General features: G+C 38.0%; 2 protein-coding genes across 2 annotated transcripts in view; one reads left to right on the top strand and one right to left on the bottom strand.

Annotated features, from left to right (window-relative positions):
* LOC137738022 (xyloglucan endotransglucosylase/hydrolase 2-like) overlaps nucleotides 1–63 on the bottom strand; it is a 2,314-nt gene extending 2,251 nt beyond the window's left edge. The window contains exon 1 of the mRNA XM_068477624.1: nucleotides 1–63. This exon is cut by the window's left edge and continues 246 nt beyond it. Within this exon, the coding sequence (XP_068333725.1) occupies nucleotides 1–24 (24 nt within the window). The 5' untranslated portion in view covers nucleotides 25–63.
* Nucleotides 64–41,466: 41,403 nt separating this feature from the next.
* LOC137735935 (MADS-box transcription factor PHERES 2-like) lies at nucleotides 41,467–42,786 on the top strand. The gene has a single exon (XM_068475287.1). It carries the CDS (start codon nucleotides 41,467–41,469, stop codon nucleotides 42,784–42,786), a length of 1,320 nt encoding a protein of 439 aa, XP_068331388.1.
* The last annotated feature ends 28,117 nt before the right edge of the window (nucleotides 42,787–70,903 follow it).

Genomic DNA, 70,903 nt, shown 5'->3' on the forward strand with positions numbered 1-70,903 from the left:
CAAAGCCAAACTAGCAATTCCCATTTTTTTTTTTGAGAGAGAGAGAGAGAGAGAGAGAAAGAGAGAGAGAGAGAGGTTTTTAGGACTGTTTTGAGGGTGTGTGTTAGGGTTTTAGGGAGAGGTGTATTTATATAGGAAAGAGGAAGGAGTGAGGACGTAATGGTAAGGGTGGGGGACTTGTGAGAATGTGGAATTTTTCAGGTCGACGGGCCAAGAGCCCACCCCAGCAACACCGATACTGTCCCCACTTAACCACTTGCACAATCCTTAGGTGTGGGACTTTATCACAAAAGGCCTCGGTGTTAGTTAGAGTGAGGTATTTCTATTTAAAATTCTTTCTTTCTTCCCTCCTAGCCGATGTGGGACAATCGGCAACCACGTGGAGCCATATCGGGACTCACCCAATCGCATGGGGCCAATGGGGACCCATCCCCAATCATGTGGCATCTTTGGCCTACATGGAGCCAGGCATCTGATAGGAGCATATTTATGCGACTTAAATGGCTTGTTCTCGTACATTTACGTTATGTTTCTTTAGTTATTTTAGTACTTTAAGCTATTTTCGTGTGTTTGTAGGTCCAAAGGGCTAAAGGAGCAAAAAGATGCATTTTGGAGACTTTTGGAGCACTTTTGGGCTAAGGACGGATAGCTTATGCTTGAAGCCAAAGTGTTGGACGAAATTGAAGACCTAATTGGAGCCAAAGTGTTGGAACCTTGTTCTCTTTAGTTTTAGGACATTTAAACCTTTCCTAATCCCAATCATGCCATGCATAACACACATCCATTCTAACACATTGTCATTGCACATGCATTTCCTTCATTAGTTAACCCACATGCACTTATCACTTATCATCACCACATATCATATCACTTAATCACTTATCACTTATCATCACCACTTAACCACTTATCATATCATAACCACATATCATATCACTTATCACTTATCACTTAACATATCATCCACCTACTTCACCTACAACATCCACCTACTTCACCTACAACATCCACCTACTTCACCTACAACCTCCACTTACTTCACCAACCTCACACACTTACTTCACCTATAAATGACATAGCCATATGTTCCCTCCACTACTCCTATAAATACCCTTGCATTCATTCATTCATGGAGATCTCAATTTTCATACACAACACACCACAAACACTTCCATTTCTTCCATTTCCATAATCCCCCAATCCATTCAACACACCAACAACATCCCTTAGTCCTTGTGCTACAACGAAGACGAAGAGAAGAGGGCCTAAACGTTCATACAATTCACGTTTGAGTTGTTGGAATGTTTATGCGTTTCTTTGATTTCAATGTTTAAATTAAATTCTCTTTGTTTTGTAATATGAGGAATGGAAGAGAAGAGTGCCTAAACGTTCATACAATTCAAGTTTGAGTTGTTGGAATGTTTAGGTGTTTCTTTGATTTCAAAGTTATGAGGAACTAAACCCTTTTTGGCTAGGGGTGATTTCAATACCATGATTATTTATGTGATATGAATTGATGAATTCCGGTTATGAACTCTTGATTCGTGAATGCAATTGGCTTAACTATTTGATGATTAACTTATTTGTGTTTGTTGATTGAGGGTCGACACTTAATTAGCATGCATGAATATGTGGCTAAAGTTTAAGAAGGTTTCACATAATCGTTACTAACTTATACTTGAAAGTAGTGAAGGTCGCTTGTCACGATCGCGTTAAGTTTAATTCTTAGCATGAGTAACATGATGTCATAGTTGCAAATGCTTTGTCAATGCTTATGGTTTTCATTATTCTTAATGATCTTCGATTGTATCTCTATTATGATGACATGTAGGGAACTTTTGAGAATGTTTTGGGTTGTCGAATGATGCCATCCAATCCAATAATATAAGGAAAATCTGAGGGTTAACTAGTGATGTCACGGTTAATTTGGGGCATTGTCGTTCATAATTCAATGAAGGAATAACTGGAAATTGATTCATATGCATAAATATCATGTGTGGAGAAAGAACCTCTAGCTAATTCACCAACCATCTTGTTTCACAACACTTGTTTACAATCTGTCCATTTTTGCATTTTGTTTGTTTATTTCAACTTCGTCAAAACTAAAACCCCCTTTTTTATTTTTCCTTGTTCCCAAGTGTCTTAAATCTGTTTTAATTTAGTTTTTATGTTTTTAAGTCAATTTAGAAGGTTTTAGCAAGCCCTCCTAATCCCCGGTCTAGAACGATCCCTCACTTATCCATTCTACTACAATTGTCAAACGAGGGTTTAATTTATGCGCGTATAAATCTCGCATCAAATTTTGGCGCCGTTGCCGGGGATTAGCAACTTTGCTAATCCCTTGGTTCTTTTTTTTTTTTTTTTTTTTTTGGTTTAGTTGTTTTCGTTTTAGTTTCTAACTTAGTGTTGTTTTCTTTGTTTGTTGTTACTTTTGATATTTGATTTAGTTCTCTTTCTTTGATTTTAGGTACTAGAGAAGTAAGATATGGATTTTGCTAGCATTCAAGCTCAATTGGCAAATCTTACTTCTAAATTGTTGCCGTATGCCGAAAGGACCACAATGCAGAGTGTCCCTACATTTGGTGCTTCATATAGGCAAGGATTTCAAGCCAATCAATGTCCACAAAGAGATTGGAGGGATCATTCAAACTCTATATGGTGGGAAGATCAACAAGTTCAACGTGAAGCATATTGGCAACCATATGAGGAGTTCTATTCAAGACCTATGCAGCCACCACAACTTCATATGCAATATGCTCAATTAAATTCAAGTTCGCCAATAGATTATATTCAAATTCTTAATGAAATAAATTCTTTGGCGCAGGGGTCACAAAATCAAGCCAAGGAGGCTCAACAAGAAGCATATTGGCAACCATATGAGGAGTTCAATACAACACCTATGCAGCCACCACAACCTCCCCCACAACAATTCCAATCAAGTTCAAGTATGTCCATGGATAATGATAAAAATTTTCAATTACTAACCTCTTTGACGCAGGACGAACAAAATCAAGACAAGAAGTTGGGTAAATTGGACGAGCAATTTGGGCAGATTATGGAGTTCATGAAACAAATTCAAGAGCAAAGTGAACTTTCCAACTCAACTATTGAAAACTCGAAGGAAGATTTTGAAATCCATAATGCTATCACTTTGGGAAGTGCTATGGAGGTTGGAGCTGACCTAAAAATGTCCAAACATAGCCTAGAAGTGGATGAAGAGCTGCTAATTGAGGAGGAGGAAGAAGACATGCACACGGCAAGGGTAGAACAACCCTTGCCGCAGCCCCCTAAGCCCTCTAAACCACCCACCACCAGTAAGGACGTCCCAATTCCATGTTATTCTGATGTTATTCCACCCAATGTCCCTTTTCCTAGCAGGTTTTTGATTCCCAACCAAGAAGAGAGTAAAAAGGACATCGTGGAAGCCTTCCCAAAAGAGCAAAATGCTATTCAAATTCTTGGTGCAACACAACAAGTTTTAGATGGTGTTGAATTCTTCAAAGGACTTTGTACAACAAGAAGAATGATTCAAGAGAAGGTAGTGGCTGGAGAAGATGTAGAAGGCATCAAAGAGGACATATTTGAAACCACAATTCCCAAGGAAGTTGGATTTTATGACACGGGACAAGTCATAACTTTCGAAGGGGTGTTTATTCTGGAGTTCATTTTGGAGCACACAGGTAAGCCGCCTTCCCGAATTTCAATTTTCTTTTATACTAACATGTGGTTAATGATTCAGGCACCCAATCTGGAATTTAAACTATTACCGGATCATTTCAAGTATCACCGCCCATTCAAAGATAAATTCCATGCCGTTTGATTTTATTTATGTAAAAAAAAAAAAAAAAAAAAAAAAAAAAAAAAAAGATACTAAACATGGAGAAAGGTGGAGCTTCACAAAGGTTGTTTACGTGAAGCCCCACTACGAGGCGCAGAAGCGGAAGGCGCAGAAGCGGGAGGCATAGAAGCGGGAGGCATCGGAGCGGAAGCCATCGGAGCGGGAGGCATCGGAGCTAGAGCATTCCAGGCCTCAATACTTGGCCAAGCGCTGGATGACCCAGGAAAAAGGTGCCTCTGGAGATAAGACGCAAGCCTTTGACGGTCATTGTGAATTCGACCCTCAGATTCTTGCAGCTCATCAAGCTTCCTCTTCATGCCCGACGAATAGTTATTTGCAAGCACATGCAAACTTCTATTCTCATACTTAAGCTGCTGGATCTCCTGCTTGAGACTTTCCACCTCTGCCATCAATGATTCCACCTGACGGGAGCGGACAAGCAGGCGTTGGCCCATGTTGGACACAGAACTCGCACACTGAACACTAAGTGCAAGGGACTCTTGAACGGCCAACTCATCGGACCGTCCTGACAGCAGCCTACTATCTTTTGGAGTGAGGAGGTTCCTAGCTACTATTGTAGCTGTTGTGGCGTCCTGCATCACGGAGTCTTCACCTGTGAGAGGACCGTTAGAAGAAAAGAAAGAAGGGCGCCATACGTTACCTTGACGCGGCGCGCCCGTATCACTGCTAAGGCTCAAATCTAAGCTAAGGTTCGATGAGTTTGCCATTTTTTTTCAAAAGTGTTCAAAGAGAAGGGGTGGATGGAGTTAAAATTTCACAAAGGGCCGGAGTCGAGTTTCAGGAATGGGAAATCTTCAGAGTGTGTGTGTTGGGGTGATTGATAGCTCTATAAAAAGCCAAGACGACGCGTCCACCGATTCAAAGAGCCGGATTTTCCGGCGTAATTTAGGCGACGCTCCCTCGGCTTTTCAGAAAACGCGTTCAACTTTGTCAAAAGATTTCTGACAAAGCTGAAAACACGTGGAGGCCATCATCGCATCTACACATCTTTAGCCGACAAGCGCAAAGTTCGGCGACGCTTTCTCTGCTTTTCAGAAGACGCGTGCAGCTTTGTCAAAAGGAGCCGCATCTGCACTACCACGTGTCGTTCAGAAAGCGAAGGGGCGTCGTTCAGAAATCGAAGGGGCGCCTGCTCAGAAATCGAAGAGGCGTATTCAAAGATTGAAGAGGCGCCACTATTTCAAAGAGCCGGATTTGCGGGATCAAAACGTTTGTCGACAAGGGTAAAAAGTACCACCACTTGATATTATCTCTATATATGTCGACCTTCGTCTTTTATGGCAGGGCAAACCTGAAGAAAATGCCCAACTCTCCCTCACCTCTGAGGGCGCACTCCCAGCAAAGCCTTTCAAAATACTCAATTCTTTCTTCTTCCCCAAAGATGATACCAGATGCCTGGAGTACATATGACCCAGGAGGAAACGGCGGATTGAAGCATGTGCTGATTCATTCACCGCTTCTTCAAAGCAAAGGTATCTCATATCATCAAGGTCAAAAGCAAAAGTATCTCATATCATGCTCTTTCCCTGTCTTTTTCTTTGTCCTTGTTCTTACTCGCATGGCAAAGTAAAAGAAGCAATCAGCCGACACTTGGAGTCAGTCTTCCGATCTGGAGCCAACTGCCTGGAATCTATTCCTGATTGCTTACCTAGCGTTGCTCTCGAGTAGTCATCTTCAACGGTTGATACACTTCCAGAGAAGGGACCACTTCTGCAAAGGGGAGCGAGTAAGGCAAGTGAAAATGATACATTGAAGCATGTGGAGACAAACTTAGGCTGAGTTATCCTCCAACCCTTTTCAATATGAATTGGAAAGATTGAACAAAGAAACAGACCAAAGGAGTAAGCTCAGACCTTCGGAGGAGACCAAAAGAACCATCCTGCTGCCCAGTTCAAGAAGTAGCACAAAGGAAAATCAACGATGGGCAGAAACCAGTTCAAGAGTAAGCCTGTGGAATCACAAAGATCAAAGCCTCAATGCAATTACCAAGGAGAAGATGGAATTTACACTCTATAACCAGATTTGCGTCTCTAAACTCTTCTCTTTGTTAATTACATTATGCCATGTTTAATATGTTTAGTTGCTTTTTGTGTGTTTACTTATGTTTTGTGTGAATCTATGCTTAAAACATTGAGGACAATGTTTGATTTAAGTGTGGGGGGGTAACTAAACTAAGTATATTTAATGCAAATTCGTGGGATTTTATCACCCATAACTTCAAATGTTGTTCCTTGCTGTTTTAAGGTGTTTTTAAGTTGTTTTAGAGTGTTTTAGTATGTTTTGTTTTTATAACTCCGAAAATCACATAAAAATTTGAAAAACATGTTTTAAAAAAAAAGCCTAAAAAGAGTGTTTTGAGTCGTTTTTGTGTGTTTGTGTCTTAGGGTACCTTCCAACACAATGATAAGGATTTGGTTTATAATTGCATGACGGTTAGAAAGAGTTATAAACATAGAGAAAAGTTTGATTTACTCTTGGTATATGCTTGGTTATGGTTATAATGTATGACTTCACATGCAATCATAAAAGAAAAATTCGTTTTTGTAACATGCTTGAAGGAAGAAACTCAAACAAACGCTACATCCCTGTGAGACTCGAGCCATTACTTTCTTTGGAGAGTTATTTTCTGTGATTCTTTATTTTCTAAAGTTGTTGCATGATCTCATTATTCCTTGCTTGGTTGCTACTTAGAATGCAATTGTATCATGATAGAACTAAATGCTAGAACTCATGCCCATTTCATTCAAAGCATGTTATTGATTTGCATAACACATATTCAAGAAGAAGTTGTGTAGTGACCACCACCATAGCCAAATAGCCTTACTTCCCATACTTCGTATATGTTGTAAGTTTTAACCCCGTTGAGCCTCGTTTTGCCTTTATTCCTTGTTTACCCACATCACCCCTTACCTAGCTTAGAGTAGGACTTTCCTATACCCTTGTTCTTAAAGTTTAGTGAGCATGACTTAAATGAATTCCTTTTGAGTTACATTATGCAAGAAAATGAGTGTGGGGGAGTAAAAGTTTGTTCTTACGTTTATATGTATGTTTTGAGATTCAAAAGAAAAAGAAGAAGAAAAGAAAAAAACAAAAAAAAAAAAAAAAAAAAAAAAAAAAGGAGTGAAAATAAGTAAGAATGAACTCACGAGCGTTGATGGTTGAAGAAAGGGTCCAAAAAGTTGAATATGGCCCTAAGTTTTGTGTGATTTTCCCTTGGGTGTTCAAAGTTGACTTCTGCGTTCTTAAGGGAATTCTAAGTGCCTAATTCAATACTTTGCTCACTATTGCGTTCTCAATTTCATTGTTAGCCAATACCCTAGCCCCGTTACTACCCTTTGACTTCTATATTGAGTGTTATGTATTTCAATTGTGGAGTTTGAACTTGGTATGAGCTTATGGTGTCACTGGTTCTCGCGTCTAAGTAGTAGCATTCCATTCATGAGATCATATCTAAACATGCTTATTAACTCCAGAAAATGCTTTCCTTATTATAACATATGTGAGTGTTCGTCTACATGTTTACATCAATCTTCTCACATATACCTAGTGTAGGGTGTGTAGTCAGAAAATCTGTGTGAAAAACGAGAGTACATCTAGTAAGAAATTGAGGGAATTCTCTAAAGGCATGTTACTACATTTGAAATGTGTTTTAATTGCTTAATTGTGAACTAGTATGTGGTGACTATGATTAAGAATGTACTTAAGTGTAAAGATGGCTCAAATCTGTGAGAATAATGATTTTTAACTTGTCATGTGCATTGGAAGTCCCTGATACGATTGTTGGAAGGTGTAGGTTGTGTTTTGTTCTTTTTGTTTTGTTTTTCTGTTTTGCTCGAGGACTAGCAAAAGCTAAGTGTGGGGGTATTTGATAGGAGCATATTTATGCGACTTAAATGGCTTGTTCTCGTACATTTACGTTATGTTTCTTTAGTTATTTTAGTACTTTAAGCTATTTTCGTGTGTTTGTAGGTCCAAAGGGCTAAAGGAGCAAAAAGATGCATTTTGGAGACTTTTGGAGCACTTTTGGGCTAAGGACGGATAGCTTATGCTTGAAGCCAAAGTGTTGGACGAAATTGAAGACCTAATTGGAGCCAAAGTGTTGGAACCTTGTTCTCTTTAGTTTTAGGACATTTAAACCTTTCCTAATCCCAATCATGCCATGCATAACACACATCCATTCTAACACATTGTCATTGCACATGCATTTCCTTCATTAGTTAACCCACATGCACTTATCACTTATCATCACCACATATCATATCACTTAATCACTTATCACTTATCATCACCACTTAACCACTTATCATATCATAACCACATATCATATCACTTATCACTTATCACTTAACATATCATCCACCTACTTCACCTACAACATCCACCTACTTCACCTACAACATCCACCTACTTCACCTACAACCTCCACTTACTTCACCAACCTCACACACTTACTTCACCTATAAATGACATAGCCATATGTTCCCTCCACTACTCCTATAAATACCCTTGCATTCATTCATTCATGGAGATCTCAATTTTCATACACAACACACCACAAACACTTCCATTTCTTCCATTTCCATAATCCCCCAATCCATTCAACACACCAACAACATCCCTTAGTCCTTGTGCTACAACGAAGACGAAGAGAAGAGGGCCTAAACGTTCATACAATTCACGTTTGAGTTGTTGGAATGTTTATGCGTTTCTTTGATTTCAATGTTTAAATTAAATTCTCTTTGTTTTGTAATATGAGGAATGGAAGAGAAGAGTGCCTAAACGTTCATACAATTCAAGTTTGAGTTGTTGGAATGTTTAGGTGTTTCTTTGATTTCAAAGTTATGAGGAACTAAACCCTTTTTGGCTAGGGGTGATTTCAATACCATGATTATTTATGTGATATGAATTGATGAATTCCGGTTATGAACTCTTGATTCGTGAATGCAATTGGCTTAACTATTTGATGATTAACTTATTTGTGTTTGTTGATTGAGGGTCGACACTTAATTAGCATGCATGAATATGTGGCTAAAGTTTAAGAAGGTTTCACATAATCGTTACTAACTTATACTTGAAAGTAGTGAAGGTCGCTTGTCACGATCGCGTTAAGTTTAATTCTTAGCATGAGTAACATGATGTCATAGTTGCAAATGCTTTGTCAATGCTTATGGTTTTCATTATTCTTAATGATCTTCGATTGTATCTCTATTATGATGACATGTAGGGAACTTTTGAGAATGTTTTGGGTTGTCGAATGATGCCATCCAATCCAATAATATAAGGAAAATCTGAGGGTTAACTAGTGATGTCACGGTTAATTTGGGGCATTGTCGTTCATAATTCAATGAAGGAATAACTGGAAATTGATTCATATGCATAAATATCATGTGTGGAGAAAGAACCTCTAGCTAATTCACCAACCATCTTGTTTCACAACACTTGTTTACAATCTGTCCATTTTTGCATTTTGTTTGTTTATTTCAACTTCGTCAAAACTAAAACCCCCTTTTTTATTTTTCCTTGTTCCCAAGTGTCTTAAATCTGTTTTAATTTAGTTTTTATGTTTTTAAGTCAATTTAGAAGGTTTTAGCAAGCCCTCCTAATCCCCGGTCTAGAACGATCCCTCACTTATCCATTCTACTACAATTGTCAAACGAGGGTTTAATTTATGCGCGTATAAATCTCGCATCAGCATCTTTGGCCTACGGGACTCACCAATCACGCAGGGCTAATGGGGACCCACCCAATCACATGGCAGTACAAGCCCGTCCCTTAGTTCTGATACCAAGTGGAATTTTTCAGGTTGACGAGCCGAGGGCCCACTCCAACAACACTGATACTGTCCCCACTTAACCACCTGTACAATCCTCAGGTGTGGGGTTTTATCACAAAAGATCTTGGTGTTAGTTAGAGTGGGGTATTTCTATTGAAAGTTCTTTCTTTCTTTCCCTCCTAGCCGATGTGGGACACTGGGGTTCCAACAAAGAAATATTAACTGGAGGAGCCAAACCCCAAAAGAGATGGCAGCTAAGCACAAAATGAAAGCTGGAAACTTTTGTTTGGGCATTGATCTAGGTGGCTGGCTTTTTAGGTTTTTGGGTTTATTATTAGGGAATTGTTATTGCACTCCAAATTCCTCATTCTACACTCCAAATTTTCTATATTTAGAAAGAAAAATACACTTGTGAGGAGTGTAGAATGAGATTTTTGGAGTGCCAATAACACTTCCCTATTATTAAATTTTGGTTTTTTGTTTGTAAGAGAGAAAGAGAAAGAGAGGAAGATGTATATTGCTAGCTATAGCTTAGCTAATAAAATGACAACTTCGTGTCCGGGGTGAATGATGGGTGATAGCAGTCAGGTAGGACCTCATAACTCTTTTGGTATGATTTAAATTTGGTGGTGGATGACAACTTGGTGTGAAATGGGAGAATAAAGTTTACCCTAATGTTCTTGGGACCATCAATCATGTATTGGGGAAGCGAGGAGGGAGGGAGGAGGGGGGCTTAATTACCGTTAGGAATTTGAAAGTTGGCAAAATGATATCTAAGTCACTACCTTCCATGTGAATCCAGATGATGTGCCACCAATAGAAAATAAACATGTTAATTAACATTTAAATAATAATTCAATCATCAACATCTACATCATTTGATTTACAAAATTTGGTTTAAAAATTTAATCTCTCTAGCATTACCCATGAACATTTAAGGATTGTTCAAGGGTTTTTGTTTCAAGTCGAGCCCTTGTTGACATCTCTTAAGTAATATGACAGCAAGTAAAATATAATAATTTTACATATGAAACATGGTTCGACAAGCACTAGAGGTGGGCTTGAATTATTCTCGAACAGGGGCTCGAATTTTTCTTGAGGAGGCCTTGAGAAATAGGGGGAACTCAACGATTCGAATTATAAGGTGGTTAAGTCTGTCTAGGGGGCAAGATTCTAACAAATATCAATTACTAAGTCTCTAACTCATTGAATGTTGATTGTATGCATCACTTGCAATATTAGATGGTGCATCAATGTGTGGTTTCCTAGCTTACTTTTTTTTCCCAGATTTCTCTATGTGCATAGTGACTGCTAGCGATTAAATGACTTGATAACAAGTACAATGATATAGGTATGTATACAATTGATAACATGTCAGAATATATTTCTCCTTCACATAACCATCAATGTTACGCGGTTAAGAAATTGAGAATCCAATGATTGTCCTTGGCTGTTTACAGCACAGGTTTGGTTCTGTATGATCTCAATTATTTTTGCACGCCAATTTTTTTTTGTTTTTATTAGGTGCTTGAATGTGAACTTGAACCTAATAGTCACTGATCAATATAGAGACATAAAAAATCTTACACCGAAACTTTATGTGCCTGTAGAGCTAATACTTTTTAGGATATTTTTGCTCACCACCATAACTTTGGTGTATGCTTACTATACAATACTGTAGAGCCAATACCTTTTCACTAATTATGGTTAACTTTAATAAAATGTTCTTTTCTAATTTTGAAAAAGAAATATGGTTCAGTGAAAGAACACATGTTAAATAGTTAGGTGTATAGTTGTGACAGCCCGTTCCGAAAATTTTAAAACGTACGCGTGAAAAGATGATTTTGCCCCTAGTGTGATTTTTGCGTTGTATGGTTGTTTTGAGCTTGGTGTGGCTGGTTGTGGACCACACACATTCCCCCACACATTTCCTTCACCCTTTCCCTGTCCCTGCACCTGTCCCGTGCCCTTTCCCATCCCCATTTCACTTCCATTTGTACGGACATACCCCAAAACCCTTGTAATCTTCACAGATCGAAGGAACAAAGTACATATTCATGCTCATGAGGTCCGTAGAAGTTCAACCATACCCATTTCAGGTAAGGATACCTTCGTTTTCACGTCGAACTCGGGATACCCGATTTTTGTCACTGTTCATGCACACGTAAATTCTTATATTTTTGGGAATTTCAAGCTTGTAGGAAGCTTGGTGAGGTCCTTAGGAGGCTCGGGGTGGTTCGTTTGAAGGTTTTGGACGTCGGGATCGTGAGTTTCGAGGTTGGCCGGAGTTGGGGGTATTTTCTCGGCGAGATTCCGTGGATTTTAGCACTTGAAAGTGGTATGATTTTGTTCCTCTCGTTGTAAGCTTCATTTTGGTACCAATTTTGTGAAATTTGGTTGAAACAAAGAAGATAGGACGATTTGAAGTTGTCCCGATTTTCTGGCGCCAGCGACGGCGCCGGAGCCTCGCCGGAGAAGACGATGGAATATTCCGTCAGTTTGGACGGAATATTCCTAATGGCGTTAACGGAATCCGTTAAAGTTAACGGAATATTTGTTAAGTCACATTTTGCATGCATTTATATCTTCTTTATTTGGCATCTTTGTGATTGTTTTGGAGTAAACTAGTTGCGTTTTACATTGTTTTGTGTTAGTGTGCAGCCAAGTGTGTAATAATATCAATCGGAAGACAAATGATGAAATGTGGTGCAATTCGACCACATTGGATGGTTCTAAACAGAAAGTGATGCATTGGAGTCACTTTGGGTGGTTCTAAACAAGGCAAAAACATGCAACCACATGCATGTCCACAACCTGCCCGTGCACTCCCATTTGGTTCCAAATCAGATTATGCACCTCTAAAACATCAAAACATGCATTCACATGCATGTCACAACCTTGTGCCGTGTATTCCCTTGCATTTCCACACTCATTCCCATTAACTAAAACATTCAGCAACATTCCACCAACAAACACAATCTGACCGTGCATTCCATCACCTTAATCCACTTCAACCTTGCAGAAATTCACATGCATGAGTCAATTAAAATAGCCACATGCTTGAACATTGTCCATTCCGTGCAGATTCCATGTTTTAACACCCATTTCATCCCATCATTCCATATCATTTCCATTTCCTTCATGTCCAAACCGTGCACTCCCATACCCAATTCCAGATTATTCTAACCAATTTGCAGGTTCCACTCCCTTGCTTGCAGACATTCCACATGTGTTTGGATTAAATAAACCACACACTTGCAGAGCATGTCCATGCTTTGCAGGTATCATGCCAGAAATCCACTCATCCAACCATTTGATGCGATTCCATCTCCTTAATGTCCATACTGTGCACATTCATTCTCTTTTCAGAATTCCTTTCACATGGACCATGTCAGTTTTCCACATGCATTTATGATTATTCTCCATCATTAGCACATTAAGAAATTCACCAAGGAACACTCACTCATCTCTCACTCGGATCAGATTGGAAACACACTCAATTGGCTCCATTTTTTCTGTCCCTGATCCGCACACATTCTCTCCATTATTCCATTGGATTCCACTTTCTTTTCCTTGCACAGAAACTGACCATATTCTCTCCCTTTCCCATCCGCAATTCTTATTCATCATCCAGTCCATTACACACCCCAGAAACATCTCCCATTTCACCCCATAAACTGTCCATTGCTCTCCATTTTACGTACCACTCACAGAAACCTTTCGACAGTTAGTTTCTCCACCCTCATTTACAAACACATTTGGGAGCACTAACACCGAAGACACTCTTCAAGGAATTCAACATCAGTTTTGCTTCAAGGATTCCTTCTACTTAATTCTATGTTCATTCATGTTGTGTATCTTTATGTTAAACTTTCTGTAAACATGAATTGTAACTAATCTTTCTCTAGGGATTCGATGTAGCCTTGCAAAGTTTGCCATGTAATCAAGTTAGAATGCTCAGTTTGTCCATCTATTCCTTGTTTCATTTTCTGTTTTAATGGTGACTTAGTGTGTTGATTTTAATGTTTGATCACCATTCGAATTAACCACAGGTTGTTTAGCCAAGATTAGAGCACACATCATGCATAATCTTGGTGGATATGTGAATGAATGAAGGAAATGTTTTGCAAACATCCTGCCGAGTTATTCCCTTTGGTTTTAGTGAATGTTTCTTGTGCATTACATATTCTTGATTAGGAACCAAAGTTGCACATCACAATTAGGTTCATGATTAGGGACATTTGATCAAATCCACACATCATATGGCTGATCATATCTAAGCGAAACAAACTCAAGGAATAGGTAGATGGCTGAGAATAAACTAACTTGACGAACATGGACTTAGTTAAGCAATGGTGAAACCGAATCCCTAGCTTCATTTCCATTGATACTATCCCATTTTATTAGTTGTTGATTCATTTAGTTGTGTTTATTTCTTTTATTTATGCTTTCAAGTAACAACAACAAATCTGCATAGTTTGATTAGTTTGATTCAAATCTGCCTATTTAGACTAGTTTGATTCATTTCTTAGATTTCTTGCAAACAAGTAGTTACATAGATCCAATTAGTCCCTGTGGATTCGACACCCTTGCTTATGCCATTATACTAAATATATTCTTGCATTCGGAAGGAAATATACATCAACAAAAATGGCGCCGTTGCCGGGGACTGATTTCAGTCCCTTGTAATTGCTTGTTTGCTTGTTTGCTATTTTGATTAGTGTCAAGGATTATAACTTGTCAAATTGATAACTGGAAGTTGATTTAAGTTGCATACATTTCATATGTGGAAAAGAATCATTTAGCCATTCCATTATCCATTGGTTTACATCAACTTGCTTTACAATCTGATTTCGTTATAATCTGTCCATTTAAATGCATTTCGTCCAAATACAATTTCTTCCTATAGTTTGTTAAGTTTTAGGCTTAGAATCTGTCTTATCTTGTGTTTTGAAGCATTTTGAGTCAAGCTCAAACCTAATTTTCGTCCAAAATTGAGTTTAGTGTCAAAACTGCCCAATTTGTGTTTTTAGGCAGTTTTGAGCGTTTTTAGCTTGTTTTGAGTCTTGTGAATCTGTTTTGAGTCCTTTGAGTCTTTGTTTTGTCCAAATTAGTTAGAAAGTGTTTTGATTTGTGTTTATAAGTGTTTTGATTCAAGTTTCCATCCAATTTCGTCCAAATTAGTGTAGGTGCTCAAAACTGCCCAGAAAGTGTTTTTTAGGCAATTTTGAGTATTCTAGTTGCTGTTTTGGGTTTTAGGATGGTTTAAGTGTTCTAAGCGTTTAGTTCCACATCCCTTGAGTCTTTTCAAACGTTTTTAAGTTTAATTTTGTTCTTTTCATTGTTGTTTGCTTCTTGATTTTCATTCACACTTGTGTTACTTTGTTTCAGGTAGTATATGTCAAATAAACTTGTTGAGTTAGGCCAAAGAATTGAAAGATTAAAGGGCCACACTTTGGACAACTTTGTGCCATCAAGTTCATCCTTTAACCGTGAGGAAGAGGAAGGGAATTCACCTAGTTCAACAAGTAAAGAATCTGAGCAATTTAATTGGGAAAGAGAAGAAGAGATGGCGGGCAACGAAGATGAACTTCGAGCTTTGGAGGACTTTGCTAATCCCTTGAATTGTTTTAATTTCGTTTGTTGGTATTTTTACAGATTCTTAATTTTGTTTTGTTTCTTGTTTTAGGTACTAGTTCATGACTCGGAGTTTTCATCCGATTCGTGAGCATATCCTGGAGTGATTGGGTTCTTCGTCCGGCTGCAAGACGTAAAAGAAAGCGCTACTTGGGAGGCAACCCAATGCACTGAATAAACACAGTTTGTCAAAAAAAAAAAAATAAATAAAAAAAAAAAAAAAAAAAAAAAAAAAAAAAAAAAAAGATACTAAACATGGAGAAAGGTGGAGCTTCACAAAGGTTGTTTACGTGAAGCCCCACTACGAGGCGTCGAAGCGGAAGGCTTTGGAGCGGAAGGCATCGGAGCGGAAGGCATCGGAGTGGAAGGCATCGGAATGGAAGGCATCGGAGCGGGAGGCATCGGAGCCAGAGCATTCCAGGCCTCAATACTTGGCCAAGCGCTGGATGACCCAGGAAAAATATGCCTCTGGAAGTAAGCTGCAAGCCTTTGACGGTCAGTTTGACGGTCACTTTGCATACGACCATTGGATTCTTGCAGCTCATCAAGCTTCCTCTTCATGCCCGTCGAATAGTTGTTTGCAAGCACATGCAAACTTCTATTCTCGTACTTAAGCAGTTTGACCTCTTGCTTAAGACTTTCCACCTCCGCCATCAATGATTCCACCTGACGGGAGCGGGCAAGCAGGCGTTGGCCCATGTTGGACACAGAACTCGCACACTGAACACTAAGTGCGAGGGACTCTTGAACGGCCAACTCATCGGACCGTCCTGACAGCAGCCTACTATCTTTTGGAGTAAGGAGGTTTCTAGCTACTATTGTAGCTGTTGTGGCGTCCTGCATCACGGAGTCTTCACCTGTAAGAAGACCGTTAGAAGATAAAAAAGAAGGACGCCATACATTACCTTGACGGGGCGCAACTGGATCGCTGCTGAGACTCAAATCTAAGCTAAGGTTCGATGGGTTTGCCATTTTTCAAAAGTGTTCAAAGAGATGGGGTGGATGGAGTTAATTCTCAAAGGGGCGGAGTCGATTTTCAAAGAATGGGAAATTTTCAGAGTGTGTTTGTTGCGGTGATCGATACATCTATAAGAAGCCAAAGCGACGCGTCCACCGATTCAAGAAGCCAGAATTTCCGGCGTAATTTAGGCGACGCTTTCTCGGCTTTTCAGAAGGCGCGTTCAACTTTGTCAAAAGTTCACGTGGAGGTCATCATCGCAGCTACGCTTTTGCCGACAAGCGCAAAGTCCGGCGACGCTTTCTCTGCTTTTCAGAAAACGCGTGCAGCTTTGTCAAAAGGAGCCGCATCCGCACTACTACGTGTCGTTCAGAAAGAAAAAGGGCGTCGTTCAGAAATCGAAGGGGCGCCTGCTCTGAAATCGAAGAGACGTCTTCAAAGATCGAGGAGGCGCCACTATTTCAAAAAGCCGGATTTGCGGGATCAAAACGTTTGTCGACAAGGGTAAAAGAAGAGTACCACCACTTGATATTATCTCTATATATGTCGACCTTCGTCTTTTATGGCAGGGCAAACCTGAAGAAAATGCCCAACTCTCCCTCACCTCTGAGGGCGCACTCCCAGCAAAGCCTTTTGAAATACTCAATTTTTTCTCCCCCAAAGAAGATACCAGAAACCTGGAGTACAAATAAGGCAGAAGGAAACGGTCGATCGAAGCATGTGGAGACAACCACAACAAATACATGTGCTGCTTCATTCACCGTTTCTTCAAAAGCAAAGGTATCTCATATCATCAAGGTCTAAAGCAAAAGTATCTCATATCATGCTCTTTCCCTGTCCTTTCCTTTGTCCTTGTTATTACTCGCATGGCAAAGTAAAACGAAAGCAATCAGAGGCACTTGGAGTCAGTCTTCTGTTCTGGAACCGACTGCCTGGAATCCATCCCTGATTGCTTACCTAGCGTAGCTCTCGACCACTTCTGCAAGGGGAGCAAGCAAGGCAAGGAAAATGATACATTGAAGCATGTGGAGACAAACATAGGCTGAGTTATCCTCCAACCCTTTTCAATACGAATTGGAAAGATTGAACAAAGAAACAGACCAAAGGAGTAAGCTCAGACCTTCGGGGGAGACCAAATGAAGCCTGCTGCCCAGTTCAAGAGTAGCACAAAGGAAAATCAACGATGGGAGCAGCGCAGTTCAACAGTAACCTGTGGAATCACAAAGATCAAAGCCTCAATGCAATTACCAAGGAGAAAGATGGAATTTACACTCTATAATCAGATTTGCGTCTCTAAACTCTTCTCTTTGTTTAATTACATTCTGCCATGTTTAGTATGTTTAATTGCTTTTTGTGTGTTTACTTATGTTTTGTGTGAATCTATGCTTAAAACATTGAGGACAATGTTTGATTTAAGTGTGGGGGGGTAACTAATGATGTTAATGCAAATTCGTGGGATTTTATCACCCATAACTTTAAATGTTGTTCCTTGCTGTTTTAAGGTGTTTTTAAGTTGTTTTAGAGTGTTTTAGTGTGTTTTGTTTTATAATTCGAAAATCCCATAAAAAATTGAAAAATTGTTTTGAAAAGCCCAAAAAGAGTTGTTTTTAAGGTTGTTTTGTGTTTTGTGTTTGTTTTATGTGTTAGTTTCGGTTAAGAGTGTTTTTGCATGCTAATACGAATGTATATGAGGACTATGTTTGAAAACAAACGATTAGGTTGCTATGGAAAAGAGTTGCATCTTGTTGTCATTTATAAAGCTATAACTCTTGAAATTATGATGATAGAGGTACCATACTCAAATTCTGGAAGAAGAATAGTGGAGACTACCCTAGTGAGTTATTTTGAGCCTATTTGCTTCTTTGAGAGGGTTTAAAGTGTTTCTACTCCTATCTCTTTCTTTCAATTTCACTTTAAATGATCTCGTTACTTCTATTTTGATTGGATGCTAAGAATTACTCTCTTTGCAGATACCATGTGTTTAGTATCATTCGTGAATGAACTCAATGAGATGATGTTAGGCTATGCATGTTTAACTACTAAAAGGCTTAAATCCTACCCATTTGTGTGTTCCATTCACCCTCGTTGCAGCCAAACACTTTAGCCCAAATCTTTCATCACCCACACCACATTCTAGCCCATTACAAGCCATACCTTATAGTTTGGGGAATACCAAGGTGATGAAGACTAAAAGTAAATTGAGCTTAGAACAAGATTGTGGCATGTACCGAGAGCACCTATGTTGAAGATTCTTCTAAAAAAAAAAAGTTATAAAATAAAAAAAATAAAAAAAAAAAGAGAATCAAAGTGGATACAAGTTCCAAATCTCCTCATGATAAGACATAGGGCCTGGATGCCAAAAACAAAGAAGAAAGAAAACAAATGCAAGTGAAGAGCATGATCCTCAAGAACACTTTGGTATACCCCAAGCTCTAGTATTTCATATCACTTCTCTCGTAACCTATAACCTAAGCCTTACATTATAATCTTGAGAAAGACCTAGCTGATCATTGAGGATGTATTCATGGGTGATGGTAAGTGTGTGTGTTATCTATATTCTTAGCATTTGATTCATTTCATGAGATCTACTCAGAAACTGTGCTTCCATTTCAGATTTCATATGTGAGAATTTTGATTTCATTGACATAATTTCACTCATATATGTTGTTGAGAGACTAAACCTTAAGATCTGAGTGAAAACTTGAGTGGATTCTGTGAGGAGTAGAGTTGAGGCGAATTCTATCTTAAGCATTTGGGTATGGTGACCTTGAAGTTGTAAAACATGGAGAAATATCTTTATACGTTACAATTGATACGATTCTTTGAAGTGGCAATCTTTTGAGTTGAATGAATGACAGAATCTTCATTGGTTCTTATTAGTTTGTTTAAAGCATGTTTTAACCAAGTTGTTTGCAGATTTTGTAAATGTTTGTGGGTGTCATCACTGTAAACCCTCAGGAGACACAACTCCTCCAACTAGGGACACCTAGGGGTTCAAAGGCTTGTTGCACATGCTCAGTGCAATCGTTTGGCCAGCGAAAGTGGTTTAGTTAGATGTTTGTATTTTGTGTGTTTTAGTTTTAAGTTTGCTCGAGGACTAGCAAAAACCAGGTTTGGGGGTATTTGTTAAGTCACATTTTGCATGCATTTATATCTTCTTTATTTGGCATCTTTGTGATTGTTTTGGAGTAAACTAGTTGCGTTTTACATTGTTTTGTGTTAGTGTGCAGCCAAGTGTGTAATAATATCAATCGGAAGACAAATGATGAAATGTGGTGCAATTCGACCACATTGGATGGTTCTAAACAGAAAGTGATGCATTGGAGTCACTTCGGGTGGTTCTAAACAAGGCAAAAACATGCAACCACATGCATGTCCACAACCTGCCCGTGCACTCCCATTTGGTTCCAAATCAGATTATGCACCTCTAAAACATCAAAACATGCATTCACATGCATGTCACAACCTTGTGCCGTGTATTCCCTTGCATTTCCACACTCATTCCCATTAACTAAAACATTCAGCAACATTCCACCAACAAACACAATCTGACCGTGCATTCCATCACCTTAATCCACTTCAACCTTGCAGAAATTCACATGCATGAGTCAATTAAAATAGCCACATGCTTGAACATTGTCCATTCCGTGCAGATTCCATGTTTTAACACCCATTTCATCCCATCATTCCATATCATTTCCATTTCCTTCATGTCCAAACCGTGCACTCCCATACCCAATTCCAGATTATTCTAACCAATTTGCAGGTTCCACTCCCTTGCTTGCAGACATTCCACATGTGTTTGGATTAAATAAACCACACACTTGCAGAGCATGTCCATGCTTTGCAGGTATCATGCCAGAAATCCACTCATCCAACCATTTGATGCGATTCCATCTCCTTAATGTCCATACTGTGCACATTCATTCTCTTTTCAGAATTCCTTTCACATGGACCATGTCAGTTTTCCACATGCATTTATGATTATTCTCCATCATTAGCACATTAAGAAATTCACCAAGGAACACTCACTCATCTCTCACTCGGATCAGATTGGAAACACACTCAATTGGCTCCATTTTTTCTGTCCCTGATCCGCACACATTCTCTCCATTATTCCATTGGATTCCACTTTCTTTTCCTTGCACAGAAACTGACCATATTCTCTCCCTTTCCCATCCGCAATTCTTATTCATCATCCAGTCCATTACACACCCCAGAAACATCTCCCATTTCACCCCATAAACTGTCCATTGCTCTCCATTTTACGTACCACTCACAGAAACCTTTCGACAGTTAGTTTCTCCACCCTCATTTACAAACACATTTGGGAGCACTAACACCGAAGGCACTCTTCAAGGAATTCAACATCAGTTTTGCTTCAAGGATTCCTTCTACTTAATTCTATGTTCATTCATGTTGTGTATCTTTATGTTAAACTTTCTGTAAACATGAATTGTAACTAATCTTTCTCTAGGGATTCGATGTAGCCTTGCAAAGTTTGCCATGTAATCAAGTTAGAATGCTCAGTTTGTCCATCTATTCCTTGTTTCATTTTCTGTTTTAATGGTGACTTAGTGTGTTGATTTTAATGTTTGATCACCATTCGAATTAACCACAGGTTGTTTAGCCAAGATTAGAGCACACATCATGCATAATCTTGGTGGATATGTGAATGAATGAAGGGAATGTTTTGCAAACATCCTGCCGAGTTATTCCCTTTGGTTTTAGTGAATGTTTCTTGTGCATTACATATTCTTGATTAGGAACCAAAGTTGCACATCACAATTAGGTTCATGATTAGGGACATTTGATCAAATCCACACATCATATGGCTGATCATATCTAAGCGAAACAAACTCAAGGAATAGGTAGATGGCTGAGAATAAACTAACTTGACGAACATGGACTTAGTTAAGCAATGGTGAAACCGAATCCCTAGCTTCATTTCCATTGATACTATCCCATTTTATTAGTTGTTGATTCATTTAGTTGTGTTTATTTCTTTTATTTATGCTTTCAAGTAACAACAACAAATCTGCATAGTTTGATTAGTTTGATTCAAATCTGCCTATTTAGACTAGTTTGATTCATTTCTTAGATTTCTTGCAAACAAGTAGTTACATAGATCCAATTAGTCCCTGTGGATTCGACACCCTTGCTTATGCCATTATACTAAATATATTCTTGCATTCGGAAGGAAATATACATCAACAATATTCCTGATGGCGTTAACTGACGCCGTCAGCGTGCCAGGCACGTGCCTGCGCGTGGCCGGCGCGTGGGGGCACGTGCGACGGTGAAATTTTTTTCTAAAAATATGGGGATGTTCCTGAGGTTGAGTAGATCGCGTTGGTGTATTCATACACCCCATTTGAGCATTGTATGAGAAGTTATTTCTTAACGTTGGTTATGTGTTTTAAAATTAACGTTTTTGTAGTTGTTTCGCATATAGGTGATACCTATCCCGAGGACGAGCGTGGTCACTCGAGGCAAGGGGGTTACGACCCTTCTACATACCAGTGAGTGGGCTTTTGGTTTTCCGTATATACCTATATACTTATGTTTTTCCCAGAAATTGATTTGAAACATTATACGTTTATATGCCATGCCTATAGTTTGCCTTTTATTTACGCATTACGAGTCGCATATGTTTATATATGTTTGGTGATGCGGACGCACAGGTAAGTGCCAGGTGAATTATGATTTATGTTTACATTCAGTAGTGATTTAAGATGCATAGAGAGCTCATAACTTGCACCCCCGGTGTTAGTGCTCCCGCCCAGAGTTGGGCACAGTCCTTCACGTGATATTCACCTCCCGCACCACACGCTCATCTTGGATCCAAGTTAGGTGCACAGTCTTGTCGTACAAACCACCTTAGGTGGTTTCGACTCGTAGGTGACCCGCGATTATTCGCCCAGCCTTCACGTGATCGTAGCACTTGAGCGTACTTATATTACACCCAGGCTTGTCGTACAGACCACTTTAGGTGGTTCCGACTCGTGTGCAGGTATAGTTAGTGAGATGGAGATTTGAGTTTTAGATTCAGCCGTACAGGTCACGTTAGGTGACTTCGACTGACAGATTATATGACACTGATGTGATATTACCTGAGCACTTGCATTTTACTTTGAGGTTTTGGCATAGCATGCTTTCCGAGCATGATTGATATATATGTATATTCTATTTTCTGGGAAGTATATAGGTTTTACGGCGAGGGGTTAGAACTTGTTTATGAAATGGTTTTTGAAAAGCTTTGTTTTTGCCCACTCACGCTTTTGTTTTGCACCCTTCCAGGTTCTAGTTGGCTAGCACGTTTGGTGGCTTCCCTGAGGTTTTCCCCGGCATATCTGACAGACTACTACCAGTGTAGGACCACCTTCGGGTGTGCTTTTGTTGTGTCGTTTTCTCCCGGACTACATTAGGTTTTTGTGCTCTGAACTTAGTGTTCACACTTACGCTTGCACTTGTTCGTTATTACCTTGTGTAAACTGGTTTTTATTTATTCGTACTACCTTTATTATTATTTTATTAGCTTCCGCACTGTGCACATGGTTACGTCACTTGCACATGACGGCCAGCATGCCCTGATCTCGATCGGGGTGTGTCATAGTGAACATATACCTCAGTTTATTGTGGTGAGCAGAAACAATCTTCTTTAAAGTTGATGCTCTAACATTTGGCATGCAAAAGTCTCCCAAGGGCCAAGTGGTGGAGCCTTGCATCGGCAACGTTACAAGTTCCAAATGCAAATATACTTCATCATAAAACTTGAAATTTACCTCGTTACATAGAAGAGGCAAGAAAATAAATAAATAATAAATGAATAAATAAATGAGAAGTGAATGTTATTGCTGGAGCAATAGTATTTTCAATCATTTGGATGGAGTTAAACATGATTGTGTTTCATAATTAACCTGCTTTTTCCTCACTCCTAGCAATACGAAAAGTGAGAGAAGCAAGCCAGTAAATATGGCTATTCCCATTTCCTGTCCTTCTTCCCTCACTAGTCTCTGTCGATCAAAGGGAGGAACTTGGTGTTCCCCCGAGTGTACTTTAGAAACTTTAATAAGCATGAGCTGGGATTCTTTTCTTGATTGGTGAACTAATTACTGGCAAGGAGAGACGCAGTGTGCCTATTAGAGTAACAAACTCATTAACTCGAACAAGCCGAACGGACTGCCCACAGAAATAAACGTTGTAATGAATAGAAATAGAATTGCTTCTTTTCATTTGTCAAGTCATGGTATAGCTCATGAAAACAAAATGAGAGAAACTTACATGGAACACGGTATACACTATGTGTTTGTTGTCTCCTCGTGCAACACATAACGTGATGATAGTTCCGTTCTGTTACAAGAAATATTGACTTATATTTTATTGCTTAACAACCAATTAGAGCTCGTCAAACTATCCATGCACACCATGCATGAACGTCGTAACTGTGGATTTGGTTGAGTTTGTTGACAACTTTTACACGGTTTCAACTTATTTAACAAAACCAACTCTAATTCCATCCTCAATTAATGGGAACTTTAACAAAAAGCTCCCGGTACTATTCACTTTAACGAAAAACCATATTTTTACACTAAAAAGTCAATCTTGGTACTATTCACTTTACCCTTTATTTTGTCATTATTGTTAAAACTTAAAGTTTTCAAGCCATTTTCATTAGTTTTCCTTTAATTAATTACCATGTGTGAATTTGGTTCCCTTAAGCATGTGTAGAGTTTAGGGTTATATCATTAGTAAGAAAATGATAAATACACATTTTTTCTCTTACATGCCCTTATTTTTTTTTGTTTTTGTTTGATTTATCTAATTCGATAACAAATAAAAAATTGTATAAAAGAAAAAAAAAGTAGTGTATCACTAGAATAAAAAAGGTTATGTACAACCCGTTGTAGATCGAAATCCACCAGACTTACCTGAGCGTCCGTGGCACCAAAGCATAACCAACACAATCACAATAATAATATCAACGATATTCGACATGGCATTTCAATTATAAAACCATTAAAACGTAATTTCTGGAAAGATACCAATCAATATATATACATACTGAAAACAAAAGCCCACTCACTGATACGTAGAAGGATCGTAAGCCCCGAGCCTCGCGTGGTTGCGCTCGTCCTCCGGAAAGTCCTCACCTATATGCGAAACAACTATAAAAATGTCAAATTAACGCACATAACCAACCTTAGTTAATAACTTCTCATACATTGCTCAAATGGGGTGTTTGAATACACCAACGTGCTTTACTCAACCTCACAAACATCCCAATATTTTTAAAATAATTTTCCGACCTCTCAAGCGCCAACCACGCGTGGGCACGTGCCTGGCATGCATGTGGAAACCCTAACGGCGTTAGGGAATATTCCATGAAATATTCCGTTAAAACCCTAACAGAAGTTAACGGCCGTTACCTGACGCCGTTAGAATATTCCGTTGGAAACCCTAACGGCGTTAGTGTGAGACTTTGAGAAACAGTTGTAATTCAGAGTCTTAGTAAGGGGGTGCCTTGAGGCACAAGTAACATAGTCCACCAACTTAGCTGGTGGCTTTCTTGTTCGAACAAGATATCTCCTGGCCTCTTGAGGTGTGGTTGACTATGAAGGGGTTGAGCTTGCTTGCACTTCACTTGTATGCTCACTAATGGATTGAGAGTGTAGTTGATCCATACTTGGAATCAAGTCAGCTTGAACTTCTTCAATGTTATGACAATTTGAGATGTGATCCTCTTCTAGTGTATCATGATCAGTGACTCTTAGTAAGGGAACCAAATCACTCAATGTCTAACTTTCATTAACATAAGTCCCTTTTCTTTTATAGTAAGGTATCGTTTCATTAAAACGATCCCTGGACACAATACACTTCTTCGTGATAAGACCAACACTTTTGTATCCCTTCTGAGTTGGTGAGTATCCAGCAAAGATACACTTCACTGCTCTAGCTTCCAACTTGTCACAATTAAGTGCTTGCACATGAACAAAGCTGCTACAACCAAAAGTTTTAAAATGTACCAAGTTGATTGCCTTATTGTGTAGGGTTTCATGTGGAGTTTTGAAGCCTAATACTCTACTTGGAAGTCTGTTGATTATATAGGCAGCAGTGAAAACAGCATGCGACCAATATCTCTTGGGGACATTCATATGCAACATTAAAGCTTGAGTTTTTCAAGTAGGTCTCTATTCTTTCTTTCTGATACCCCATTTTGTTGAGTTGTCCCTACACAACTGGTTTGGTGAATGATCCCTTGTGAACTCAAGTACTAAACCATGTTATTGGACAGAAACTCAGTGCCATTGTCCGAGCTAAGTACCTTAATGTTTGAGTTGTATTGAGTTTGTACAAGTTTATGGAAATCTTTAAAAATGTAGTAAACCTCATTTTTTGATTTCATAAGGTATAGAAAGGTGGTATGAGTGAAATCATCAGCAAATATGACAAAAAACTTATAACCATCCATTGATTCAATTGTTGGTCCCTAAACATCAGTGTGTACCATCTCAAATGGTTTACATGTCTTAAAAACAAAATGCCAAAAGGTAGTCTAACTGACTTTGAAAAATGACATTTCACATTTAAGTGGTGATTGACAAAACATAGGAAACAACTTTGACAAAACAAGTTCAGATGGGTGAGCAAGTCTTGGGTGCCACTGTTGTTGATGTTCAAAATACTTGGGTCTGGCTTGTAAGGCTCTAGGCATGACTAATTTTTTGCAAAGATAGTAGAGACCATTAAGAAGGAACTCTTCACCAATCATCTTCTTGGTGATGATATCCTGAAAAATAACTTTGTTTGGTGAGAAAATGGCATGGCAGTTTAGGGAGTTTGTAATCTTTCCTATTGAAAGTAATTGGAAAGGAAATGAGGATAAAGGGCTAATGATTCATTACTATTTGTGAATATACTAGCTCTTCCCTTACCCAAAACTGACACATTTTTTCCATTTGCAGCAGACACTAGTGAAGGTTTTTTGAATGTTTAAAAATCAAGCAAATTTGAAAGCTTGTTTGTCATGTGGTCAGTGGCACCAGCGTCAACAATCCAACAATCATATTTAGTACTTGTTTGTAATGCAATAGAGAAGGCTTTGAGGGCCTACATAGGGCCTTTTTGAGAGGGAATGGCCGGCCTAGGCATGTTGGGTGAGGGAGGACATTGTTCTGATACCATGTGGAAAAATGAGTTTTGATATATTTCCAATGATGATTTGTGTTTACAGCAAAAGCACAATATAAAGCAGCAAACAAAACACAAGGGAGAAGGGACACGCCACCTTCTTCTTGATTTAAGGACTAAACAAATGAATTTTGACTGATGACAAGGCATTCCTTGATTTAAGGAGATTTACATCAAAAAGTCACCTAAAAACCCTAGCAATCTTCCTGCAGCAGCAGCATGTTGCTACAGGAAGTTTGCAGGAAAGAGCAGCCATAAGACTTGCTGCTACTGAAAACTAAGGTGCCTGTAGGTTTCCCTTGCTGTGGCTTTTCGTTCAAGAGGAATCTATTGACATGGAGATCACCAGACGGAGATCCCTTGAGAAAACCAGAATTAGTCAAAAGTTGAATTTCATTTTTCAATGTGCCACAAATATGAAACTCACGTGTGGAAAAATTCCACCACCACAATGCTTAACCGACAAACGTTCGTCTGGTAAATCTATATACATCCACTATAAATATCTTTTTTTTCATTCATTTTTCTAATATTTCCTCCTACCACCCACGGGCATTGTACGAAGCTAGTGTGCATGATCCAACTGTAAAAAAATGTTTGCATAAACTTGGAGATCACATATGCAAAAATCATAACACAAAAAAAAATGTGGAGATTAGGAAACAGGTCCAAAGCTTTCAATGGTTAGAAACCAAAATTCACAATCTAACTTACGTTCGATTGCGATCATTTTTTGCAACTACATTGGTCAATCCCACAAGATTAAGATCAACGTTCCTGATAATACATTAATTATTTTAGAAAAAATGGAGCCAACAGAAACCTATATTTTACTTAGGGGAAATATAGAAGAAACACTAAAGTGTTTTGGTATTAAGCTTTTGAATAGGACACACATTGTGCGAAACTAGTGTGTACGTTCTAAACTTTACAAATGTTTTCACAAACTTGGAGATCACATACGTAAAAATCACAACAAAAAAAAGGTTTGGAGATTAGGAAATAGGATGAAAACTGTTGATGGTTAGAAACCAAAATTGACGATTTAACGGTCGTTTTAGGTCCGATTGGGATCATTTTTTGCAAATACAATCGTCAGCCCCACAAGATTAAGATCAATGTACTCAATGATGCATTAATTATTTTAGAAAAATTGGAGCCAAGAAAAACCTATATTATACCTAGTGGAAATATAGAAGAAACATTAAGTGTTTTGGTATTTAAGCTTTTGAATGGGACATGCATTATACGAAACTAGCGTGCATCTAACCGTAAAAAAATGTTTGCATAAACTTGGAGATCACGTATGCAAAAAAAAATTGTTCAGAGATTTGGAAATAGGTGGAGAACTTTCTACGGTTATAAACGAAAATTTACGATTTAACAGTCGTTTTAGGTCTGGTTGAGATCATTTTTTGCAACTACAATTGTGAACCCCACAAGATTAAGATCAACATTCTCGATGATGCATTAAATATTTTAGAAAAAGTAGAGCCAACAAAAATCTATATTCTACTTAGTGGAAATATAGAAGAAGCACTAAGTGTTTTGGTATTGAAGCTTTTGAATGAGACATGCATTGTATGAAACTAGTGTGCATGTTCCACCTTAAAAAATGCTTGCATAAACTTGGAGATCACATATGCAAAAAATCACCCCAAAAAAAAAAAAAAAAAAAAAAAAAAATCGGAGATTCTAAAACAGGTCAAAAACTTTCAATGGTAGAAACCAAAATTCATGGTTTATCGGTTGTTTTACGTACAATTGGGATCGTTTTTGCAAATACAATCGTCAATCTCACAAGATTAAGATCAACGTTCCTAACAAGGCATTAATTATTCCAGAAAAAGTGGAGCCAACAAAAACAAATAAAAAAAATCAAAATTACCGTTATTGTTGTAAACTTTCCTAGTTTAAGTGTGATTGTGTAAATCCTAGATTAGATTTGATTCTAGTTATCCTTTCCTATTACAATTTGTATTCCTTGGGGATAAAGGAATGTCTTCTCTCCTTTTACTACTATAAATAAAGGCACAATGTAGGAGGGATAGCACACACATTTGCCCTACAATTCTACAAACACATCTCTCTCTATTTCTCGACCCTTGTCGCCGGCCCTATTCTTTTTGTCAAATAAAATAGGCTATAGCACTTTATCAGCACGCCCCTATCACTACACTTAGGAATCTGACGTTGAAGAATTTTTCTGCATCAAACTAGTTCATCCATATCATCACACAATCAGGTTCTTTCAAAACAACGGCTTTTATCTCGATATTTTTGCAGCCCTGATAGCATGAACATTCACGATAATGCATGACCCAACTTAACGTTTTTCAAATTTTAGATTCTACATGAATTGTGTATGCATTATATTCATAATTGCATCAAATATATGTACATGCACCAAATTAATGAATTGCATATGCATCAAATTAAATCATATATGAATTGAATTGAAGAAAAAAAAAGAAAAAGAAAATCAAAATCAGGATACTTAGGGTTCTTTTGAACCCGTGACCTCCACAATCCATGAAGATGGGCCTCATACCTAGCCAAGAACCCATCAATCGTCCACAATGTCCCTTGATTGAAGATTCCTTCGACTACCATCAATTTTTTTGAAATTCCGATTCTAATTTCAAGGTTTTGGTTGAATCATTGAGATTTCCAATCTCCAATTCGTAATTATGGTCAATAACACCCAACATAGGTGTCCCGAGTTCCCCCCATCAAGATTTGGCCACCCACAGTGGCGGCGCTAGTGTTCTTCCTCGGTGACACTCCATAGCTTTGCTAGGTTTCTTGGTCCAAAACCTGACCCCAATCTGGGCTAGGTATAACCTCGGGCAAGAATTTTTTTCTCTTTGGGCTTGTTTTTCCAAGCCCAATCAAACCATTAAACCGAAAAAAAAAAAACAAAAAAAAAACATTTTTTTTTCTTTGGGCTCACCTACAATGACCCTAAACCCTTTGGCTCAGCCAACACAAGACACTAGTCCGCGGGCTATGGTGTTCCTAAATGATGCGACGCACTGGATCGCATCTTCCCCTGGGCCTAACTATTTCCCCGGCCTACAAAGAAAACAAAAAAAACAAATTTATGTTTTTGGGCTTGCCTGAAGCAGCCTGTATAATTTTTTTTTTTTTTTTTTTTTTTTAACTTTTGTTTTGGGGTTGCCCGCAGTAGCCCCCTGGCCTCATAGGCCTGAAGCCTGCACCTGAGAAACCACACACGGACCACATTTTCTTAAGCCACCCCTGGGCTTAGGTTTTTCCTTTGGGGCCCAAGTTTTATTTGCCTAATTATTTTAGGCCCAATGGGTTTTATTTTTTTTCACCCACACTTTAATTTGGCCCGAAGTCCAAATAGTTAATTCAATTATAATTATAGACCTATAGTTCTATTTGCATATTTTTGTTGCATATTTGTGTGTATATATTTGTGTTTGCCTACAGGAATATATGAACCTGAAGTTCATAATTATTTGGAAACTTGAAGTTTCTTACAAACATGCCTTATTTGAAAACCTAAAGTTTTCATTTAAAAACATCACCCATGAAAACCTAAAGTTTTTTTCATGCAAAATTAAACCAATACATGTCTATTAGAACTTGTATGTTCTACTCCTATGTGAATGGAATGATTTTTTCTCCATTACACTAACCACATCTTGTCCATGTATTTTGTGATAGGAACATGTCGAATTTCAACAAACTCGACTTCATCGCTTTAGAGGGCTCTGGAAGGAACTACCTCAAGTGGGTCCAAGATGTGAAGCTCCACCTCACTGCAAAGAACTTGTGTCCCACTATTGAAGAAGAGATGGACAACCCTGTTGGTGAAGCTGAAAAAGCCACTGCTATGATCTTCATCCAATGACATATCTATGACGCCTTGCAAACTGAGTATCTTGCTGAGGAGGATCCACATGCACTATGGGTCACTTTGGCTGATTGTTTTAATCACCAAAACGACATATTCTTGCCTGAAGCAAGACATGACTGGCAGCATTTGCGCTTCCAAGTCTGTGAATGAATATAATTCTGATGTTTGTCAAATCTGATCACTTCTTAAGTTTTGTAACAAAACTTTAACTGAAGAGGATTTCTTAGAGAAGACCTATTCAACCTTCTCTACTTCTAATATTGTCCTGCATCAACAATATAGAGCTCAGAAGTTCACTAAGTTCTCAAATTTGATCTCTATTTTACTTCTCTCTAAAAAGCAGAACCAGTTGTTGATGAAGAATCATCAAGCTCGACCTACTGGGGTGACTGTTGTGCCTGAAACACATTATAGCACAAACCAATGCGCAAAAAAAGAGCCATGGTATGGGCTGCCAGAAGCCATCCTACCAAGGTCAACAGAATCAAGGCCCATCCAAAGGAGGAAACAAAGCCCAAAAGCGCTCAAACCTCGCTCCCAAGGCCCCCAACTTAAAGAATAAAGGCAAAGCACCTGAAACCATGGATGCGGATATGTGCTATCGCTGTGGTTCAAAGGACAATTGGTCCCGTGTTTGCCGAGCTCCTAAGAAGGTTGTAGATGAATATCATTCTCGTCATAAGAAGTTTGAATCAAACTGCGTGCAAGTGGACGAACTGGAGGCTACAAAGGTGGAGGTTTGTGACTTTCAAGAGGATACCACCCTTATGGAAGATTAGAATTTTAGACATAGACTTATTTTTTTTATTTGAAATAAGACAACGGGGCCGAATTCCACCTAGTGGTTGAACCTCACCTTTGTTTTTGGTTGATTTTTGAACAATTTTCTTGTATGTTTGGATTATTTGTTGGTGATTTTTTTTTGGATATTAAGTTTAAATTAATTACCATCCTTGAATAAATGAAATTATTTTGAATTGATATTTTTTTTTAGAACTTTTATGCATGTGATCGATTCAAATTAATTTTTCATTCTAGGTATGACTAGTGGGAAAGTTAGTTGTCTGGTAGATAGTGCAACCATGCACATAGTTTTGTGTGAACACATTTATTTCACTAACTTCATACCTAAGAATGCACCTCTGACAACCTTCTCAGGCCCATCCAACTTGATAGAAGGATACGGTAAGGCATGTATAATGTTGTCCAATGGTACAATCTTGACCATTTCTGAAGGACTCTATTCTCCACGTTCCGGAAGAATGTTGTTGAGTTTCAAGGACATTAGAGATAACAATTACCACGCTAAAACCCACGTAGAAAACAGAGTTAAATATATGTGCATAACTTCTTACGAATATGGCCAGAAGCATATTCTAGAGAAGATGAAGCGTATCTCGAGTGGTCTGTATACTACGACCATACACCCCATAGAAAGCCACTATGTGGCCAACCCTACTACTGGGACCGTGCATGAAATTACACTTTGGCATGATCGTTTAGGACATCCTAGACAAATAACGATGCACCGTATCCCTAAATCATCACACGGGCATCCACTAACCCAAAGTTTAGGTTCGATCCAAGGAATCGCATGTCAAACCTATTCCATGGGAAAGGTTATTACTAAGCCTTCTTATGACAAGATTCATTCGAATCCTCCCATTTTTCTACAACGGGTTCAGGGGGACATTTGTAGACCGATTCACCCCCCCTGCGGGCCATTTAGATATTTTATGGTTTTGGTTTACGCTTCCACAAGTTGGTCACACGTGTGCTTGTTGTCCACAAGGAACGCTGCATTCTCCAAACTGTTGGCTCAGGTTATTAAGCTCAAGGCTCACCACCCTGATTATCCGATCAAATCTATTCGATTAGATAATGATGGAGAATTCACATCTAAAACTTTTGATGACTATTGCATGTCGGTTGGGGTTGAAGTTGAACATCCTGTACCCCAAGTTCACACCTAGAACGGCCTAGTAGAGGCTATCTAATATTGGCTAAGGCCTATTACGACACACCCATATATCGCCCTTCAGTTTGTTACCGGATATGAACCCGACATATCACATATGCGCGTTTTTGGTTGAGCGGATTATCACTTCTACAAGACAATCTTCATGTCGTTAAGGGGAGATAAGAACATCTACGTTCCTGAAGAATGACGCAAATTATCATGGATGACCCCCACTTTGTCTCATTTAGATCCCCGCACCATTCAGTCTAAAATTGAAGTGCATCGTATATTAGATCTCCTGAGCATATCTTAGATCATGCCAGATGCTTTCACTGATCTAGCGCACGTGACAAGATCACATATTCCAGCTGCACATACACCTCTAAAGATGGATCTACTAAATGTACAACATTCTCTTTCTTCATAGTCTTCTCAGTGGTTACTAAGATGTTTAGTAACTCATAGAGAGTGAGTTCATGTTGTAGTTCATGACGAACTGCAAGAACGAATAAAAAAGAGAAGCCAAGATGAAGTCCTGGGCCAATTCTCCGTCAAGTGAAGTACCTAGGTTCTCCAATTGTTCAATGAGTCCAATCATCTTCAGTACATGTTGATGCATTGGGGCTCACTTGACCATTTTGGTCTTCACAAGTTCACTGACAGTGCTGAAGCAACGGTTGTGTGTCCTTTCACCATATAACTTTGTAAGATGAAGGATGCACTGTTGATACCCTCGTGTTGTCTCTGCAGCTCCTCTTTCATGGAAGCCAACAAATAGCACTTGGCTTATGTATCATCCTCAATGTGCTTGTCATACTTAGCATGCTCATCCTCAGTGGCCTCAGGGCCAAGAGGTATGTGAGGTGGAGCCTTGTCTAGTACATAAACAATTTTCTCCAATGTTAGGAGAATCTTGACATTATGGTACCATGATTGGATATTGTGCCCCTCAAGACAATGCTTGTCGAGTATCTTTGATAGTGTGCTTCCAACCATATCTAAATACATAACAATAAAATAAATTAGTTTGATTGTTGATTAAGTCAAACGATTCAGGTCTTTAAACCGAATGACACCACCCACTATTTTTGGCAAATCCCATATCCCTCAAGATGGAATCCAGGTGATTTCAAAGAAAGCTCCTAGTGGATTGTGGGAGGCTCACTATTACCAAGCCCACCTCACAATGATGTGATGTTGGCTAGCAAAAATAATAATGAGAGGGTAAAGTTACCCATCTTGTGATTGCCCATCTAGTTGGCCTCTAGAGAACAATGCTCCACAATGATATGATGTTGGCACCATTTCTCTTAGTTAAGTTTTGACCTACCATGCTGGTTCGGATAGGGGTCCAAGTATGACATCACAATGATATGATATCAGCCATACTCGTTGCCTACCTTCACCATATCAAATGTTGAAATAGACTCCTCCTGAGTATAAGCACATACTTTGAACTCCTCCATGATAGGGTGAAGGCGGTATATGAGTCATAAACGATTGGAGCCTACCATGGTGGAAGGCCACAAAGAAGTGTTCAAAGCACCTCTCCACTTTCAACTTAATATTGGATGTTGGTTCGATTTTAAGTCTCATCATTTTATTTATTTAATCATATTATACTAAATTGTATCCTATTACAACTACTAGTCCAAGGTAAATGAAATTAGTAGCATATGATATCTCCACTATTCGTTTTCGCAAAAAAAACAAATCAATATCAAAACAATTTTTCAAAATATTGGAGATATATATTACTACTAATTGTGTTCATTTTAGTTTAGTAGCATATGATACTCCCACTATTTGTTTTGAGAAAAACAAATCAATATCAAAAATGAATTTTTCAAATATTGGAAGTAACTACTGCTACTAAGGTTTTTGCATTCCTTTGAATTTGGACTTTATAGTTATCTTAGGCTCTTTGGATGACTATCGACTTATAAGGTTGATTCAACAATGAGCCAATATTGTTGAATTAGATCTAGGGAAGATTGTATCATTTTAATTACGTGCTTTCAATGCAACTAAAACATTTATCATTGAGCCATTAGAAACGAAAGACAATCATTCATTGCTAATTAGGGCGTTGGACCCAACAAATCTTTAATCTCATGTAAAACCCCTTTTAATATGTCTCCTTACCAATAGTTAAAGAAACTCTAGTCTAGTACTAGAAGGAATCAACTAATTGAAAGAGATAAAGAAGTAATAAGAATTACAAACCAATTTGTACAAATTCCTACAAATTACATATACTAAGAGGGAGAGAAAGATTAACGTCTAACGTGTTGTGGTCCAATTGAAATAGTAATTAAAACACATTCCCAAGGTTCAAACCATTTGAATTTAGCGGCCTTTCTCATAGCTTAATTATCGTTTAAGGCACCAGCCCATAGTCAACATTTTTCTAACTTTTTAATCCCATTAAATAATTAAATTGGAATGCAGCATAATCAATTAGATTTAGTACATATGGGCATAATTGTATGATAAGTTTAAACTGCAAACAAAATTAAAATCAAAATATTTTGTCCTCTAGGGAGGTGGGGCCGAAATGCAAATATAGAAAGTTAGGGGTCAAACCGCAAATACTAGAAAGTATAATCAACTTTTTAAAATTGCAAAATAGCCAATAAAGGACTCATCATTAGGGTAGGCTGGTTATGATGATGGGGAGAGGAAGAAGGTCAAACTTTTTCCCTTAATTTCAAAAGAAAGTAAGAGCCCATACTTTTCCTTGTCACCTTTTGTACTTATTGACTTTAAAGGTATGGTTAGGGTATGGCCTCCTAGTCTTGTCTAGGATGGAGTAAATCTAGGGAAAGCTTTTGATAGAAAGTTTAATACCCAAATTCAAAATCAAAGTATGAACACAAGAACATAGATATGAACACCAAGAACAAAACCATGAAAACAATTTCAAGATTTGCACTTTCTTGGTGGTTTTTCAAACCAAAAACAAATATGACAAGGCCTTGTCTTTCTAGCTTAAAAGTGTGTGTGTGTGACTCAAAATAAAACACAAACACTAGCCAAAAAATTTCTCCAAAACCGTGCCCTCTCCTATGTTACAAAAGCCCCAAATTTTGTTCAAAAAACTCACTCTTCATTCATGTATCCAAAACACTTTTGGCATACATAACCTTTTCAACTCTTGAAACACATTTTTCAACACTTGAAAAAAAAAGATCAACATATTTAGAATGAAGAAATAATATGTCAAACATAAAATAAAAACCCATATGCATAAAATCCAAAAGGACACATCAAATATAAACCTTTGGCTCTTGATATCACTTGAAGGAAATTATGATATTTATAGTGGGATTTCTAGTGACTAGCATGCATATACAATTCTAAGTTTATATACATAAGCAACAGAAGCATATTATCACATATTATCAAAGCTATAGTCATGCAAATCCCCTTCAAGAAACATAGGTTCATACATGATGCATCAAACAAAATATGGAAGAAAAAAGTGAAGGTTGAGTTTCATACCTCTTGATCTAGACTTTAGACCAAGGATAGACCATTTCTAAGCTCTTTGTTCTTGGAGCTCCTTGAGTCTAGCCTCCCTCCTAGTTTCCTCCACCTTGATAGATTTGGAGCTCCTTTGATTCTCCACTAGTCTCCAAAGTAAAAGACCTCTAAAGATCCACACCCACTAGTGTAGTGAGATGGATGTTGGAATAACCAAAAAGGGAAGAGATGATTAGCTATATCCCTCTTTGGTGGCCGGCTATGTATGTGTGTAGAGAGAGAGAGAGAGACATGTTTTTGTCTTGTTGAAAAGTTCACATGAAAAACCCTTATGAAACTTTTTCATTAAACTCCCTTTATAAAGGTAAAAGAAGTAAGTCAACTAATTGACTCTTTCTTTCTCTTCTTTCCTCATCTTCGGCCGCCCCTTTAGTGTTGATTTAGGCTTTGGGTTTTTATCATTTCAAGTTATCCTATGCTTGAAAAAAAAGCCCAATGGGTTTGGGCCCGAATGAACCCGAACTTTTCTTTAAGCCCGAAACGATCTTTCATCGCTTCTATGATTTCTTTAGACTTTATAATTAATCATAACACCTAATTAATCCAATTAATTAATTCCATCATCCTTTAGTTGTCTCACCACAAGAGTGTATCGGTGTACAATTGTTTAAGGTTCTAATTAGAGAGGCAGTTAGGTGAGTGGTATCAATCCAATTGATTAGTATTTATCCAATCACTTAGTGAATTAAAACTTACTTTTAATTCTCCTTCTTCTTTGATGATTACTTATTTAATCATCTAGGAGAACCCACAAGCCATGAGTGACATCTAACCATATATCATGGCTACCCAAGCTAATGTAGAATTTGGTCGAAGAACCTATTCAGTTGGAATTACAATGTAATTCGATCATTCTCTATTACAATACTCACAATCACATTACTAGGGTATGGATACTTAATGTCAAACCCCTAATGTGGTTATACCAAGTTATATGATTCAATTGAGTCGTATAGGAATGCCTTCCATCATTACGCTCGATACTTCAACCGAAGATTCTTGAATCATATCTTAGAGTATTCTTCCTTTCTTAACGAGGATTAGAGATCCCTTGTTTATCATTCGCATGCCTTTGAGAATAAATCAGTGACCCCAACAATGCATAAAATACATCCAAGATGAGATATGGTCATGTCTCATTATCAAATGATCAGCAACGTATCCCCAAGACAATTATGATGTCTCAGGTCAAAGGATTACTTACATTATTCCAACCAGTAGAGTTACTTGCTTGACATGTGAGTAGACCTCTATGCAAGTACTCTCGTTTGATTGTATTTAGTGAACTTATTCCTTTAATGAGCACCTACATACTTGTCTTAGTGTCACTACATGAATAGCTTGAGACTTTCCATCCTTCCCATTTGAAGTAGACATAGTACGTACTAGTGTATCCAGAGTGTCAGTGTCATTCTAACAATCATATGACTAGGAACCTTTTTGGACATTATGGTTATGTGAAGAAGGTCTCTGTAATCTAACATCTCTAGATTACTTCTTCCATCGATCGATTGTCCACGGACTCACTAATTTTGGACGTCTATTGTTCATTGAGATAGTCTTAATAAGTGACTTTGCATTTTACTGTATTAGAGTTATCTATACATACGGACATTGTCCTGAAAGGTTTCTTCCAAAGATTGACTTTCAGCGCATAACTCCAACAAGACTCGATTCTGTCTTGGTCTCGAGATAGAGCATTGTTCAGATGGAATCCTAGTACATCAATCAAACTATGCCCATAAGTTGTTGTGCCACTTTAATGAGGATAAAATGAAGCCTTCAAGTACTCCTATGGTCGTTCAATCGCTAGATGCAAAACGAGATCCCTTCTGTCCAAAGGAGGATGATGAAGAGATTTTGGAGCCTAAAGGTCCCTATCTAAGTGCGGTAGGCGCTTTATTGTACTTAGCTCAATGCACTAGACTCAACATCTCCTTCCTTGTTAATCTTTTAGCAAGATATAGTAATGCACCTAGACGCAGACACTAGACAAGCGTGAAAGACATTTTCCGTTACCTTAAGGGTACTATGGATTTGGGCTTGTTCTATCCCTACTGATCCTCGAGTGATGTCGCACCCTTTGCTACTCAAGTCAATTCTCGCCTTGTTGCTTATGCCGACGTAGGATACATATCTGATCCGCACAAGGCACATTCTCAAACAGGTTATGTCTTTACCGTTGGAGGCACTGCAATCTCTTGGAGGTCAACTAAACAGACCTTAGTTGCCACTTTGTCTAACCATGCTGAAATTCTCGCCTTACATGAAGCAACTCGGGAATGCTTTTGGTTGAGAGCAGTTGTGGGCCATATTCGAAGTTTATGCGATCGTTATCCCACCGTTGATGTTCCGATAACGATCTTTGAAGACAATGCAGCATGCATCGAACAGCTCAAGAAGGGTTACATCGAATGAGACAACACCAAGCACATTGCGTCGAAGTTCTTCTTTTCACATCAACAACAAGAGCATCAGAAGATTGAAGTCACGAATCTGTTCACATGACAATTTGGCCGACCTTTTCACCAAATCACTGCCTAAGACGACGTTTCAGAAGCTTGCTCATGGAATTGGTATGCGTAAACTTTCTGAGTTGTAACTTTGCTATTTCTCTTTGGAATTGTGTTAAACTTAGGGGGAGTATCTTGAGGATACTTGCTTGATCTTAATGTACTCTTTTTCCCTAAGATTAGGAGCATTTTTACCACTGGGTTTTTGCTACCTAACCAGGTTTTAACGAGGCACCCACCTTGGGTTGGTGATATCCCTGATGATGTCCCATAGACGTTTCTTTTGACTTTGCATTTCTCACACATTTCCTTAGACTATGGATTTTGTCCCTCCTTTGGTTTTTGCCATAGCCTTAGGGTTTTTTTAGTGAGAATTACTTACTTATGTAAGTTCCTACCTTATTGAGAATAAGCGTTGTTCCTTAGAATTAGTGTCAACGAGTTGACTTCCTAAACTTCTGCATGATGTTGAATCTACTTTGAGTATTTACACACTCAAGGGGGAGTGTTGTAAACTTTCCTAGTTTAAGTGTGATTGTGTAAATCCTAGAGTAGATTTGATTCTAGTAATCCTTTCCTATTACAACTTGTATTCCTTGGGGATGAAGGAATATCTTCTCTCCCTTTACTACTATAAATAAAGGCACAACGTAGGAGGGATAACACACACATTTCCCTACAATTCTACAAACACATCTCTCTCTATTTCTCTACCCTTGCCGTTGGCCCTATTGTTTTTGTTGGATAAAATAGGCTACAACAGGTATTGCTTACTGTACCCGATGGTGGTGGAGGAGTGACCTTAACGGGTAGATAAGAAAGATAATGGAGATAGGAGATAGAGATGGAAAAATATGGAGTTAGTGGTCCGACAAATTTCAAATGAAGGCCGGAGGATAAGAAAGAAGGATGGAGTGTGGACTAAGGGGACATATAGGGGGAGAGGGAGAGAGAGGGAGAAGAAGAGAGAGAAGGAGAAAGAGGGAGAGAGAGAGAGAGAGAGAGGGAGAGAGAGAGAGGGAGCTGTCAAAACTTTTAGATTAAAAAATTATGAAATTTTGAAAACTTTGTCGCCTAAACCCAGACCAAACCCTAGTTGCATTTTGGTGATGAAATATGGTTATTGTCACTGAAAGTGACATTATCCGACAAACTTTCTTGTCACTTAATATTATAAGATAATATTTTTGCGTGACGAACATATGTTTATTGCCAAGAGTTTTCCACATTTTTTTTATATGTTGTTTTAATTTTATTGACTATTTTTTTTGGAAAGTGTTATTGGCACTCCAAAAATTTCATTCTACACTCCTCACAAGTGTATTTTTCTTTCCTAATATAGAAAGTTTGGAGTGTAGAATGAGATTTTTGGAGTGCTAATAACAACTCCCTTTTTTTTTTTAATATAATTCTAATACAAATTAAGCAAATAAAATATTTAAATTGATAAAATTATTTTAATCCCGATGCAAATTAAGCAAATTAGTCGATTTGATATATTTAAAGCGTACATACAAACCACATAAAATATTATTATCTCAATCCAAATAAGCAGTTGTTGGAACCAAATTCGCTAACCGCCACAAGTGGTATAGATGCATAAATCGTAATGACTTGTAAAAGAGTAGACAAACATGCACAGGCCAGAAACCGGGGAGGGGGATGTACCGGCCAAAGACTCTTCGGCGGTCAAGCTAAGTAAGTTACAACTCAAGTGATGGGCAAGAGAGTAGAGTGCGATAATTGTGCTACCAAAGATGACCCTAGAAGGGTGTATTTATACCAGTCAGGAGAGAAATTTTTTTTATGATAAATTCTGTATTAAACCGGAGAATCCCATTGGATATCTAGGAGTAGATATTGCTTCCTCTTGGAAGTGATTACTTATGGCACAAGGCAATTCCTAGATTGTAGGAACCAAGGATATAGGAAACCTAGCTAATTCTATGCTGTATCAGGTTCCCATGTCTTGCGAAACAAGCATGATCAATAAAGGATGAGAAATTCTAATTAAGTTTTTTAAACATTATTATAGGTTGTGTACAACATTACGAAAACCTAGATGAGATATTCTAATTAAAGTTTGTCAAATATCCGAAGAGTAACACAAATGTAAAATTTAACTAGAACTCGGTACGTCGAGCTATGCACGCTGTGATTAAAAAAAGGGGCTTTTAGATCCAGGTTCAAAAACGTAGAGTGTTTTTAGGAGTAAGTCCAGTTATCTAATTATATGTTTTTTATTTCTTTTATTGCTCATTTTATATTTTCTAAAAATATTAAAAATCAATTAAAATATTATGCATTTTCCAACTCCAAAAGAATATATTTAATATCTTATAACAAAAAAACTAATATACTAACATAAATTTATCTGCAAAACATTCTACCCTAACTCAAGTAACAAATATATGAATGTATATAATACCTATACGTGAGATATGAAACCTAATTAAAAGGTAGAAAAAACATAACATACCTACAAGCAAGACACATTAATCTGTGATAGGTTGATTATAAAAAAAGAATATGTCATATAGGTAGATAAATATAATTAACCTGTGATATAGGTTGATTATAAAAATTAAAAATAAGTCTATAAATGGGGTTTAAAGTAGGAGGAAGAATGAGAAATAACAAAAAGATAAATAAAAAGAACTAAGCAAAGAGATAATTGGGAAGAAATTTGATTTTTATAATAAATCTTATCATTGAACTGATAACTATTGATAATTAAATAATTAAATATATCAAATTGGACTTATTTTAATAAATTTGACTATTCCTACTATTGGCTCAAAAAATTGGACTTATATCAAGTTTCCTCTTAAAAAAAATTATCGTATGGAATCGTGTGCATAAATGCTTGCATACTGAAAAGGAAAAACTCTTCCTTTTAAGAGGATATACAAACATTAAAAGTGATTTGATAACTTACCATCTCACCCCTTTTTCAAATTAAATCGTCATAACTAATTACCACTATCTTCCAAGATGCATTTTTTAATTTCATTCCATATCAACATTGCACCCATGATGTGTTTGTGGATGATGAGAGTCGTATCACTGTTTTCGACGTATCTATTTATACCCTTAGGTGGGAGGAGTCAGGAGTGTAGAGCATTAGACTATCATCAACCATGACTAGAAATAAGGTCAAGCTTGCATGGATAGTGAATGATAATGCTAGAAAATCTAGCTTTAGAAAGAGAAATGCATGCTTGGTGAAGAAAATGAGTGAACTAACCACCTTATGCGACATCAGTGCGTTTATCATTGTTTATGGCGAAGACGGTGAGGAGCCAACCGTGTGGCCGGATCGCACGGTGGTGGAACAATTGATTGCAAGGTTTCAAAGCATACCAGATCTCGAGCGGTGGAAGAAAATGATGAGCCAAGAGACTTACCTGAAGGACAGGGCAGCCAAAATGCAAGAGCAAATCAGAAAGATTATGAAAAAGAACAATGAGCTGAACACAAATAATGTCTTGCACCAAATTATTGAAAAAGGTAAGCCCCTGTTTGAATTTGATGATAATGATCTAACTGGCGTGGTTTTTTCTTTAGAGGAGAGGATGAAAGAAATCCAAAAACGTATCGATTATTTTGAGCAGGAGAATCCTAATCATCCTCCAAGTACTCCTTCACAAGGGGGTGGAGATCAGTCAGAAATGATAAGCCAAATTGGAAGTGATTTTCCCGAGTCTTTGTTTATGTACAAAGACCTGGGAAAGCAAATTCAGAACAATTATGGTCCTACTATTAGTGTTAGGAGTGACATCGTGATACCACCAAGCTCGCTCTTTGGTAATTTTACTATTGCAAATGACATGGGGATGCCTTTTTGGAACTTGGGAGGCAATTGTGATGGAAGTGATTTAGGGTTGCCTAAGAAAATAAGGAGTGTTGAAGGTCCTAGAAGTGGCGTTGGGGATAACATGGGGGTCCATAGTGGATTCTTCAAATATCAAAACTATGTTGGAAGTGACAACAAATATGGAAATTACAAGGAGAGTCGTCCTTTTTGCGATTGGGGAGTTGGTGGGGATGGAAGCGATAAAAGGTTGACTTTGATGAATTCTGAAGGCATGAATGGTGGAACTGGGATGGAGCAAGAGGTTTTTCCTAGTTATGCGATTAAAGCTGCAGGTATTACTAGTAATGTGGGAAGTGATCTAGGGCTCGGTATGACGTCTTACAATGACGATACTGGATTTCGTATTGGGGACGACAAGGCTGGATCAAACAATGGAGTATTTGGGCATTTGCCACATCAATTCAACATTGGAGTCCGTACGGAAAGTCATATGGATCTGCCTTCTGCATCTTTTGGAGGCAATGGTGCTGGAAGTGATATAGGGCTACTCCAAGGACTATTTGCAGGTAGCAACGCTGGGAGTGATGTTGGGCATCCTTATGATGTTAGCAAAAGTTGGCAGTTTCCCTTTTCTTCACCTTGAATTGCAGTGCTTTTCTACATTGTTGTTCGATATCTTCAATTAGCATATGCAGGAGTTTATCTTTAATTCATGTAATAAATGTCAAGTGGGAGGAGCTCTTTTTTTTTCTTTGGTCAATTGTCCTCCTTGTAGGAGGTTTTTATGCCGAAGGTTCATTTACAGAGGTCCAAGCTTTCTCAGTCTTCTTTTTCTTCCATTGTCTCTCTTTGTAATCTGCTGCTTATTGAATGAATTTTAGAACTTCAATAGAACAAATTGAGAAATCATTGTACATTGATTGACAGTTATGGTTTAATTGTAGCAATCATCTTTGAACTTATACCTCTATTTCAATTTTAGTCCTTGAACTCTCATATTAGTTTTTTTAAGCCACAAGGTGCACAACATCAAAGTTAACAATGTGTTGCACCTTTGGTCATTTTCACTGACATCATATTTCCTATATTAAATCTAGAAGTATATTAGGAGTTTCAACTTAAAACTTAAAAAAACCAATAGAAGAAACTAAAACACAAATGAACATTTATAGATAATATTTTAAACATAAAACAAAAAGAAATTGAACTACAAACAAAATAAAAATAGTTGGACTTTTGCAACTTGTAAATATTAAACAATGCGATTTTAAAGTTGGTAGGAGGTTGAATTGTGCTTGGACATAAACAATTAATAAATCATATATTGAACTATGGAAAAAAATTCCTGTGCATTCAAAATTTTTTTTAACACTAAAAAACTTTGATTTTTTTTTTTTTGTTCTTTTTTCTTTCTCATTTCTCATTTTAAATTCATTTTTAGTGATGTAGATGGAGTTCCTAATATACCCCTAAATTTAATGGAAGAATAGGCAGCATTAGTGAAAAGGATCAATGGTATAACACGTTGTTAACACTACTACATTTAACAATTATCACAATGAAACACCAACCATTGCACAAAGAAGAATTTCGTCGCCACCACTTTGTCGCTCAAGGCTCGTAAAGAAAGGTCATGCGTGATGAAGAGAAGAACAATTGTCGTGCAAAGTCTTTTTGTAACATCCCACATCGCCCAGGAGAGTGGATCCTGTAAGCCTTATATATATATATATATATATATATATATTCTCATATCTACCTAGCACGAGGCTTTTTAGGAGCTCACCGGCTTCCGGTTCCATCAGAACTTCGAAGTTAAGCGAGTTTGAGCAAGAGCATTCCCAGGATGGGTGATCCACTGGAAAGTTCTCGTGTGAGTTCCTAGAAACAAAACCGTGAGGGTGTGGTAGGGGCCCAAAGAGGACAATATCGTGCAACAGTGGAGTCGAGCCCGGGATGTGGTGGGGGCCCGGCCTGGGATGTGACAATTTGGTATCAGAGCCAATACCTGGCCGGAAGTATGCCGACGAGGACATCGGGCCCCTAAGGGGGGTGGATTAGAACATCCCACAGCGCCCAGGGGAGTGGATCATGTAAGTCTTATATGTATATTCCCATATCTACCTAGCACGAGGCCTTTTGGGAGCTCACTGGCTTCGGGTTCCATCGGAACTTCGAAGTTAAGCGAGTTCGGGCGAGAGCATTCCCAGGATGGCTGACCCACTAGGGAGTTCTCGTGTGAGTTTCCAGAAACAAAACTGTGAGGGTGTTGATGCGAGATTTATATGCGCATAAATTAAACCCTCTTTTTATCGATTGTAGTAAGTATGTAAGTAGGGATCGTTCTTAACCGGGGATTAGGAGGGATTGCAAAATCACTTGGAAACTGACTAAAAAACGTAAAATAAAGTTTAAAACACTAAACTAGACTCAAAGAATGCAAAACTAAACACTTAAAACACTAAAACAAACCAAAAGACTCAAACAGCACCCAAAACACTCAAAACTGCCTTAAAATCACTTTCTGGGCAGATTTGAGCACTTTGGTTACTTTGGACGAAATTGGGTAATAAATTGACTCAAGACTCTTAAAAACACAAACTAAATTGATTTCTAACTAATTTGACATTAAAGTAAAGGGGGATTTAGGTTTTGAACGAATTGAAATAAATGCACAGATTCTAAACAAAACAGAATGTAAAAATGAAATTGATGAAATGGAATGAATGGATGCTAGCCAAGGGGTTCATCTCCATACATGTTACACTTGCATAATAAAATGATTTCCAATTGCATTTCAATAAACCATGAATTCTCAACACCCCAAGTTAACCGTGATGCACTAATTAACCTTCAAATCTTCCTAACGTTATTGAATTGGATGGGTTAGCGCATACAACAATTCAAAACATTCCCCACAAGTCCCCTACATGATTGCATAATAGAGATACAAGCAAGAATCATTACGCTCTATGAAAATTATAAGTGTTGACGAGGCATTCGTTACTATGGAATACGCATGAAACTTATGCCAAGAATTCGTTTAACGCGATTGTTTATAAGCAACCTCCACTACTTGTGAATATAAGTTCGTAACTATTAGGTGAAACTCACTTATATTCTAGCGTCATATTCATGCATGAAAATTAAGCGCGCATTCTCAATAAACATACATAAATAAGTTATCAATCAAACGGTTAAACAAATTGAATCCACAACTTATGAAACGCAATTAGAAGTAATCAAATCAAAATGCAAGCATAAACATATATTTCGAATCACCCCCTAGCTAAAGGGGGTTTAGTTCTTCATAACTTTGAAATCAAAGAAACACCTAAACATTCCAACAACTCAAACTTGAATTGTATGAACGTTTAGGCACTCTTCTCTTCCATTCCTCATACGTACAAAACAAAGAGTATTGAAATTAAACATTGAAATCAAAGAAACACCTAAACATTCCAACAACTCAAAATTGAATTGTATGAACGTTTAGGCACTCTTATCTTCCTCTTCGTTGTAGCACAAGGTCTAAGGATAGTTTGATGGTGTGAATGGTTTGGGGAGTGGTGAAAATGGAAGGATGGTGGTGTTTGGATTAATAGGGAAGGCACGGCCTTGGAGGTTTGTGGATGGTGTTTGTGACTGAAATGTGTAAGTATGAATGAGAATGAATGCAATGGATGCTTATTTATAGGTGAAATGGGGGGAACATGACAGCTAGGTTATGATGATGAATGCATGTGCAAAGTTGGTTGAATGATTATGAGTGCAAGTGGCTGAAATAGCATGTGGAATGGCTGGAAATGCAAGGAGAATGCATGTGCACGGTTTTGGGAGAGAATGGGAGTGCATGTGGCTGAAATGTTAGAGGAACAAGTGCATGTGGCTGCATTGTGGTGCAATGATGGAGGAACAATCTGAAAATGCAAGGCATGGCTGGAATGATTGTGTTTGTTTGAATGTGCATGTGATTAAATTAAAGGATGCAAAGTAAATGAATAATGAATGCATGTGTTGATTTATGAGGATGCATGTGCAATGAAGTGGAATGACAATCTGAAATGGGATAGGAAAGTGTATGAAACTCACGGCAATGATGGTGATTTTCTGGTGGTGAATGGTAATGCAATGTGTTTGCATGTGAATTAAAGCTATGTGAATGATTAGGGTGAATGTGCATGTGCTTTGACAGCTAGGATGAATTAATTAAAGGGAGTGCATGTGAGTTGGATAAAGAAAAGGTTTAAATGTCCTAGAACTAAAGGGAACAAGGTTTCAACACTTTGGTCTTCAATTAGGTCTTCAATTTCGTCCAACACTTTGGCTCCAAGAATAAGCTATCCATCCTTAGCCCAAAAGTGCTCCAAAAGTCTCCAAAATGCATCTTTTTGCTCCTTTAGCCCTTTGGACCTACAAACACACGAAAATAGCTTAAAGTACTAAAATAACTAAAGAAACATAACGTAAATGCACGAGAACAAGCCATTTAAGTCGCATGAATATGCTCCTATCAGGTGTGGTAGGGGCCCAAAGTAGACAATATCGTGCTACGGTGGAATTAAGCCCGAGATGTGGTGGGGGCCCGGGCCGGGATGTGACACTTTTACACGACGAATAGATGCTTCATCACACTAAGTTTAGAGGGATGAAGAACAGTCGTCGGACAAAGTATTTTGTGCAACAAACAGGGATTTGTTGCAATAAGTTTAAAGGGACGAAGATCTATGTGGCATAAGGCCAGAGTGACGAAACGATACTTCGTCGCATAAAGTTTAGAGGGTTGAAGTTTTTCTTATAACAAGATTTATCACCACGAAGTCCTGTCATCGTGCTAAATTACTGGGGACGAGAAGAATTCTTAGGTAGGATTTTGTGTGATGAATATTTGCTTTCCATTACTTTAATGCGACGAAGTCTTTCATCGCACAAATGTTTTTTTAATTTCTTTTAAAAAAATATTTATAAAATGAATTTTAAACAAAATAATTTTAAAAATATAAATTAAATTAGAAACAGTAATTGATGAGGAAAAATATTGATTTAAAACAAATAAGAAAATGTATGTACAAGCCGGAGAAAATTGAAAAAGTATGAATATTTAAGAAAGAAAAAAACAAAGCAAAATCGTCGCTGTCAATTCTAATGGTCGGTTGTGCTGGGTCGGGGGACTAGGAGATTGAAGATGTATGAGGAGGAGATGCATTGGCTGAGATGTTAAAGCCGAACATCTAAAGAGTAGAGATGATCTGGGCCATCCTAGACTCCTGGGTAGCAATATGCGCAATCTGGGTCGTGATGTGGGCATTTTGGGCCTTTACCTACTGTTGGAGTTTCACAACTTGCTCTATCAACGATTGGACCTAGCTGAGGTTGAGCTGGAAGAGGAGGCTCCCATGTGACAACCCGCCCCTACTTTTAAGATTTTATTAATTTTAAAAGTGTGAATTGACAAAAATGCCCTAGAGGCGAGAATATTGACTTTCGTTGACCGTCCTTCCGTGACATGTACAAGCTACTATTTTAACATATTCTCAAAGTACTCGATGCTACGAACTCGTAGGCACAATCAAAATAGAAATCGGAGTTACGGTTAAACTTTTGAGGAACTACGAATTCGAAAGTTATTTTTGAAGAAATTACTATTCTAATTATCTTATAGTATTTTATATTACTAAATTATTATTCTATTATTTTCTGATTGGATCATTTTATTATTTATTAGTTTTTCTGGCCATGGGACCCACAACCACACCCACACAAAAACTCATCATGTGCCTCCTTATCTCTCGGGACACTATCTCTCAATATTCAAATCTCTCTCACCTCACTCTCCCAATGGATGATTGCCACCTCACCCATCTCTTTAATTCTCTCAACTCTCTATCCCCTCACTTATCTCTCTCATAGCTCTCTACCTCTCCCATCTCCTTGGACTGCACCAGGATGGTGTAGTGGCAAACACCAAGTCGAACAATGCACCTTCCAAACCGTCCCTATCCTTCTTGCTCCTCTCAAACACTTACTCAGACTTGGTACTATGCTCGATGCACAGGTGCAACGATGGCACCATCGCCATACTTCTCGACAAGATTTCTTAAATTCCGAAGATGGTAAGTTCTAAATATCACCCAAAACGTCTTGGATCTTCTTTTAGCATATGTTTCTAACTTTCTTATGGGTTTTGATGTGAGTTTTGGTACAGAATCGTTGCCGGGAAGATATCCTAGATTTTCCTGGCAGCTTCAAGCCGTTTTCCGACCAACTCCGGCCACGCTTGAGGAAACAAAAGGTACATTTCGGTTCCTTGTTCTTTGAGCTTCGATTTGATATATTGGAAGGCTAGGTTTAGTGAAGAAATTTGGTGGTCAAAGCTGGGTTTACCCGGCGGTTGCAGTGGCAACCTGTTGGAGAACAAGAAGAGGAAAACAAAAAAAATGGAAAAAGAAAGGGGCTAATTCGGATCCGTGGGCCTAAGCCCAAATCTGACCCAAAACTTTAAGCTTAAGCCTATGGGCCTTTGTTCTAGGCTAGCCCATTTCTGAATTAGGCTCAGAATATTCTTGGACTATTCCTTGGGTTGATTTTTCGAAATTTTCTTAGGATTCCTCATAGGCTAATTTCGATGCTCCGAGTCCGTTTTTGACATCCATTCAGTGAAATTATAAAGTTTTAACGCAGTTGACCATCGGGGCCTCGCGGCTGACATTTTAAGGTTAACCGTCGACCTTCTCGTTGACTTTTGACAAAATTTGCTCAGGACCCTCCTTAGCGTATTTTGATGCCTTGATTTCAAATTCGCACTCCAATTTCCCAAATTTAATTGTTTTAGTGGAGTTTTACTAATGGATCCTAATATTATGTTTAGGTGCGATTATTATCGGTGACTTTGGCTATTCTAGTTCGAGCACGATCAACTCGACGACGTGATCTGTGAGTGGGTCTTTTCTTTATATATATGTGTGTGTGTGTGTGTGTGTGTGTGTGTGTGTGTGTATTGGTTAGTTTCCATATATACAATTATTAATAAATTCTCTACGTGATTGTCATGATTAAATTGACATTTATAAGAAATTCCTTATTGTCAGAAAATGATGAAATAATCCTACATGATGCAAAGGTAAGCTCATTATTAAAGGGGATGCCTTAAGTACATCTATTGTCATGAATAGAATTATATTGACTAGGATTGTTGAAATTACTAAACCCTAAACCCTAAACCATTAATTATATCTATTGTCATGAATAGAATTATATTGACTAGAATTGTTGAAATTGATATGGCATGATTATACTTAAGTTATTTGCTCATCATTGTTGCACTGGTGTTAGTACTTGCCCGAACTAGGGCTAGGCATTCATGTGTATGTGCACATTGCACTATACGCTCCCTTTGGATCCATTGCTGGTTTCGGTCCTGTCGTACAGTTTGCAATAGGCAACTCTGACTCGTATGTGATGCACATAGCACTACTCTTCACGTGATTGTAATACTAGAGCATATGTCATTATTACACCCAGTTGTGTTCATGTCAGAATACCTCTGTATGAACTCGTGTGTCAGCATCTATTGATGAGCATTCGATCTAATATGTTGCTTTAGGCGAAAATATGTGATTATGGACGTCTTGTATTTGGTTACGAAACTTGTGACGTATGGTACCCTTGAAATATTGTTGGTTATGGTAAGTACTTTTATACTATACATAGTATGTATATTTGGGAACTATACTTGTTTTACGACGAGGGGTTATAATGTTTTCAAAAAGGTTTTTATAAAGCTTTGTTTTAAGGCCTACTTACCCTTGTTTTTCGCCCATCTAGGTTTTATGCTGAACTTTCGTATCGACGAGGATTCTTGGCAAATCTTGGTATAGACAATTACCTGCAAGGGTATAAAATTCTCACCCTATCTTACTATACTATACTTATGCTTTGACATCACGTGTGAAATGAGTTCATTCCCGCTCACTAGCGCACTCTTATACTTAGGCACTTTTAGGTTTAAATTTATTCACATTTTCCACATCACTACACTTTATGGCTTCATCACCTTCTAGGTGTCGGCCAGTACAACTCGATTCAGACTCCTAGTGGACATTCCAGGTCGGGGTGTGTCAGTTTGGTATCAGAGCATAAGTTTGGGCAATCCTGCATTCATCACACGCATGATGTAAGCATTCTCGGTTCCTAAACCTAATTATCGAATCTTGCTACCTTGTTGAATAAAAAAAATATGATAGTTTTCCCAAGTATTGGGCGGATTAGGTGACTTATTGACATTCTAGAAAATTGTTTTGGCGATCGCCCCTAGATCATAAATGACGAATGTCTTTGCCAAGAAAAAATTTCCGTTTTGGAAATGAGTTGCTAGCCCCGCAATTGGGCAAATGTATCTATAGTTGTGCATCACTAGAGTTCTACGGATCAATCCCACTACCATCTAGTCATTTCTACCAACCCTTCCAAGTTAGGAACAAAGTATAGCTTTAATTCCTTGGCAGTAACCGTTAATAAATCATGTATCAGAATTCATGTGAAGTTTACTTTCGTTGAGATTCCAGAAATGTCTTGAGTGACAATGTGGTGCTACAGTGGGAACATTTGATGAAAGAACATTGGGGGACAATCACTTTTGGTCCCTGATAGCACTAATCTTTTCAAACACACCAATGATCATTCCAAATCTTCAAGAGGAAAATCGACTTCCATTTAAGTCCGTTCTAAAGTAGATTTTTAGCAAATTCCTTTTTCTGGCCTTAGGACGTCTCAAACAATACTAGTTCTCAAAATTTATTCGATGTTATACTCATCATTTTGATAAGTATAGGCATGAGAGTGCGAGTTGTTATACCTACGGTCAGTAGAAATCCCCAAAGTAGTAAGTATTTTCCCTAGAATTAATGAGACTACCTCATAGGACCAGTTCGTTACCAATCATCTGAAACCATCTACCCAAGAGCTCTAACCTGCAATCAGTCTACAGTGGTGCTACTAATTGACAATGATGTCTGATATCCAGGAATTGTTAACCAGTATTCAAGCCTTATGATTTCTGATACCAAACACATGTACTAGTATCTGGGAGTGATACATTGTGCCAGAAAGTCCGTTCATAGTTTCAGGGTAGCGAACAATATCAAAATATCATATGTGCATTAATTAGCAGCATGACTAATAGATCGATTAAAGTGACTACCTGAGCCAAAGAAACTAAAACATGGAAACTTAGGAGCAAGCTTTGTATTAGGACAGTAAACGAAACCTCTTCAACTAGCCACATTTTCGATCACTTCCACAGGTAGACAATAGAATCGAAGTATGAGTTAATTTCTCAGTATTAATGTGAATTGAGTATCGAGAAAGCTATGAAGACCGATAGTGAAAGGAAGTAGTATGGTACGTTTGGAGGATACATACCCTTGGCATCATTTCTCAAAATTTTACCTGGGATATCACCAAATGGTGAAGTGAAGTACATCATTGACCCACTTTCTCGTATTACACAAGTTTTTCTTGCATCTTTTGGAACAACTCCTATATCATTGAGAGAATTTAGTTACAAAAGCTTATTGAATAGGAATTTATCCAACCAAACATTTTATCTAGGGAACCTCAAACCTATTTGCGAAGGCGAAAGATTGAACCTTAAGATCGTACCTAGATTTTAGCAACCCAATCGGGTAATGATTAAAATCGCTAACCCATACTTCAAAATGTTGGCCTTTTCAATAAAATTCTTGAGCCCTAGTTTTCTTCCATAGCCTGACGAATTCGTAATACTTTTACATATGACTTTCTCATCTATCCCAGCAACGAGATTAAACATTGGTAGTCAGCTTTATAGCAAATTCCTCAACTGTTAACTTTGATTAAATTGGCACTTCTCTCGGGAGATGTGATCTCGGTAGACAATATTATTTTCTTTTTCTCAAAAGGTTTTAGCGGAAGAAAGTTGAAATTCTCACAAAGTCTTGTGAGATTTGAGATATCTTTGGTCTTGTCGAGTTTAGCGACAATTGGTTAGCGATTTTTTGGCTATAGTGTCTTTCCTCATTTTGAAGGAAATTTTTTGTCCTAGCTAAGAACATGTGAGAACATTTGAACACATAGGCAAACTATTAACACATTAAAGTAGGCATGCATTCAAAAACAATTCTAAAAACCCATGACTTTCAAAGCCTAGTGAATGGTAAAGCACAAGATTCTTTAACAACATTAAAGAAAAAAGAATTTTTGAGATTCATTACCCTTGAAGCTCATCCTTGTTTACACAAGGGATTCACCCAAGTGGAGGGCCTTCAAGTCACCTCCTAGCTCCTTGAATCTTTCTTTTAATTTTTCTTACTTTTGAATCTCCTTTGCTCCTTGAGGATTTGAGGAAAGGAACTACAAAAAGTACCAAAGGTTTGGTACCTCTAAGTCTCCATACCAAAGATGTAGTGTGAAGAGAAGATGGATGACTTAGAGAGATTTTAGATGCTAGTAAAAGTCTCCCTAAGTGGCTGGCCTCTATAGAGAAAAAGGAAAGAAAAAGTTTCTCTTCTTTAACCCAAGAAAAACCCTAGTGAGAAAAGCTATAAAGATGACTTTATACTACCTCACATGTGAGTGGGAAACTTGTAATTAACCCAAGGTTGCTACCACTCACCCTTGGCTGGTTTTGACTTTGTTTTTGGGTTAATTTCCATTCAGTTTTAGTTGTCACACAACCTAAACTCTATGGGCCTTGTGGACCAAAAACCTTTTTGGGCCCCGAAACCCAAAACCTACTTAAAAGCCCATTACGAACCTTTCGTAAGATTAATTAACTAATTGATTAATCTTGACTGTTCTCAATTAAACTATTTAATTGCTTATCCATCTCATTTATATTTTTTCACTTTCATCCTTACTTGGTGTACGATCCATTAGGTTCCAATTAGCGAGGTAGTGGGCGATTGTTACTCTTAACGATCGATTGTGAATTAAAACTACATTTCAATTCTGCCTTCTATAAAGCTTAGTGTTTCCTAATCTTCAGGGCTTCCACAAACCATGAGTGACACCTAACAGTATGTCATGGCTACCCAAGCTAAGTAGAAGTGGTTGGAGAACCTATACAGTTACAATTACAATGCAATACAGTCTTTCTTTAATACAATACTCTTAATCACATTGTTTGAGTGATAGTTTGTTTCATGTCTACTATCCGATGTGATACTTCTCTTATATGATTCAATTGAATATGATTTAGAACAAACTTCCTAAGTCATATTCGTATGCTTTGGCCAAAGACTCCTGAATCATATCTCAGAGTATTCTCCCTCCACCATGGAAGGTTAGAGGTCCCTTGTTGTGCATTCATATGCCTACATGACTAGATAGCTTGACCCCAATAATGTCGTGGACACTCTCGATGGAATGCCTTTGACATGATCAAAGATCAAGGACCTAACCATTAGACATCTAGAATGCCTCAATTCAAAGGACTACTTTACATATTGCAACTTACGAGCTCTTACATGACATGTATGTTCGAACTCTCTTTTGATCGTGGTTCAGTGTACTCAATTACCTTTTGAGCACCTATGTGTTTGTCTGAGTGTCCAACACTAAATGACTTAAGACTAGTCATACTCACGCTTGAGTTAACATAACACATACTAACCTTAGCGGATTGTCAATGCCCAATTGGCAATCCTATGGCTAAGAATGTTTTAGGAATGAACATAAGAGAAAGGTCTCATTAATCTAACTTACTTAGATCACTTCTCTCTTAGATTAAATACATTGTTTGGATTCCCTTATTGCTTAAACACATAATACAATAAATAGTGATTAACAATAAGATTTTCCCTTCATTCATTAAACATATAATAGTTTAACACAATAAGTATTCCCAAAGCTATTACATCAAATGAGTGGCTTTGTGGGCATACTTCCACTACACTTATCGATCGAGGGAAGTTAGGTTAGTTTGGGATGTTGATTATGAATAATGTTTCTAACAATCGAACTATTATCTCACCTTACCTTTGTTTTACACCTTTTGATGACATTGATCATTCTGAAATCCATGATGTTCTTTGGATGTTTCGGCGGTGTAGATGCCAAGCATCGCATTTCTTTCCCCAGCGTTTGGAACCATACGAAATGAACCATCTTAGTTATGACTTAAAGTCAAAAGTTACCATTTTCATTTGAAAAACCGGATGACACTTCCCTGTGGAGAAACGTGTCCAAAGTCTTTACCAACCGTAGACTCCCTAAATACATCTTCATTGGAGCAACAATGGAAGAACCAAATCAATGCCTACGATTGCACTATCGTGTGTCATCCCGATTGTGCAAACGTAGTTACTGTTTACCACTACAAAAGCTATATCTACCCTTTAACATTTCTAACCTTTCCTATTCCTTTCTAGTTGAAGTTCAAAATCATCAATTTGACATTATATCTAAATTATCAAGAAATCATTCGAGTGGTTATAATCACTTCTTGTATCCAAATGCAACTGGGGAATATCACCACAAACTCCTGGTACGAGATATCTTGTACATGTAGAGATTATGATGATGTTTCGGTGATTAGAGATCGACTTGACAAGTCAATCAATTTTCAGTTGGTCCGACCACTTGGTAAACTTACTCGCTCTTGAATTTATCGGATTTTATGATGTTTTCGATCAGTTTCTACTTTAATTGTGATTGCATATATACCCCTCTGTGCCAGAAGGCATTCTAGTTAACCTTGTGTACGTGTCTACCCAACTGCAATTTGTATTATTTTGAAGCCGATAGACTGTCTAGAAGAACCGTTGACATTGGAATTGCAGTTGTGACCATTAATTTGTCATTCATCTCACAGATACTCTGCTAAAAGAATTCTTAATGTTGGTGATTGAATATCTCGGAAGCCACCATTGTAGCGAGATGTCATGCATTCACTATAGTTACCTTGTGTCCTAGATTTGATGGACTCATTTTGATCCTCAAATTCTTGATTGTTCTTTTAGCCTTCTCGACAGAGTTTTTCACTAAATTCGAGAGAAATTTAGAATGAATCTACTTGCTGAGGCATATGTGAATTACAATGTTTGGTTGCATAGTGTACATGATACTACTGTATCTCACTGTGATGTGCGTTTTGCTTCCAAGTCTTGGGAAGTCTTCTTGAAGCCTATGTGTATTAAGTTTTGTCACATACCACATTTCACCTTTAGACTAACGGTTGATCTAAATGAACTATCCGAACCTTTGAGAACATATTGCTTTTGTATGTTTTATAGTTTTAGCCGGTTATATTAAACACTTATCTGTGCTTATGTTGCGTACGACGATAGTTATTATTTTGGTTTGGTGATGGTTTGAGCCATGATATAGAGATTTTACACACAATACAAGATTGACAGGTGAGTATTACGAATATGTATTTGAATGATCAAGATTAAGATGTAGGAAGTTATACAATATTTACGATGTTACCCAAGAAGGTAGTGCGTGAGCACGGTTGAGGCTTTGTTCAGATGATATACGTGTAATTCCCAATGAGGGGCAAGATGGTAATATTGCACCATCAAGAATTATTTGCTTGCTTACTGTGACAACAGTGAGTTGTCAGGATTGTGGGCTGCAGACCCTAATATCAATAACTTATTCGTTGGATTCGTTAAACAAGTGAACAAGTAGGTCTTTTTACGTTAGCATTTTTAGTTATCTATTTATTGTTTGGGGCTTGACCCAAAGATACTACAGGCTTATTCTCAGAGTATGTTATGCTACAAGTGCGTCGGTGAAATTTTTCTATGTTCAGTTTCGATTTCAGCTCAACTATTTTAAATTATACGCTGTATTATATACGTATTTTGATGATATGTTACTATATATCTATTTTTGACTTGATGTTTTCATAAAGGATTTTATATTGTAGTATTTTATTGACGGAGAAGGAAAGTTTGAGTTTGGAGGCATGAAAAAGGAATCACTACAATCCGATCGCGACGAAATGACATTCTCTTTTATGCAACCACTCTAACTTGATATCTTCTTTACATAGTTAATTTTATGTTGTCTTTTCACTATTTTTGTATAACAAATGATTTCAAATTTTGGGGACGAAATTTTTTTAAGGTGGGTAGATTGTGACAACCCGTCCCTACTTTTACGATTTTATTAATTTTAAAAGCGTGAAATGATGAAAATTCCCTAGAGGCGAGAATATTGATTTTCTTTGACCGTCCTTCCATGACATGTACAAGCTACTATTTTAACGTATTCTCGAAGTGTTCGATGGTACGAAGGCATAGGCGCAATGAGAATATAAATTAGAGTTACGGTTAAACTTTTATGGAACTACGAATTTGAAAGTCATTTTTGAAGAAATTATTATGCTAACTATCTTATACCATTTTATATTACTAAATTATTATTTTCTGATTGGATCTTTTTATTATTTTATTAGTTTTTCTAGCCGTGGGACCCACACCCACACTACAACTTATCCCGTGCCTCCCTATATCTAGGGACACTATCTCTCAATATTCAAATCTCTCTCACATCACTCTCCCAATGGATGATTGCCACCTCACCCTTCTCTCTAACCCTCTCAACTCTCTGTCCCCTCACTTATCTCTCTCAGAGCTGTTTACCTCTTTCGTCTCCTTGGACTGCACCGGGATGGTGCAACGACGAACACCAGGCCCGGTGGCGCACCCTCCAAACTGTCCCTATCCTTCTTGCTCCTCTTAAACACTTTTTCGGACTTGGTACTATGCTCGATGCGTAGGTGCAACGATGGCACCATCGCCATACTTCTCGGCAAGATTTCTTGAATTTTGACAATGGTAAGTTCTAAAGATCACCCAAAACGTCTTGGATCATGTTTTAGCATATGTTTCTAGCTTTCTTAAGGGTTTTTATGTGAGTTTTGGTACATAACCATTGCGGGGAAGATATCCCAGATTTTCCCGATAGCTTCGAGCTGTTTTCCTGCCAACTTCAGCCACAGCTGAGGAACCAAAAGTAGGTGCTCGGAGATGGGCTAGGTTTAGTGAAGAAATTAGGTGCTCGGAGATGGGCTTTACTCGGCAGTTGCAGTGGCAAATCCAGATCCTTGGGCCTAAGCCCAAATTTGGCCCAAAACTTTAAGCTTAAGCCTTTGGGCCTTTGTCCCAGGCCAACCCATTTCTGAATTAGACTCAGAATATTTTGAGAATATTCCTTGGGTTGATTTTTCGGAATTTTCTTAAGATTCCTCCTAGGCTAATTTTGACGCCTCGAGTCCATTTTTGACATCCATTTAGTGAAGTTATAAAGTTTTAATGTAGTTGACCATCGTTTTAATTTAGTGAAATTAGGGTTGACCATCAACCTTTTGTTGACTTTTTACAAAATTTGTCGGGGACTCTCCTTAGCGTATTTCGACGCTCTGATTCCAATTCGCACTCCGTTTTTCCAAATTTAATTGTTTTAGTGGAGTTTTACTAATGGGTCCTAAGATTGTGCTTAGGTGCGATTATTATCGGTGACTTCAGCTATTCTAGTACGAACGGGTTCAACTCGACAACGTGATCTGTGAGTGGGTCTTTTCTTTATATATATATATCTGTGTGTGTGTGTATTGGTTAGTTTCCATATATACAATTGTTAATAAATTCTCTACGTGATTGCCATGATTAAATTAACGTTTATAGGAAATGCCTTATTGTCAGGAAATGATGAACTAATCCTACGGGATGCACATGAAGCTTATTATTAAAGGGGATGCCTTAATTACATCTCTGGTCATGAATAGAATTATATTGACTAGAATTGTAGAAATTATTGTGGCATGATTATATTTAAGTTATTTGCTCATCATTGCTGCACTGGTGTTAGTACTCACCCAGGCCAGGGCTAGGCTTTCATGTATATGTGCACATCACACTGTACACTCACTTTGGATCTATTGTAGGTGCCAGTCCTGTCGTACAGGTTGCAATAGGCAATCTGACTCATATGTGCAGCGCATAGCGCCAGTCTTCACGTGATTGTAGTACTAGAGCGTATATCATTATTACATCTATTGATAAGCATTCGATGTGAAAAGTTTATTTAGGCGAAAATATGTGATTACGGACGTCTTGTATTTGGTTACGAAAGTTGTGACGTATGGTATCCTTGAAATATTAATGGCTAAGGTAAGTATTTTTATACTATATGTAGTATGTATATTTGGGAACTATACTTGTTTTATGGCGAGGGGTTATAATGTTTTCAAAAAGGTATCTATAAAGCTCTGTTTTTAGGCCCACTTACCCTTATTTTTCGCCCCTCCAGTTTTATTGCTGAGCTTTTGTATTGACAAGGATTCTTGGCAAATCTTGGTATAGACGATTACCTTCAAGGGTATAATTCTCACCCTATCTTACTGTACTGTACTTATGCTCTGACATCACGTGTAAAATGGGTTCATTCCCACTCAGTAGCGCACTCTTATAATTAGGCACTTTTAGGGTTAAATTTATTTACATTTTCCACATCACTACACTTTATGGCTTCATCACCTTCCAGGTGTCGGCCAACATAGCTCGATTCAAAGTCCTAGTAGACATTCCAGGTCAGGATGTGTCATCCCATCTCATGATGGTGGACATTCCCCATGCCCCGATGCACCTTCCCCCACTAGGATCGCGTCTCTGATCGAGAGTATCAGCCTGGCTCTTCTCCACCATAGTAACCTGTAATAATAAAATCAAGTTAATTAATATTTATATAACATTTATTTAAAATGAATAATAATTATAAATTTAAGTATTACAAAAGCTTACATGGAGCTTCTCCGTCAACTCATCCTCGAGCCACATGTATACCTCGTTAAATGTGTCAATCTTAGGAAACTTCAACCCCACTAGAATTAAAAAATAATAACAAATATGCTATTAGTTGTGTAATAAAGAGTAACTGTAAACACGAATTTTCCTGAAACAAGAATACGTATACAAAATATATTTTTGTTCGCTGGAGGCTCCTCTTCTTCGTCGACTTCTTTCTTTAATAGACCAACATTTGGGTCGACTTTCACGTCGGGCCGTGCATCTAGTTGGTTGACGAGTGCGGTGATCTGCAAGTCCTTCTCTTCCACAGTCCATGTGAGCTTTGCGATTGCTTCATTCATCTGAGCCAGCTGCTCCTCAATTGAAGTTGCTCCAGTGGTCATGACTTGCATGGTTGTACTATCGCTTGAATTAGCATCGGAGAGTAAGGACTTTGAGTATTTCCTTGGGCTTTCCCCTCTTGGTGCCCTTAGCGAGGCTAGGGTGATCACAGGCTCGTGCCTCAGGTGCTCTTGTTCCTTTGACAGAGTTAATGCAGGGGCGGAATCCGCGGCCAAAAAAGAGCTCTTGCCTTACTTCGGGTTATGATGCCCGAAATATCACCACTTGCGGCGATGACGTTCTTGTTCTTCGCTTTAATTGCGGGAACAACTTGATCTTTTCTTGATGCCATTTGCGCTTTTTGATGATTTAAGGATAGAGATGAGAGGTAGAGAGGTCCCACCAGGCGTGCCAAATTTGTAAACACGAATTTTCTTGAAACAAGAATACGTGTACAAAATATATTTTTGTATTAATGATTTTGGGTTTACAATCTCTTTGTAATTTGATCCTCTGATTCTATCTTCGTAGGGTGTAGGTTTGTTGATGAGCTGTTGATCCAAAGGGCCGTCGGGGCTTGATCTAGGGATGAACAGTTGATGAATGGATTTTCAAGGGCCGTTGGGCTTGATCTTGAAGAATGGGTGTATGGGTTTGTTGATTTTTGTTAATCCAAAGGACCGTTGGGGCTTGATCTTAGGATGAACAGATGATGAACGATGAACACTTTCTTCAAGGGCCGTCAAGGCTTGATCTCGAAGGTTGAGGGAAGTTTCTTCAAGGGCCGTCGGGGCTTGATCTTGAAGGAGGATTTGACGAAGAACGAAGAGGGTTTTACTGATTCTTCAGGATTTGCTTGAGAGCTTTAGAGTTTCAAAGCTTCAAGGTTTTGGGGTGATGTAAATTCCTTTTCTTTTCTCTTGATGGAGAAGCCTATTTATAGGCTTTGAGAGTGAATCACCACCATCCATTTTTTTGGTGAAGTGAGTGGATGTTGTAGGTGAAATAAGTGGAGTTGGTAGGTGAAGTAAATGTGTAATGTAGGTGAAATGAATGTGTGATGTAGGTGAAATGAATAAATGTTGTAATTTTAATGCATCGGTTAACATTTATTTCACTGAAATTTTGGTGTCTACAGTAACATGTGTTTAAATTGTTTAAAAAATGGGTTTACCTAACGTTGCTTTCCATCCTATAGGAGTAGCATTGAGAGCCAAAGTGGTGGAGAAGTTGTTTTGACCTATTTATTGTGTTGGCCTTGGCTCTTTTCTGTTAAACAGAAACAAACCATATTAGGGCCGATATTAATTAAAACTTATTCAAATAAATTAATAAACGTATTAAAATATTAATAATGTTGCCATCATATTTAGAATAAGAATGTTATTGTGTAAATCCTAGTGTATCTAGGGATATCTTGGAACATTCCCTATGGTTAGATATTATCCTATTAGAGTTGTAATCCTATTAGGGTAAGGATTTAACCTATCCTACTACTATAAATAACATTATCAGCACGATCTTGCTAGAAGCTAAGGAACTGAAGGATCGTGGAGGAGGCTTTCTTCTACAAAATTCAAAGGCTTTTATTTGTTTTCTGCCAATCAAGTACGCTTAAAATAAAGTAAGATATTTGAATATCCATGAAGTGTAAAAACATGCCCCATGATGCATGAACCCCCTATATTTTTATTTTCATTCTGACGAAACTCTTTGTAAATTTTAATACAAGACACTTTGTCAACGAAACTCCATCGTGCAATCCTTAATCAAAATTCTAAAAACCGACTCAAATTTCTGTTTAATGAATGCAATCTTTTGCGTGACAAAAACCTCTCATTTGTCGTGCAACCTTTAATGAAAATTTTCAAAACCCGCTCAAATTTTTGTTTAATAAACGCAATATTGAAGACCCTTACACGACGAAATCCATTTCTTTTGTTGTGCAAATTAAAAAACTAAAATTAACTCAATCGCCCAACTTTTTCTTCCAAATTAATATTAATGATCATTGTGAAGGATATATTTGTGAAAACTAGTTCATTTGAGCAACATCTATGCATGCAATTAACAATTAAAAGGCGCAATCATGCTTGTATGTACTCAAAAACAAAACTTTACCCATCAAATTCAAGGCCTAGTAAGTGTGGTGAACCAAGACTCAACTCAAGAACAAAGTGAGTTGAGAAATATTATACCTTTGTTGATTCCTCTTTGCTTAAGCAAAGGCTAATCACCCAAGAGATAGGGCCTTCATTTCTTACTTCTTAGCTCCACTTATTTCTTGGATGAGTATGGTAGAATGGATTCTCCAAGTTCCCAAAATAGAGAACCTCTAAGTCTCCACACCAAGGAGAGTATTGATGAAGAGATGAGTGACCTAAAGGAAAGAAGATTGCTAGCTAAGTTCCTCTAGGGTGGCCGGCCTTCATTAGAGAAGAGAGCTTTGTGTTCTCTTTTCTTCCCTTAGAAAACCCTAAGGATGAAATGGCTATAAAGTTGCCTTTATACCGCCTCAAAATGGAGTGCCAAACTTGCAATTAAGGCAAGTTCACTATCCCTGTCTATATGGTCGGCCATTAAGGGTTCATTGGGCTTTCAAGCCCCTTGTGTTTTCACGTTGTCATACAACTTGAATTAATGGGCTTGACATTCAAATCCCATCGGCCTTGTGGCCCAAAACTAACCCGAGGTCTATAATGAACATATTCGTTTGATTAATTAACATATTAATTAATCCTAGCCATAAATAATTAAACCATTTAATTATCCTTACTCATCTCCGTTGTTTCTTCAATCTCTACCTTACTCGGTGTACGATCCATTAGGTTCCTTTTAGCGAGGCAGTGGGCGATTATAAACTCTTCAAATCGATTGTGAATTGAAGCTTACTTTCAATTCTGGCTTTAGTGATTACTCACCTTTAGGGATTCCACAAACCATGAGTGACACCTAGCAGTATGTCATGGCTACCCAAGCTAATCAAAAGAGGTGGATAACTTATTCATTTTAGGATTACAATGCCATACGGTCTTTCTCTAATACAATACTCTTGACCACATTGTTTGGTTTGATAGTTTATTCATGTCTGCTATCCAATGTGATTCTCTTACTTGTATGATTACCTTGAATGTAATTTGGAACGACTTCCTAAATCTCATTCATACTATGGCCAGAGATTCTTGATCATATCATAGAGTATTCTCCTTCAAACGGTTTGAAGCCTAGAGATCCCTTGTTGCACATTCACTTGCCTCTGCGGCTAAATGGCTTAACCCCAACTATGTCGTGGACACCCTTTCACGGAGTGAGTTTGACATAGTCAAAGATCAAGGACCTAACCACAAGACAACTATGATGCCTCAGATCAAAGAACTACTATGCATTATCTTAACCATGAGTTCTCATGTGACATGAGTATGAGAACTCCTCGTTGATCGTGTTTAGTACATGCTTGTCTTGGTGTCGGTCACACCAATGACTCGAGACCAATCACTCTCCCTAAGAGAAGACTTAGTACGTACTGATCTTAACAGACTATTAATGCTCAATTGGCAATCCTATGATCACGAACGTTTAGGATATGTATAAGAAAGAGAATGGTCTCTTGAACTAATTTCTTTAGATCACATTCTCCCAATTACATATTCATCGGACTTATCGTTTAAGCATATAACATTTATATGAGATGGCTTATGATAATAATCTTTGCCCTTTATATTAAACTAGATTAGTTTAATGTGTCAAATGTCCGTAAAGTATCATCATATGGTTGGTTTTAGGGCACATCTAACACATTGCACGATGAATAAAATATAAATCATCACGCAAAATGTACTTGCACAATGAAAATCAATTAATTCATCATGCAAGTTCCGACAATTTGATCACACCCTGCCAAAATTAAATCACTTGTGCTACAACGACGCCGTTGATAGAGGTTTTACGCAATGTAGTTCCACTATCTGTCTTGCAAAGGGTGTTCACGCGATGAATTATAGATTTTCATCATTCAAGTTTTATTTAATATGTTTTAGCTATCCTTTATTTATTTACAAATTTAATAAATTAAATTTGTTTACGTAGAAAATAAATAGAATACAATTAATTTCATTGCATTTAAGGCAGAAATTATGATTAATCCTTATCCTCACTACATTATATATCACTAACGTCACTTTCATCACTTTTGGTCTCCCATTCGCCTCGTCGGTTGGTACATTAACATCGTTGTTCGCGCCCTCTGGTGGATTGTATCTTGAGAGATTCCCAAGATCAATTGCAATTATGTTTATAGGAATTTCGATTTCAGGACCTCCAGCTATCTGAAACAGTTCTTGGACAATATTAGTATTTCGAAGTGTTTCTGCACCAATTTCTGTCAAACTTTCGAAGAGTTGGTTGGCGAAGTTGTCATCATCGCGTCATCATCAACAGAATCTCGATCAAGAATATCATAAATGATCAATCCTTCAAACAACTTTATATCCCCTCCCGGCCTTTGGGTCATCGATGTAGAAAATTTGTTTGGCCATAGTTACCAAAATGTACGAGTCTTCGCTATACCAACATCGGTTAGTGTTCACCGACAGTAAACCATCTTCCCACTTAATGCTCCCATTCCTACAAAGGTCTACATCAAACCAACAACACTTAAAATGATCACTTGGCAACGCTCTTTGTAATGCAATTGTACAACACTTGTTAGTTTGCCATAGAAATCAATATCTACAATATCGTCCTTTCCCAATACATGTACCCACTGTTTTGAGTACATAGCTTGTCATCGTGATTAGCTTCCAAGAACTTGATGCCTTTTACATGATATCTTGAGTATAGTTTTGTGCTTAGGGGTTTGTTTCATAGGACATCAACAATTTTAGCACGCAACTGTTTAACATCGGACTTTCGCAACGTCTTCGCAGATAATTGAGAAAAAAATATCGCCAACAACATAATCCGCTTCACCACATCTTCGGGCAAGAGGTATCAAATACCAATTGAGAGAAGGCATTGAAGTATGACATGATAATCGTGACCTTTGAGGCCAGAAAATTTGCCACCGTCCACGTTTACGCATCAACTGATATTTGAAGCATGCCCATTTGGAGACCCTCTAAAACTGCTACATTTGATGGCGCTCATTGATTTGTTACATTTATTGATGATTGCTCATGTATAACTTGAGTTTGTTTATTGAAGTCCAAAAGTGAAGTTTCTTCTTTGTTTCAGCAATTTGGAACAATGGTGCAAGTACAAAATAAGTCACAAATACAGGTCCTAGGGAGTGATAATGGCGGCGAGTATGTGAACTCTAAACTTCGCTCGTTTCTTAATCATCATGGTATTGTTCATCAGACTACATGTCCATCTACTGTAAAAACAAAATGGCTTTGCAGAACGTAAGAATCGTCAACTTCTGGAGGTTGTTCGTGCTTCCTTGCTCGTAGTGTGTCTCCCTTTATCTTATTAGGGAGAAGCTCCCACCCTAGTTGCGTATCTCATTAATTGTGTTCCATCTCGATCGGTTGATTTACAAACACCATTTCACGCTCTATCCTCACATATTGATGCTCCAACAGTCCCTAATCTTTCACCTCACGTGTTTGGTTATGTAGCGTTTGTTCATCTCCATAAATAGCAAAGGAGTAAGCTTGAACCTCAGGCCTTACGATGTGTATTTCTAGGATATGTCTCAAATAAAAAAGGATATCGATGTTATCACCCTCTAATGAAAAAGATGTTTGTCACTATGGATGTTGTATTTCATGAGAATGATATGTACTTAGCCAATCCTGAGTCTTCACTTCAGGGAGAGAATCAAACAGAAGTTCAAACTCTTAATTATACTATTCCAAATACAGATATTATGAATGATTTGAATTTAAGTAGTGATGTATTGGAAACCAGTGGTGATCATTTACATGAAAATAATGATGTGAATAACTTGGATTTAAGTGATAATATCTGGGAGACAAGTGGTGATCTACGAAGTTGATCCAAAATGCAAGACTATGTATGCAGTGAATAAACCCAACCCTGAGTCTAATGTGTTATAACCTTTAAGCAATTATGTGTCTACTAGTCACTTGTCAGAATCAAATAAGTCATTTGTGTATCAATTATCTACAGTATCTATTCTTAACAGTGTGTAAGAAGCTTTAGTTGATCCATGTTGGCAAGCAGCAATGAATGAAAAGTTGGAAGTAATTGAAGAAGAATGCTACCCAAGAGATCACAGACTTGCTTGCTGGTAAGAAACCTGTGGGATGTAAATGGGTCTATGAGAACATATGAAACACGTATACATGTTGGTCAATACTTTTGCATTTACCAGTTTTGGGTTGCTTGAAAAACAGACTTGCATCTGAGAATCCCATCATATTCATTTATTACTGTAAGCCAAACAGTTATAGAATTATAAGAATTTCTATTTCATAATTTAAAATTTAAACCACAGCTTGTGCTTAATCGGGTTTTGTTTGGCTATTTACTCTAATGCACAACCACAAACACCAAGTACAATCCACAAACAACGTTTAGTTTACTCTAATGCGGATTTATCTTTGTAAACACATATACGAAATTTTTATACTTTCATGATTTTCAAGATTGAAGGTGCTCAAGGTCGAGATTAATTAAGTACAAGAAAGTATGTTCTCTTAATGCTTGCAATTTACAATGACATAGTATTAATGATACCTCTAGCTAAATTATCATTGCATCTGAATAGTAATGATGGGTATGAAGTATTGTGCATGTGTATGTTGAAAGCATGCTGGTTTTTTTGTTAGATTATTGCAATTTTAGTATCTAGCATGTTGCTTTTTGAGTGATTTTGCTATTTTCTAGTATGCTTGTTTTAGCATCTAGTTGCTCTTAAGTTGGGATATGCGAATTTTTTAATTAAGCTTATTGACGTTTTTGGTTGTTAATTATACATCAATCATAACAATTTTGCATATATATTTTATGATGGCAACCTATTGAAATTTGTTAGAGTGTGCAGCTCAATACTAAAACTCTAGGATTGAAGTGATCTGACATGGATCGACAATGGATCTGTAGTTGAGATTGCCTTACTTCATAATATAGAGAAAGGGTCAAGTCATTTATTGACGTTGCTGAACGAGAATAATCAAATACCATGTCCTTGTAGAATTTGTCATAACACCTTTTTTCACTTGGTAGAAGATGTTCATCTCCATTTGTTAAATTTTGGTATGGATTTGAATTATGATAGATGGTTATATCATGGGGAGCATATTCATCAAATGCAAGGAAAATCTTCAGTATCTACGAACGAAGAGCCGCCTAATAACTCTAATGTTAACAGGTTTAATATTAACACAGGGAAGCCACACGCTCACCAAACCACATGAACGAAATGACCACAAAGACACAGATTCACATAATCTATTCATCCAAATCGCGGTTGAAAATTTATACCTTTCGTTCAACCTTAAGATCTGCGATTTGGGTTGTTTCGTGCGGTGGATCTGAAAGTCCTGCACAAGATACACACATGCATGAGAAGGAGAGTGAGCATTTTTATCTGCCATGGAGGACAAAGATCCCGGTGCTGGCTGCACAATGTGATGGATTTGGGGTTGCGGGTATGGCTTTAGAGTTCCCAGTTTTCATTTCTCAAACTCGAAGTTTGGGGGTAGCAGGTTGTAGTTCGAACATCAGTCACGATTTTGGACAAAATGGCTATGGTGGCATGGCTATAGAGATGGATGAAGGTTGGAGATAAAAAGCCGTTGGCTCTGGGCTCGAGATAGCTCTGAGTAAGGAAAAATGATGGCAATAGGGTGTGTTTTAATTTGTATAGTGGGGCTTTAGGGTTTCAGGGCCCAGTCTTCTGGTTTCCATGGCTACCACTCTTGCGCCGTGTTTCTTTGCATCCTGCCCCATGTCCAATGCTAGGTCCACATTTTCAAACCAGGTACGTTCTTTTCTTTTCTTTTCTTTTCTTTATCTATTTATTTTGTCCCTTTTCTTTTCGTTTTTTGTTGTTGTTTTTCTTTACTATCTTTTAGTTATTGTTAGGTTTAGTTAGGTTTCGTTTTAATATTTAATTTTCTTTGTAAGGTTGTTTCTTTGTTTCTTTTATTTTTCACTCATTGAGGACAATGTGTGTAACATCCCACATCACCTAGGGGAGTGGATCCTCTATGCCTTATATTTATATTCTCATCTCTACCTAGCACGAGGTCTTTTGGGAACTCACTGGCTTCGAGTTCCATCGGAACTCCGAAGTTAAGCGAGCTCGCACGAGAGCAATCCTAGGATGGGTGACCCATTAGGAAGTTCTCGTGTGAGTTCTCATAAACAAAACCGTGAGGGCGTGGTTGGGGCCTAAAACGGACAATATCGTGCTACGGCGGAGTGGAGCCCGGGATGTGGTGGAGCTCGGGTCGGGATGTGACAATTTGGTATCAGAGCAATCCCTAGCTGAGTGTGCCGATGAGGACGTCGGACCCCTAAGGGGGGTAGATTATAACATCCCACATCGTCCAAGGGAGTGGATCCTCTATGCCTTATATGTATATTCTCATCTTTAACTAGCATGAGGCCTTTTGGGAACTCACTGGCTTTGGGTTCCATCGAAACTCCGAAGTTAAGCGAGTTCGCGCGAGAGCAATCCCTGGATGGGTGACCCATTGGGAAGTTCTCATGTGAGTTCCCAGAAAACAAAACCATGACGGCGTGATTGGGGCCCAAAGCAGACAATATCGTGCTATGGTGGAGTCGAGCCCGGGATGTGGTGGAGCCCGGGTTGGGATGTGACAATGTGTGATCTCAGTTTGGGGGTGGGAAATAGAATTTTAGATTTTAATTTTTGGGTCAAGCTAAAAAATTTCGTTTTTAAGTTAATATCCATAGATTATTTTAAACATTATAACAAATGGACATGGTGAAGGTTAATCTCATAATTGAGTCTTTTCTATTTATCCTTGCTTAGACACTAATTCATAAATTATACTTTGACAATTTTCACATTCACATCAACATGGTTTGTGGGGTGTGAGATTGAAACACTTACTTTTAATCTAAGTTTAATTTAAATTTTTGTTTTAAGTAATGTTTAGCATGTGTTATGAATAATGTAATAATTGTTCCACCTGAGGTTTTGCCTAGTAACCGAGCCAGTCCTGCCTAATCAGCAGTGAGTCTCGGATCAAACAGTAGAGTTTTGGCATGGGGCAGGGTGGTTAGCTAGTTTCATAGCCTTTTTAGCTTGGGTTAATAAGTCCTTAGGGGTGTTCTACACCTAGTGCCCTAAAGCCTTTGTGGTTTGGGAGTCATTGGCCTAAAGCTCGCTACATGGGTTGGATCGAAAGCTTAAGGGAACTGGCATTGCACGACCACTACTCTTACTAAAAGACAAATGCGTGAAAAAGAAAAAAAAATTGAAAAAAAAAAAGAGAAGAAAGAGAAAAAAAAAAATGTAAAGTTAGTACGTGTGGAATAAAAAAGAACAAGAAGTAAGGGTTTTAATCGAGTCTCCTTAGCTATGTTGGTTCACTTTACACCAAAGGAAGTTCATGAATTCTTTTCTAATTGATTCTAAATGGCTTAGACTCTATGGTGGGATTAGTTGGAACTTTTGGAAAGATGTTTTAATTTTTAATATTTTCTATGGATTGCAACTTGAAGATGAAAATTTTGTCTTAGTTGAGTTTTAATAAAGTTTTTAAGTTTGCTACTTTATATCTTTGTTTTCTAGTTTTGTTTTGCATGAGGACAAGCAAAAAGCTAAGTTTGGGGGTATTTGATGAGTTGATATTTTATTATATATTTTACCCTAATCTTAGTATTAATTTATTGGTTATTTTGGTAGAATTTTGATACTTTGGATTATATTTTCAATATAAGACATTCGACTTCCTCTAAAGCAAAAAGTGATCAAATGGATGAATTTTGGAGTGATTCCCATTAGAGGATGTTCGTGTGCCTTTGATGATAATTGTATCAAAATTCCAGATTTTTCTACCGGGCGTAGTGATGAAATTAAGGCCCAGCGTGCAGCTTTCCTAGATTGACATTTCTGGACGTTTTGAGTATTTCGGAGGTCAAGATGGTATATTTTGAGGAAGATTCCTTCTGAGAATTTGTAGGGGACATCTTCAGATTTCAAAAGAGACCTTTTAGGACTAAATTGGAGTTGATTTGGTCAGTTAAAAGTATGATTTTCTGAGAACTCCGAATTCTAGTTCAAATAGAAAACCTTTTATTTTCTGTTTTATCATTTAATTATGACACACCCCGACCGAAATCAGGGCATGCTGGTCGTCACGTGGAAGTGACGTAACCATGTGCACAGTGCGGAAGCTAATAAAATAATAATAAAAGTACGAATAAATGAAAACCAGCTATACACAACGTAAGAAAATACATGTGCAAGCGCAAGTGTGAAAAACAAAGTTCAGAGCTCGAAAACCTAATGCAGTCCGGGAGAAACGAAACTACAAAAACACACCCAAAGGTGGTCCTACACTGGTAATAATCTGTCGGATATGCTAGGAAAATCCTCTGGGGAGCCACCAAAAGAGCTAGCCAACTAGAACCTGGAGGGGTGCAAAACAAAAAGTGTGAGGGGGCAAAAACAAAGCTTTTCGAAAACCATTTCATAAACAAAGTTCTAACCCCTTGCCGTAAGACCTGTATACTTCCCAGAAAATAGAGTATACACACACATATATATAAATCATGCTTGGAAATATGCCATGTTAAATGTCTCTAAATAGAATGCAAGTGCTCAGGAATGTCAAATCAATGCCATGTAATCTGTCAGCTGGAGTCACCTAACGTGACATGTACGGCTGAATCTAGAGCTCAAATCGCCATCTCACTAACTATACCTGCACACAAGTCTGAACCACCTAAAGTGGTCTGTACGACAGGACTGGGTGTAATATAAGTACGCTCAAGTGCTATGATCACGTGAAGGCTGGGCGAATAATCGCGGGTCACCTACGAGTCGGAACCACCTAAAGTGGTCTGTACGACAAGACTGTGCACCTAACTTGGATCCAAGATGAGTGTGTGGTGCGGGAGGTGAACATCACGTGAAGGACTGTACCTAACTTTGGGCGGGAGCACTAACACCGGGGGTGCAGGTTATGAGCTCTCTATGCATCTCAAACCACTACTGAACATAACCATAAACCATACTTACCTGGCACTTACCTATACGTCCACAGCACCAATACACACACATATATATAGGCTACTAACGATGCATAAACCAACGGCAAGCATAATGCATGGCATAAAAACGTATAAATGTTTCAATTCATTTTTCTGGGAAAAATATAAATATATAGGTATATATGGTAAACCAAAAGCCCACTCACTGGTATGTAGAAGGGTCGTAACACGCTTGCCTCGAGTGACCGTGCTCGTCCTCGGGATAGGTCTCACCTATATGCGAAACAACTATAAAAACGTTAATTTTAAAGCACATAACCAACATCACGAAATAACTTCTCATACAATGCTTAAATGGGGTGTATGAATACACCAACGTGATCTACTCAACCTCAGGAACATCCCTATATTTTTAGAAAAATTTTCCACCGCTGCACGCGCCCCCACGCGCAGGCACGTGCCTGGCACATTGACAGCGTCAGTTAA

This window comes from Pyrus communis, chromosome 6 (assembly GCF_963583255.1).
Source record: "Pyrus communis chromosome 6, drPyrComm1.1, whole genome shotgun sequence".
Lineage (NCBI taxonomy): Eukaryota > Viridiplantae > Streptophyta > Magnoliopsida > Rosales > Rosaceae > Pyrus > Pyrus communis.

What these genes read in the sequence shown, in the direction of transcription:
- LOC137735935 (XM_068475287.1), top strand. Translation starts at nt 41,467, where the DNA reads ATGACTAGAAATAAGGTCAAGCTTGCATGGATAGTGAATGATAATGCT.